The 72,089-nt window shown below is 42.8% G+C and overlaps 3 protein-coding genes across 6 annotated transcripts in view; 1 reads left to right on the top strand and 2 right to left on the bottom strand.

Moving 5' to 3' along the window:
- Positions 1 to 11,946, bottom strand: part of LOC117534722 (myosin-10) — a 13,887-nt gene extending 1,941 nt beyond the window's left edge. Inside the window, exons 1-2 of the mRNA XM_034198964.1 lie at positions 11,804 to 11,946; positions 9,711 to 10,082 (exon numbers count right to left, since the gene is read on the bottom strand). Coding sequence (XP_034054855.1) covers positions 9,711 to 10,055 — 345 coding nt within the window. The 5' untranslated portion in view covers positions 10,056 to 10,082; positions 11,804 to 11,946. The remainder of the gene's footprint in view (positions 1 to 9,710; positions 10,083 to 11,803) is intronic.
- A 1,625-nt stretch (positions 11,947 to 13,571) lies between these two features.
- On the bottom strand, positions 13,572 to 36,581 carry ddx47 (DEAD (Asp-Glu-Ala-Asp) box polypeptide 47). Its single transcript, XM_034198958.1, is given in 13 exon segments — positions 13,572 to 13,939; positions 15,617 to 15,746; positions 16,149 to 16,219; positions 23,924 to 24,061; positions 25,616 to 25,762; positions 25,859 to 25,975; positions 26,104 to 26,175; positions 27,149 to 27,267; positions 28,291 to 28,362; positions 31,235 to 31,423; positions 35,424 to 35,517; positions 36,280 to 36,362; positions 36,365 to 36,581. Coding segments are annotated over 13 exon segments (1,560 nt in total). The 5' UTR covers positions 36,480 to 36,581; the 3' UTR covers positions 13,572 to 13,726.
- An 8,588-nt stretch (positions 36,582 to 45,169) lies between these two features.
- On the top strand, positions 45,170 to 71,029 carry LOC117534718 (protein NLRC3-like). Of its 4 annotated transcripts, none has more exons than XM_034198960.1 (9): positions 45,170 to 45,285; positions 48,836 to 48,979; positions 56,366 to 56,601; positions 60,574 to 62,392; positions 62,823 to 62,996; positions 68,459 to 68,632; positions 69,320 to 69,493; positions 70,103 to 70,276; positions 70,822 to 71,029. In XM_034198960.1, exons 2-9 carry the CDS (start codon positions 48,867 to 48,869, stop codon positions 70,865 to 70,867), a joined length of 2,910 nt encoding a protein of 969 aa, XP_034054851.1. In that variant the 5' UTR covers positions 45,170 to 45,285; positions 48,836 to 48,866; the 3' UTR covers positions 70,868 to 71,029. The 4 variants fall into 4 exon arrangements, with proteins under 4 accessions (XP_034054851.1, XP_034054850.1, XP_034054852.1 ...); XM_034198959.1 differs by having other exon boundaries at positions 60,571 to 62,392; XM_034198961.1 differs by lacking the exon at positions 68,459 to 68,632 and having other exon boundaries at positions 60,571 to 62,392; positions 70,822 to 71,028.
- The last annotated feature ends 1,060 nt before the right edge of the window (positions 71,030 to 72,089 follow it).

Below are 72,089 nucleotides of genomic sequence, written 5' to 3'. Positions count from 1 at the left end.
AAAGGTGGCTAATGTTGGGCTATAAAGGAACTACAGCACGGTCACATGACTTCACGTCTCCACCGCTAAGCTAAAGGTGCTAACGATGGGCTATAAAGGAACTACAGCACGGTCACATGACTTCACATCACCACCGCTAAGCTAAAGGTGGCTAATGTTGGGCTATAAAGGAACTACAGCACGGTCACATGACTTCACGTCTCCACCGCTAAGCTAAAGGTGGCTAACGTTGGGCTATAAAGGAACTACAGCACGGTCACATGACTTCACGTCTCCACCGCTAAGCTAAAGGTGGCTAACGTTGGGCTATAAAGAAATTACAGCACGGTCACATGACTTCACGTCACCACCGCTAAGCTAAAGGAGGCTAATGTTGGGCTATAAAGGAACTACAGCACGGTCACATGACTTCACGTCTCCACCGCTAAGCTAAAGGTGGCTAACGTTGGGCTATAAAGGAACTACAGCACGGTCACATGACTTCACGTCTCCACCGCTAAGCTAAAGGTGGCTAATGTTGGGCTATAAAGGAACTACAGCACGGTCACATGATTTCACGTCACCACCGCTAAGCTAAAGGTGGCTAATGTTGGCCGTGATGGCGTTTAGTCGTCTCATTTAGACACTTGTTAGCAATGTCTTTTAAGACACATAAGGGTATAAGACGACAAGGGAGACAAGGAAACCGGAAGTGGTAAAATGCTGACTCATTTCCAGGTTTTAGGACTCATTCCTGCACCACTCTTCTACCTATAACAGTCGGACACCTACAAAAGGATTGTTACTTAAGTGTATGCTCCATTTAGTATATTTCCATTGCTTTACCTTGCTATAAGGAAGAAAACATATTAAAAAACAATTGTTAAGGAATCCCTTGTGATGCTAACCACTGCATCACTCTATAAAGGGCATCTCATACAGTACAGGAAATAACCCAAGATGTATTACTGAGATGTCCTTCAGTGAACTTTCCATATCAGAGCATCAGACTTCATAATTAAAACTGCACACAGTCTGAGAGTGACTCAGCAGCTATAGATTCACAAAGGGGCTCCAGAGAGCGCAGTAACAGTTACATAACAGCACAGGTAGCTGAGTAACTGATGCTCTGTGCAGCTGATACAGGGACGAGGAGGTGAGGAAGAGGAGGGAGGCAGACTGAAATAAAGAGTGGAGCAATGATCCGGCTGACGGAGCTCCCTCTGGTCCAATATAGAGGAGCAGAGGAGCAACTAACAGCGAGAGAGCCTGCAGAAACAACTCTCCTTTTTCAAAGCTAATGAAAAATTAACTCCCCTCTTTGCAGGAAACTGGAGCTGCTATCATACGGGTTGTGTTCTGTTCTCTCTGGTACTGCAACAGAGTGATATCTGGACTGTAGGTGTAGCTTCAATGCAAAATGTTCATTGTAATTTGCTGCATCATGTCTCTATATGCATGATAACGGTGCATGAACCTGCACTCAGTAAGAGTTGGTGCATCAGTGCTAGGTTTTCTTTATCTGCATTGTTTATGAAGCACAATGTCTATAAATAAACTACAGCTGTGGGATTTTCTCTTAATTTTGTATTTGATTAAAGGTGGGGTAGGTAAGTTTGAGAAACCGGCTCGAGAAACACTTGTTGTTATATTCCATGGAATGCTCTTAACATCCCGATAGCAATGAATATCTGAAGTGCTTTGACAATAAATCCATAAACAAAAGTCATGTGTGGAAGCCGTGGCGCTGTAAAAAGCACGACCAATCATCTGAGCCGGCTAAAGTAACTGGATGGCCTACCTGCCTGTCAGCCTCCCATCTGGGCACAAACTTATCTCGTGCCCTCATTGGTCATGTGCGCGTTCCTGTGTTGGAGGAGGGGCTCTGTGAGGAAGTGGCAGATTTTTCCCGGTTGTGTATTTTCAAATCCTAGCGCACTCGAGCTGGTTTCTCCATTATCTACCCCACCTTTAATACTAATATACTTTCTGTTTGCTGTGTTTCATCGCTGGTTCTCTGTGTTTATTAAATGTTTTCTGTTTTGTTTCATGTTAAATGTTTGAGGTGCTATATCAAAGAAGTATATTATTACTTTGTTATTATTATATATCATAAAAGGTTAGACGTCCCTTATGATCTATCTGATCCATACAAATAATGCCTTTTTCAACATGCTTTCTGTGGGACTGCCTCCCCTCCTGTCAAAAGCAGCATGAAGTTAATGTTCTGCTCCTGTTGCAGATCAGACGTCCGACTCAACAACTCAACACCGGCTGCCGGGCGAAAGAGAAGGTGATATTTCCACTGAAACCAGATCCAGGGAGACTGGGAACAGCTGAGCAACAGCAGACACAACAGCCGTCTCCGACCAGAGGCCTCTTTCTGTAGAGGGGTGCAGGAATGAGTCCTAAAACCCCGGAAATGTTCCCTTCCTAAAACTATAAAAATACTAAATACTAAAATACAAATATTTGATTATAACTAATAAATATTTGGTCATTTATAGGATTTTAACCCTTCAGAGGGGCTGAATCCTGCTGATGTTCAGGTGTATATCAGTATGTACTGTAGTGTCTCTACTTTAAAGAGTCCTCTCCTGCTGATGTTCAGGTGTATATCAGTATGTAGTGTCTCTACTTTAAAGAGTCCTCTCCTGCTGATGTTCAGGTGTATATCAGTATGTAGTGTCTCTACTTTAAAGAGTCCTCTCCTGCTGATGTTCAGGTGTATATCAGTATGTAGTGTCTCTACTTTAAAGAGTCCTCTCCTGCTGATGTTCAGGTTATATCAGTATTTAGTGTCTCTACTTTAAAGAGTCTTCTCCTGCTGATGTTCAGGTGTATATCAGTATGTAGTGTCTCTACTTTAAAGAGTCCTCTCCTGCTGATGTTCAGGTGTATATCAGTATGTAGTGTCTCTACTTTAAAGAGTCCTCTCCTGCTGGTGTTCAGGTGTATATTAGTATGTAGTGTCTCTACTTTAAAGAGTCCTCTCCTGCTGATGTTCAGGTGTATATCAGTATGTAGTGTCTCTACTTTAAAGAGTCCTCTCCTGCTGATGTTCAGGTCGTATATCAGTATGTAGTGTCTCTACTTTAAAGAGTCCTCTCCTGCTGATGTTCAGGTGTATATCAGTATTTAGTGTCTCTACTTTAAAGAGTCTTCTCCTGCTGATGTTCAGGTGTATATCAGTATGTAGTGTCTCTACTTTAAAGAGTCCTCTCCTGCTGATGTTCAGGTGTATATCAGTATGTAGTGTCTCTACTTTAAAGAGTCCTCTCCTGCTGGTGTTCAGGTGTATATTAGTATGTAGTGTCTCTACTTTAAAGAGTCCTCTCCTGCTGATGTTCAGGTGTATATCAGTATGTAGTGTCTCTACTTTAAAGAGTCCTCTCCTGCTGATGTTCAGGTCGTATATCAGTATGTAGTGTCTCTACTTTAAAGAGTCCTCTCCTGCTGATGTTCAGGTGTATATCAGTATGTAGTGTCTCTACTTTAAAGAGTCCTCTCCTGCTGATGTTCAGGTTTATATCAGTATGTAGTTGTCTCTACTTTAAAGAGTCTTCTCCTGCTGATGTTCAGGTGTATATCAGTATGTAGTGTCTCTACTTTAAAGAGTCCTCTCCTGCTGATGTTCAGGTGTATATCAGTATGTAGTGTCTCTACTTTAAAGAGTCCTCTCCTGCTGATGTTCAGGTTGTATATCAGTATTTAGTGTCTCTACTTTAAAGAGTCTTCTCCTGCTGATGTTCAGGTGTATATCAGTATGTAGTGTCTCTACTTTAAAGAGTCCTCTCCTGCTGATGTTCAGGTTGTATATCAGTATGTAGTGTCTCTACTTTAAAGAGTCCTCTCCTGCTGATGTTCAGGTGTATATCAGTATGTAGTGTCTCTACTTTAAAGAGTCCTCTCCTGCTGATGTTCAGGTGTATATCAGTATGTAGTGTCTCTACTTTAAAGAGTCCTCTCCTGCTGATGTTCAGGTGTATATCAGTATGTAGTGTCTCTACTTTAAAGAGTCCTCTCCTGCTGATGTTCAGGTCGTATATCAGTATGTAGTGTCTCTACTTTAAAGAGTCTTCTCCTGCTGATGTTCAGGTGTATATCAGTATGTAGTGTCTCTACTTTAAAGAGTCCTCTCCTGCTGATGTTCAGGTTGTATATCAGTATGTAGTGTCTCTACTTTAAAGAGTCCTCTCCTGCTGATGTTCAGGTGTATATCAGTATGTAGTGTCTCTACTTTAAAGAGTCCTCTCCTGCTGATGTTCAGGTGTATATCAGTATGTAGTGTCTCTACTTTAAAGAGTCCTCTCCTGCTGATGTTCAGGTGTATATCAGTATGTAGTGTCTCTACTTTAAAGAGTCCTCTCCTGCTGATGTTCAGGTGTATATCAGTATGTAGTGTCTCTACTTTAAAGAGTCCTCTCCTGCTGATGTTCAGGTCGTATATCAGTATGTAGTGTCTCTACTTTAAAGAGTCCTCTCCTGCTGATGTTCAGGTGTATATCAGTATGTAGTGTCTCTACTTTAAAGAGTCCTCTCCTGCTGATGTTCAGGTGTATATCAGTATGTAGTGTCTCTACTTTAAAGAGTCCTCTCCTGCTGATGTTCAGGTGTATACAGTATTAGTATTTAGAGTGATGATACATAGTGATGTCATCATGTGTGTGGGAGAGAGGTTTTTTCAAAGATTTTAGCCTTTGCAGACTATTTACATGCACTAACACTTAAATGTCAGTTTGCTATAAAACAAAAAAACTGAATTATTGTCTGTTTACTAAATTCAAAAAGAGGGAAATTGTATTTGTATTCTCAAAAAAATACACAAAGTAAATGTCACTGATGTCCAGGTCTAGGGAAGAGGGGAGAAACAGAGTGGGTGTGTGAAGGGGAGTACATTGGAAACTAAATGTTGGACACGAAGCAGAAGTGGGGCGGACAGACGGGCAGTTGTACAGACGGACAAAAAGACGGATGGAATATCTTTTTACCACGGAAGAATGCTGAGGCTTTCTGACAGCTGAGGATTATCTGACGACACAAAGGCCTGCCTGTACTGGGGGTTAGCTTAGCATGTAGCCTGTCAGAATAGCTGCTGCATTAAATGATAATAATAAAAGTGGACTCAACGGGCCGACTAACATCACGTGGAGGGGGGGGGGGCATTAATGTTCCAGCTGCTGTAGAGTAAAAGTGTCTGATTGCAATCGACTAAAAAACAGAGACAGAGCGAGTCTACTAACCATTGGTGGAAAGAATATATTAATTAGGTCAATTTACCCAGCAGTATATAATAAAATAAAATAAAATAAAGCCTATTTTCACCAAGCGCAACTCTGGAATGATTATTAAATTGAATTATAATACAATAGGATATCATACAATGGACCATATCTGCATGATAAGTATCTGCAGACCATTCACATGCATTACAAACCTGTATAACAAACTACAGGAGAGGGTGTGATATATGGGTTATATTATGCATGCACAGGGGAACCAAACCTACAAAAGGTAAAGATTTACTGAAGAATTCAAATGCTTTTTCAGACTCTACCAGATGCTGATCACGCTGTAAGATTCAGATATAGAAGTCAACTAGGAACATAGTCTGGGGGAGAGTTTATATTATGTCTGAGAGTTGGGGGGTAAGTCAAACACAGAGGGAAAGGTTCAGATCTTAGCGGGGTTTATTTTTCTCTTTTTCTAAGGACGAGCTGAATGGGGAGAGTTCTCCTTCTGACAGAAAACCAACACATTCACACAGATGTTTTCAATTTCTCTAAAGCCAGGGGCAAATTAAGAAGCTCCAAAACCAATACTGAACCACGAAGAAGAAGAAGAAGAAGAAGAAGAAGAAGAAGAAGAAGAAGAAGAAGAAGAAGAAGAAGAAGAAGAAGAAGAAGAAGAAGAAGAAGAAGAAGAAGAAGAAGAAGAAGAAGAAGAAGAAGAAGAAGAAGAAGAAGAAGAAGAAGAAGAAGAAGAAGAAGAAGAAGAAGAAGAAGAAGAAGAACGATGACACTATGGTATGAGAAAAAGAGAGAAGAAGAAGAAGGAGGAAGACTGCGTGTAAATTCAAGGCTTATAGGAAATTGATAATATCTCCTTGTACTTTATGCAGGGGTTATATTGGGTTGGGGTCCCGACATAGAGGGCTTTTAAAGCATCAAAACAGGCTGTGAGTGGTGACGTTTTACCACATTTCCCCCCTGCAGTCCCTCAACCGGAGGTCTCAGGTGATAACCAACCCACTTTCTATTCCTGTCACTAAATGGGTCAAGATCAGAAAAAAACAACATCTCAGAGAAGCTCCATCTGTAGTGAAACTGGATTATGGGGACAGCGGCAGTACAGACCACTGCAAACGGCTATAGAGAGGTGCAGGAATGAGTCCTAAAAGCCTGGATTGTTAGCATTTAAGCACTTCCTGTCACCTGCTCTGAAAGTAAATGGTTTTCTGAAAGTGTTTTGGGTTGTTAGCCTGAAATCAGGTCTGAGGTTAACACAAGCTGAAGAGATTTTGTTCTACGACATAAAATAAGTAAGTAAATACCCCACTGGTGAATTAAAAAAACGGCGAACGCTAACAGGTGTCTAAATGAGACGACTAAACATCATCACTCCCAACATTAGCCTCCTTTAGCTTAGCGGTGGTGACGTGAAGTCATGTGACCGTGCTGTAGTTCCTTTATAGCCCAAGATTAGCCTACTTTAGCTTAGCGGTGGTGACGTGAAGTCATGTGACCGTGCTGTAGTTCCTTTATAGCCCAACATTAGCCGCCTTTAGCTTAGCGGTGGTGACGTGAAGTCATGTGACCATGCTCTGTAGTTCCTTCATAGCCCAACATTAGCCCTCTTTAGCTTAGCGGTGGTGACGTGAAGTCATGTGACCGTGCTGTAGTTCCTTTATAGCCCAAGATTAGCCTACTTTAGCTTAGCGGTGGTGACGTGAAGTCATGTGACCGTGCTGTAGTTCCTTTATAGCCCAAGATTAGCCTACTTTAGCTTAGCGGTGGTGACGTGAAGTCATGTGATCGTGCTGTAGTTCCTTTATAGCCCAACATTAGCCGCCTTTAGCTTAGCGGTGGTGACGTGAAGTCATGTGACCGTGCTGTAGTTCCTTTATAGCCCAAGATTAGCCTACTTTAGCTTAGCGGTGGTGACGTGAAGTCATGTGATCGTGCTGTAGTTCCTTTATAGCCCAACATTAGCCGCCTTTAGCTTAGCGGTGGTGACGTGAAGTCATGTGACCGTGCTGTAGTTAATTTATAGCCCAACATTAGCCCCCTTTAGCTTAGCGGTGGTGACGTGAAGTCATGTGACCGTGCTGTAGTTCCTTTATAGCCCAACATTAGCCCTCTTTAGCTTAGCGGTGGTGACCTGAAGTCATGTGACCGTGCTGTAGTTCCTTTATAGCCCAACATTAGCCTACTTTAGCTTAGCGATGGTGACGTGAAGTCATGTGACCGTGCTGTAGTTCCTTTATAGCCCAACATTAGCCCCCTTTAGCTTAGCGGTGGTGACGTGAAGTCATGTGACCGTGCTGTAGTTCCTTTATAGCCCAACATTAGCCTACTTTAGCTTAGCGATGGTGACGTGAAGTCATGTGACCGTGCTGTAGTTCCTTTATAGCCCAACATTAGCCACCTTTAGCTTAGCGGTGGTGACTTTTGTGAAAGGAACCAGGAGGAACCTTTAATTGTATCTGAATTAGCATGTAAATGGCATGATTTCGGGCTAAAAGACAAGGTCAACGTTTCTGTAATCCTACGTTCTGGGCCACACATGTGCAGTTTTACACAGTGGGACTACCACAAATTAAAACATAGAGAGGTCAAGTTATTTCTGCAGATGCACCAAGGACAAACACACTGAAACCAGTTAAGTTTTTGGAAGAAAAAAAAAAGAAGTCTGGCAAAGGACTGGCAACATCTGTCAATCATACTGTGTGTGTGTGTGTGTGTGTGTGTGTGTGTGTGTGTGTGTGTGTGTGTGTGTGTGTGTGTGTGTGTGTGTGTGTGTGTGTGTGTGTGTGTGTGTGTGTTTGTGTGTGTGTGCAGGATTCAGTCAGGAGAGCTCAATACACTCTGTCCCCAAAAACATACAGTGATAATGATCTCACTTTCACACACGAGTGCAAAAGACAAGACGTCTAAAAGTGAAGACCAGTGTGCAGAGAGCAGAAACGCTGCCTGGCATTTTTTTATTATAACAACTGAGGGTGAAATTCAGTCTACAGCTGTGAGAATCATGGGTTTTTGGATCCAACGAAATACAAATCACTCAGTCAATATCAGTCTGTGTTTCCAGAATATTCTTTACGTTTTCCCTTTGCCGTCAAACTCTATTGATAAAACCAGTGATTTTAACACGCAGAAAACCAATGTTGATGGTCTACAGTTGCCTCAATCCATTCGCTTGTTTTTGTGTTTTTGGACGATAACAAACAATACAATCAAAACCCAAAGGATCAACACAGAGGTAGAGCAGCAACCACGTCTTTAAATGAAGTCTGGTTGCTCTGACAAAATGCTAATTTCAATTATAACAACTAGGATTCAATCTACAGCGGTGAGGATTATGGGAGATTAAAGGTTAGTCATCACAAAAAGTAAAATCATCCAATATATATTACAACAGGTTTAAAAAAGAAAGTCCTCTCCTGATGATGTTCAGGTGTATATCAGTATGTAGTGTCTCTACTTTAAAGAGTCCTCTCCTGCTGATGTTCAGGTGTATATCAGTATGTAGTGTCTCTGCTTTAAAGAGTCCTCTCCTGCTGATGTTCAGGTGTATATCAGTATCTAGTGTCTCTACTTTAAAGAGTCCTCTCCTGCTGATGTTCAGGTGTATATCAGTATGTAGTGTCTCTACTTTAAAGAGTCCTCCTCCTGCTGATGTTCAGGTGTATATCAGTATGTAGTGTCTCTACTTTAAAGAGTCCTCTCCTGCAGATGTTCAGGTGTATATCAGTATGTAGAGTCTCTACTTTAAAGAGTCCTCTCCTGCTGATGTTCAGGTGTATATCAGTATGTAGTGTATCTACTTTAAAGAGTCCTCTCCTGCTGATGTTCAGGTGCATATCAGTATGTAGAGTCTCTACTTTAAAGAGTCCTCTCCTGCTGATGTTCAGGTGTATATCAGTAGTGTCTCTACTTTAAAGAGTCCTCTCCTGCTGATGTTCAGGTGTATATCAGTATGTAGTGTCTCTACTTTAAAGAGTCCTCTCCTGCTGATGTTCAGGTGTATATCAGTATGTAGTGTCTCTACTTTAAAGAGTCCTCTCCTGCTGATGTTCAGGTGTATATCAGTATGTAGTGTCTCTACTTTAAAGAGTCCTCTCCTGCTGATGTTCAGGTGTATATCAGTATGTAGTGTCTCTACTTTAAAGAGTCCTCTCCTGCTGATGTTCAGGTGTATATCAGTATGTAGTGTCTCTACTTTAAAGAGTCCTCTCCTGCTGATGTTTCAGGTGTATATCAGTATGTAGTGTCTCTACTTTAAAGAGTCCTCTCCTGCTGATGTTCAGGTGTATATCAGTATGTAGTGTCTCTACTTTAAAGAGTCCTCTCCTGCTGATGTTCAGGTGTATATCAGTATGTAGTGTCTCTACTTTAAAGAGTCCTCTCCTGCTAATGTTCAGGTGTATATCAGTATGTAGTGTCTCTACTTTAACTTCCTTCACAGTCACTGACCATCTCAACAGTACATAAGGTTTCTGAGTCACTCACGTAAATGAGTCCCGAGTAGTATCTCTCCTTCAGGTTGTTCAGCACCGACGCCTCGTTCAGACAGGTGAGCTCCGCCATGTCCTCCACTTTGCTGAATTTAGGCGGGTTCATCTTCTGGATGTCGTCCTTGTTGACCACGACCTTCTTTCCGTTCTCGGCCAGCTCCAGCTGCACCTCCTCTCCGCGCTCCTCCCTGATGCCGGCGGCCTCGAAGCCATGGCGCTCTGAGGGAATCCAGACTAGCTTCTTGGCCGTCCAGTCAGCCTGCGTGGCCGGGTTGTAGACGACGGCCCGGTCCACAAACAGGTACCGCTCCGGGTCCTCCTGTCCACTCCGTTGAGACATCTTCTTTTACCAGAGCAACGTGGACACCTGGGACAGAAAGAGGAGCGGGGTTCATGAGGGCTGCAACTAGGGGTCACTTTCAGGAGCAATTTCTTTCAAGATTATTTTCTAGATTGATTGTTTGGGTTTTAAAACACTTAAACACTTTACATTTCTGTAAAACATTTCTTCTTATTTCTTCATATTTTTATTTATTTTTGGAATTGCATATTTATTTAAAAACCCAAAGATACTTATTTGAATATAAAACAGACAAAAATTACAATTTTCAGATGCAATTTCTTTGATTATTATTTTTCTAGATTGATTTTTTTTTAAATAAGTTTTATTTTTCCTTTTTTTTAATATATATATATATATATATATATATATATATATATATTACATTTTATTTTAATCATATCTTCTTATTTTTTCATTTAAATATATTTTATAATATTATATTTTAAATCGTTTTTTTATGCATATATATATATATGATTTTTTCTTATTTATTTGTTTTTGAGTATTTTTACTGCAGTATTGATACTTTTACTTAAGTAAATAATCTCAGTACTTCTTCCACCTCTGAGTAGACTAAGTATAAAGTACCTGAACATTGTACTTAAATACAGAACTTGAGTGAATGTACATTATTTGGACACCTGGGACAGCAAGAGGAGCGGGGTTCATGAGGGCTGCAACTAGGGGTTACTTTCAGGAGCAATTTCTATAAAGACCATTTTCTATATTGATCGTTTGGGTTTTAAAACTGAAAAAATATTTAACACTAAGTTTTTGTATATACATTTCTGTAAAAACATTTATTTTTATATTTGAAAATACTTTTAATAATTTTGTAATATTCAAATGTATTTTAAACATATCTTCTTATTTTTTCATTTAAATATATTTTATAATAAAAAATGTAATATCTTTCTTTTTTTTTTAAATATTCTTTTTTCTTATTTGTTTTTCAGTATTTTTACTGCAGAATTTATACTTAAGACTTAATCAAATAATCTGATTACTTCTTCCACCTTTGAGTAGAAGTATACCATTGAAATACTAGTACCTGAACATTGTCCTTGAATACAGAACTTGAGTAAATGTACTTCATTATTTTCTCCCTGTTCTCACTCAATCTGCACAATGCGCATAGTGCGTAGGCTGCACCGCTATCACCACACATCAAACCCCTTATATCATAACATCTCGCGGTATTTAAAATAATAACACATATACCCGTCGTTAGGATAATAACCACATATCGTGACAGGTGGAGACTGCGCAATGGCAAGTCCACGATAAACACAATGAATAAACACAAACGTTAACTTTAGACACATAAATACATTGTTTAGCCACAGAAAAATGTACAAATAGAGCTTACTTAACAGCTAAATAGCTTAACTTATGTTAACTTTTACGAGTTAGGTGGGATATTATGTGGACCACCTCATATTAAAACAGTGGGTTGTTAACTCACTACGTCACCTAAATAGTGTCAGAATAAAGTTTGTAATACATATTTTTGTAAAGTGTATTTTCCTCATTTGCCCCGCAGTGAGGCTGTACTCCTGTCCTTGCGGTGGACACAATAATGTAACATTCAAAGGCTTTATTTCCCATGTGCACAATAGCTGCAGTGTAGTTTTTGGCAATGCACATCGTAAATCCAAGGCTTCTCCAACAACGCAACATAATATCCTTAAGATGAACACGAAAAGGAGGTCAAATGGTGCAGGTCATTTGCAGGAATGGCTCACCTGGTGTAATCTGCTGTCCTGTTATGTCCCTGTGCAGCGTTCAGCTCCTCTCCTCTCAATGAGATGCATTTAGCGGGGCTTCGGTATGCAGCAGCAGACCTGCCTCCACACTGCCCCCCTAAACCCTGCACCGCAGAGGTATGGACGGCCAACCATGCCATAAAGCCGTGCCATCTTCGTACTGTTTCTGTTTGTATGTAAAGCTTCTTTGAGCACTAGGAAAAGCGATATATAAATGCAATGTATTATTATTATTAACTATTATTATATATAAACTATTTTTTACACGTTTTTTAGTTCAACACCCGTTTTTTTCTGGCGTTTACGGAAGCCAACAGCCAACACTGCCATAATCACTATTTTGACACGTTTTTTTGTTAAACACCTGTTTTTTTTGCGCTTTTTACAGTACGCCAACAGTGCCTTATTCATCACTATTTTGACATGTTTTTAAGTTAGAACCCGTTTTTTCCGCGTGTTTTACAGTACGCCAACAGTGCCTTAATCATCACTATTTGTTACCTTGGTTTACCGTGTTTTCTATTCAAAGTTGTTTTTTTCGCGTTGTAGTGAAATGGTAAAAAATTGTTTTTTCCAGTACAAGAAAGAAGAGTTAAGCCAGTACAAAGCAATACATATTTGAAAGACAAAGCCACTATTTCAACTTGTTTTTCGTTAAACCCCAGTTTTTCCTGTGCGTTTTTAGCCATTTAAAAAACATGCTATTTACTTTGTTATTCTTAGAAAACTTTGTTTCCGCTACAAGAAAGACGAGTTAAGAATGAAGCCGTCCCAAAGCAATGAATACATGGACAGTTCCTGCCATTGTAAAGGCTGTAGAGACAATGCGTAAACATTTCTAACGAAAGCTCAGTGAAAGCAGGGTTTTCGACAACCACCTGCCGTGGTGCCCTTGAGCAAGTACTGCTGCAGGCCATTGAAGGTTTGGTATATGACTCTTGCTTTTTAAAATATGTATCCTCAAAGATCAAGCACTTATTGTAGGTTGGATAGAAGCGCCAGCTAAATGAAATGCATTAACGTAATTAAAAGGCATGCAAAACACATCAATATTTCAACGGTTTATTGCATGCCTTTTAAATAGGTAGTAAGGTGTATTATCGCTGCAGAATATTATTATTTTACCTCATAGTTCTTCACATATAAATATCAAAAGACATATACATATGACATAGAAGTACTCACACAGATCACATAACCCTATTTAAACATGAATATAAAGGGTTAAACAGTACAATGTGTTATCTGTAAATGAACTTAGAATCAGTAATGTTTTTTTATATCAATTTGACACGGCTTCATTTTGTATTGTATAATAATTCTCATGTTTAATGTTTGTATTATATATGTTAAATAAATCTAATCACATCAGAACTTGCATGACTTAAAACCAGCTCCTTTACATGTCGTTCAATTCTTACCTTGAAAGCAAATTTAGATTTCTGAATTGATTTTAACGTTTTGAAGTGTATTTATATGTTCCAAGTATTTTTTCAATATTTGAGCTCTAAGTAATAGGATTATTTTGTATCTTTTATTCCCTCCTGTTTTAACTAAGTTATATTCTTACTTCTTTCTGTATGGATTGAATTAGTTGAATAGTAACTATAAAAAACCATGTCTCTTTATCCCGTTCTCAATGAAGAGACATCATTCCCTTCTCCTGCAGTAACACCGCCCTCTTGTCTCTGAAAGCTGCAACTGCAGTATTTTATACACAATAATCTCAATAATACACAACTCTAAATGTTTTTAACAGGGATTTTATTACAAATGGGGAATCTCATAACACGGGAAGCAGGTCGTCTGTAATTAAATAGCATCCATACTAAATGCTGGGAAACATACCGTGGATGAAAAAAGCGTCGTATTGTTATTTACAGTCTGTTAATGTAGGAGGCTTCAGCGGCCCCCCCCCCTCCAGGCTGCTGCTCCTCTCTTCTTCATGCTTCCTCCTCCATCCCCCCCTCCTCTTCCTACTCCTCCTCTTCCTCTTCCTCCTCCATCCCCTCCTCCTCTCACTTTCTTCCTCACTCCGCTGGCTTGTTCTGTGTCGTCGTTGTCCGGGTCTCCTCCTCTCGGCCGTTTCCTTTTCTCGCCTTGCTCCTTCATTTCCTGAAGAAGACCAGTTTCATTTTTCAGTTATTATTGTTTGGTGGATTTTTTTCTGTACACAAATACATGTATGTACTTACAAATAAACCCACTTTTTCAAATTACAATAAACATCTGTCGTGCATATTTTATTAAAGTGGTTCCCAGAAGAAGAAAAACATCAAAATCGAATTAATTCAGAAACATCAAAATCTTATTGAGAGATTAATCAAAACTGGAAATATGCTTTAGTTGCATTCCTAGTACCAAGAACATTTTGATACCACAGGAAGAAACACTACAATAACTCCCATGTGCCTACAAACAAACCCACTTATAGTATCATTGCATTATATCTTTTTAAAAGATTAATGAATGAATGAATCAACACTGAAAACAATGTTTAGTTGCAGCCCTAGTACAAAACATCCCATCAACCAGAGGGCGTAGAAGTACTCTGATGTTCTTTAGTCAAAGTAGAAGTACTCTGATGTTCTTTAGTCAAAGTAGAAGTACTCTGATGTTCTTTAGTCAAAGTAGAAGTACTCTGATGTTCTTTAGTCAAAGTAGAAGTACTCTGATGTTGTACTTGAGTAAAAGTAGAAGTACTCAGATCTTGTACTTGAGTAAAAGTAGAAGTACTCAGATCTTGTACTTGAGTTAAAGTAGAAGTACTCAGATCTTGTAGTAAAAGTAGAAGTACTCAGGTCTTGTACTTGAGTAAAGTAGAAGTACTCAGGTCTCGTACTTGAGTTAAAGTAGAAGTACTCAGATCTTGTAGTAAAAGTAGAAGTACTCAGGTCTTGTACTTGAGTAAAAGTAGAAGTACTCAGGTCTCGTACTTGAGTTAAAGTAGAAGTACTCAGATCTTGTACTTGAGTAAAAGTAGAAGTACTCAGGTCTCGTACTTGAGTAAAAGTAGAAGTACTCAGATCTTGTACTTGAGTAAAAGTAGAAGTACTCAGGTCTTGTACTTGAGTAAAAGTAGAAGTACTCAGATCTTGTTCTTGAGTGAAAGTAGAAGTACTCAGATCTTGTACTTGAGTAAAAGTAGAAGTACTCAGATCTTGTACTTGAGTAAAAGAAGAAGTACTCGGATCTTGTACTTGAGTTAAAGTAGAAGTACTCAGATCTTGTACTTGAGTAAAAGAAGAAGTACTCGGATCTTGTACTTGAGTAAAAGTAGAAGTACTCAGATCTTGTAGTAAAAGTAGAAGTACTCAGGTCTTGTACTTGAGTAAAAGTAGAAGTACTCAGGTCTCGTACTTGAGTTAAAGTAGAAGTACTCAGATCTTGTACTTGAGTAAAAGTAGAAGTACTCAGGTCTCGTACTTGAGTAAAAGTAGAAGTACTCAGATCTTGTACTTGAGTAAAAGTAGAAGTACTCAGATCTTGTACTTGAGTTAAAGTAGAAGTACTCAGATCTTGTACTTGAGTAAAAGTAGAAGTACCAGAGTGTAGGAATACTCTGTTACAGTAAAAGTCCTGCATTCAAAATGTTCCTCAAGTGAAAGTAGAAAAGTATTCTCATCAAAATATAGTGAAAGACAGTAAAAGTAGTCGTTGTGCAGATTGGTCCATTTCAGAATAATATATATATATGTTTTATAATGATTGATCATGAAAGTGTTCTCAAAGCTGGTAAAGGTGCAGCTAGTCTGAATGACTGTTTGAAGTGATTTCTGAGAGCGGACTCACCAGCCGGGCGAACCTCTGGGCCTCGCTGACCCGCTCCACCAGCATCATCACCTCGTCCTCCTGCGTCGGGAACGCCGGGAGCTTCTTCGCTATCAGGGTCTCGATCCGCTGGAAAAGCTCCACGTCGTATCTAAGATAACAGAACAGTCACTTTAGGTAAGGCACATTTTCAGACAGAGGCAATTCAAAGTCATTTACATCAACGCTTAATAAGAAGACAACGGAAAGGAACACAATAAATAAACACAATGGAACAACAGATTCATAAAACCATGCATAAGAGAGATACAGAATAGTTTCAAAACAGCATTGTAAATACAGCAGGTGCTAAAACAAGTTAAAAGGCTTCTGGGTAAGCAGATGTGTTTTGTTTCTAACTCAGCGTTGGTGAAGACTTCAGGTTTTCTGGAAGCTTGTTCCCTTTGTGAGGAGACTACAAACTAAAAGCAGCTTCTTTACCATTATATTAATACAGGAGCCATCTTTAGCCTCAACACGAGATACTGTAACAAAACACATCCAAGTTCCTTACTGAGTGACGAAGGTGATGGATTTCCCGGAGCGCCCGGCTCTGGCTGTCCGCCCCACTCTGTGGATGTAGTCCTGAGGACACAGCCATCAAAGGCAAGGCATGTTTATTCATACAGCACCTTTCAACACAAGGCAACTCAAACAAAGATGAAAGACATTTAAAAACAGTCATTAAAACGGAAAAATAAAATAAACATTAAAAGAAATGACATGAATAAAAGTTACAGTAGTGCAGTAGAGACGTTAATAGTTCAATTAAAAACAGTGGCGAAAAGAAAAGCCTGGGTTTAAAAGCAGTCAGAGTTGCAGCGGACCGGCAGGTTAGTTCCAGATATTTGGAGCAGAATAACTGAACGCTGCTTCTCCTCCAAAAGGTCTCCTATTGTCCTCTTCTTCATCAATATATCACAGGTCTCAGATATATCCAGAGCCTGTCTCTGATTGGCTGAAACACCAAACAGATCATTGCAGCATTACCCATAATCCCCTCTGTTTCAGCCCTGTTTCCAAAGTGCTGATTCTCTGTCGGTTACTTTAGATGAAAAATAAGGAGCCCCTCCCCACGCCGCTCTGAGAGACATTTGGTTACAAAGAACTCAATGGAGCTCTAGAGGAGATTCAGGTGATAAGGTGTGGGGGGGGGGGGGTTACCTTGGTTGCTGATTGGCTAATGGTTACACAAGACAAAACATCGTTATGACATCATAAAGTGGCCAAAATCTGATCAGCTCATTTTCAGACAGGTTTTTATAGAAATGGATCAAAAAGAGAGAGAAACTTTGTTCCTGAAACTTTCAGAGTCTCTTTCCACAGAGGGGACACATGTTGATGTAGAAGAGACATGAAGAAGAGGGGACACATGTTGATGTAGAAGAGACATGAGGAAGAGGGGACACATGTTGATGTAGAAGAGACATGAAGAAGAGGGGACACATGTTGATGTAGAAGAGACATGAAGAAGAGGGGACACATGTTGATGTAGAAGAGACATGAAGAAGAGGGGACACATGTTGATGTAGAAGAGACATGAAGAAGAGGGGAACACATGTTGATGTAGAGGAGACATGAAGAAGAGGGGACACATGTTGATGTAGAAGAGACATGAAGAAGAGGGGACACATGTTGATGTAGAAGAGACATGAAAGAAGAGGGGACACGTGTTGATGTAGAAGAGACATGAAGAAGAGGGGACACATGTTGATGTAGAAGAGACATGAAGAAGAGGGGACACATGTTGATGTAGAAGAGACATGAAGAAGAGGGGACACATGTTGATGTAGAAGAGACATGATGAAGAGGGGACACATGTTTGATGTGGAAGAGACATGAAGAAGAGGGGACACATGTTGATGTAGAAGAGACATGAAGAAGAGGGGACACATGTTGATGTAGAAGAGACATGAAGAAGAGGGGACACATGTTGATGTAGAAGAGACATGAAGAAGAGGGGACACGTGTTGATGTAGAAGAGACATGAAGAAGAGGGGGACACATGTTGATGTAGAAGAGACGTGAAGAAGAGGGGACACATGTTGATGTAGAAGAGACATGAAGAAGAGGGGACACGTGTTGATGTAGAAGAGACATGAAGAAGAGGGGACACGTGTTGATGTAGAAGAGACATGAAGAAGAGGGGACACATGTTGATGTAGAAGAGACATGAAGAAGAGGGGACACATGTTGATGTAGAAGAGACATGAAGAAGAGGGGACACATGTTGATGTAGAAGAGACATGAAGAAGAGGGGACACATGTTGATGTAGAAGAGACATGAAGAAGAGGGGACACATGTTGATGTAGAAGAGACATGAAGAAGAGGGGGACACATGTTGATGTAGAAGAGACATGAAGAAGAGGGGACACATGTTGATGTAGAAGAGACATGAAGAAGAGGGGACACGTGTTGATGTAGAAGAGACATGAAGAAGAGGGGACACATGTTGATGTAGAAGAGACGTGAAGAAGAGGGGACACATGTTGATGTAGAAGAGACATGAAGAAGAGGGGACACGTGTTGATGTAGAAGAGACATGAAGAAGAGGGGACACATGTTGATGTAGAAGAGACATGGAGAAGAGGGGACACATGATGTAGAAGAGACATGGAGAAGAGGGGACACATGTTGATGTAGAAGAGACATGAAGAAGAAGGGACACATGTTGATGTAGAAGAGACGTGAAGAAGAGGGGACACATGTTGATGAAGAAGAGACATGAAGAAGAAGGGACACATGTTGATGTAGAAGAGACATGAAGAACAGGGGACACATGTTGATGTAGAAGAGACATGAAGAAGAGGGGACACATGTTGATGTAGAAGAGACGTGAAGAAGAGGGGACACATGTTGATGTAGAAGAGACATGAAGAAGAGGGGACACATGTTGATGTAGAAGAGACGTGAAGAAGAGGGGACACATGTTGATGTAGAAGAGACGTGAAGAAGAGGGGACACATGTTGATGTAGAAGAGACATGAAGAAGAGAGGACACATGTTGATGTAGAAGAGACATGAAGAAGAGGGGACACATGTTGATGTAGAAGAGACATGAAGAAGAGGGGACACATGTTGATGTAGAAGAGACATGAGAACAGAGGACACATGTTGATGTAGAAGAGACATGAAGAAGAGGGGACACATGTTGATGTAGAAGAGACATGAAGAAGAGGGGACACATGTTGAAGAGGACATGAAGAAGAGGGACACATGTTGATGTAGAAGAAGACATGAAGAGAGGACACATGTTGATGTAGAAGAGACATGAAGAAGAGGGGACACATGTTGATGTAGAAGAGACATGGAGAAGAGGGGACACATGTTGATGTAGAAGAGACATGAAGAAGAGGGGACACATGTTGATGTAAAAGAGACATGAAGAAGAGGGACACATGTTGATGTAGAAGAGGACGTGAAGAAGAGGGGACACATGTTGATGTAGAAGAGACTGAAGAAGAGGGGACACATGTTGATGTAGAAGAGACATGAAGAAGAGGGGACACTGTTGATGTAGAAGAGACATGAAGAAGAGGGGACACATGTTTGATGTAGAAGAGACATGAGAAGAGGGGACACATGTTGATGTAGAAGAGACATGAAGAAGAGGGGACACATGTTGATGTAGAAGAGACATGAAGAAGAGGGGACACATGTTGATGTAGAAGAGACATGAAGAAGAGGGGACACATGTTGATGTAGAAGAGACATGAAGAAGAGGGGACCATGTTGATGTAGAAGAGACACGAAGAAGAGGGGGACACATGTTGATGTAGAAGAGACACGAAGAAGAGGGGACACATGTTGATGTAGAAGAGACATGAAGAAGAGGGGACACATGTTGATGTAGAAGAGACATGAAGAAGAGGGGACACATGTTGATGTAGAAGAGACATGAAGAAGAGGGGACACATGTTGATGTAGAAGAGACATGAAGAAGAGGGGACACATGTTGATGTAGAAGAGACATGAAGAAGAGGGGACACATGCTTGATGTAGAAGAGACATGAAGAAGAGGGGACACATGTTGATGTAGAAGAGACATGAAGAAGAGGGGACACATGCTGATGTAGAAGAGACATGAAGAAGAGGGGACACATGTTGATGTAGAAGAGACATGAAGAAGAGGGGGACACATGTTGATGTAGAAGAGACATGAAGAGGGGACACATGTTGATGTAGAAGAGACATGAAGAAGAGGGGACACATGTTGATGTAGAAGAGACATGAAGAAGAGGGGACACATGTTGATGTAGAAGAGACATGAAGAAGAGGGGACACCATGGTTGATGTAGAAGAGACATGAGAAGAGGGGACACATGTTTATGTAGAGGAGACATGAAGAAGAGGGGACACATGTTGATGTAGAGGAGACATGTAGAAGAGGGGGACACAATGTTGAGGGAGAGAGGATACATGGAGAAGAGGGGACACATGTTGAGGTAAGAAGAGACATGAAGAAGAGGGGACACATGTTGATGTAGAAAGACCATGAAGAAGAGGGGACACATGTTGATGTAGAAGAGACTGAAGAAGAGGGGACACATGTTGATGTAGAAAGAGACATGAAGAAGAGGGGACACATGTTGATGTAGAAAGAGACGTGAAGAAGAGGGGACACATGTTGATGTAGAAGAGGACATGAAGAAGAGGGGACACATGTTGATGTAGAAGAGACATGAAGAAGAGGGGACACATGTTGATGTAGAAGAGACATGAAGAAGAGGGGACACATGTTGATGTAGAAGAGACATGAAGAAGAGGGGACACATGTTGATGTAGAAGAGACATGAAGAAGAGGGGACACATGTTGATGTAGAAGGAGACATGAAGAAGAGGGGACTACTGTTTGATGTAGAAGAGACATGAGAAGAGGGGACACATGTTGATGTAGAAGAGACATGAAGAAGAGGGGACACATGTTGATGTAGAAGAGACATGAAGAAGAGGGGACACATGTTGATGTAGAAGGAGACATGAAGAAGAGGGGACACATGTTGATGTAGAAGAGACATGAAGAAGAGGGGACACATGTTGATGTAGAGGAGACATGAAAGAAGAGGGGACACATGTTGATGTAGAAGGAGACATGAAGAAGAGGGGACACATGTTGATGTAGAAGAGACATGAAGAAGAGGGGACACATGTTGATGTAGAAGAGACATGAAGAAGAGGGGACACATGTTGATGTAGAGGAGACATGAAGAAGATGGGACACATGTTGATGTAGAAGGAGACATGAAGAAGAGGGGACACATGTTGATGTAGAGGAGACATGAAGAAGAGGGGACACATGTTGATGTAGAAGGAGACATGAAGAAGAGGGGACACATGTTGATGTAGAAGGAGACATGAAGAAGAGGGGACACATGTTGATGTAGAGGAGACATGAAGAAGAGGGGACACATGTTGATGTAGAAGAGACATGAAGAAGAGGGGACAACATGTTGATGTAGAAGGAGACATGAAGAAGAGGGGACACATGTTGATGTAGAAGAGACATGAAGAAGAGGGGACACATGTTGATGTAGAAGAGACATGAAGAAGAGGGGACACATGTTGATGAAGAGAGACATGAAGAAGAGGGGACACATGTTGATGTAGAGGAGACATGAAGAAGAGGGGACACTTGTTGATGTAGAGGAGACATAAGAAGAGGGGACCATGTGATGAAGAAGGACATGAAGAAGAGGGGACACATGTTGATGTAGAAGAGACATGAAGAAGAGGGGACACATGTTGATGTAGAGGAGACATGAAGAAGAGGGGACACATGTTGATGTAGAGGAGACATGAAGAAGAGGGGACACATGTTGATGAAGAAGAGACATGAAGAAGAGGGGACACGTGTTGATGTAGAAGAGACATGAAGAAGAGGGGACACATGTTGATGTAGAAGAGACATGAAGAAGAGGGGACACATGTTGATGTAGAGGAGACATGAAGAAGAGGGGACACATGTTGATGTAGAGGAGACATGAAGAAGAGGGGACACATGTTGATGAAGAAGAGACATGAAGAAGAGGGGACACGTGTTGATGTAGAAGAGACATGAAGAAGAGGGGACACATGTTGATGTAGAAGAGACATGAAGAAGAGGGGACACATGTTGATGTAGAAGAGACATGAAGAAGAGGGGACACATGTTGATGTAGAAGAGACATGAGAAGAGGGGACACATGTTGATGTAGAAGAGACATGAAGAAGAGGGGACACATGTTGATGTAGAAGAGACATGAAGAAGAGGGGACACATGTTGATGTAGAAGAGACATGAAGAAGAGGGGACACATGTTGATGTAGAAGAGACATGAAGAAGAGGGGACACATGTTGATGTAGAAGAGACATGAAGAAGAGGGGACACATGTTGATGTAGAAGAGACATGAAGAAGAGGGGGACACATGTTGATGTAGAAGAGACATGAAGAAGAGGGGACACATGTTGATGTAGAAGAGACATGAAGAAGAGGGGACACATGTTGATGTAGAGGAGACATGAAGAAGAGGGGACACATGTTGATGTAGAGGAGACATGAAGAAGAGGGGACACATGTTGATTGTAGAAGAGACATGAAGAAGAGGGGACACATGTTGATGTAGAGGAGACATGAAGAAGAGGGGACACATGTTGATGTAGAAGAGACATGAAGAAGAGGGGACACATGTTGATGTAGAGGAGACATGTAGAAGAGGGGACACATGTTGATGAAGAAGAGACATGAAGAAGAGGGGACACATGTTGATGTAGAGGAGACATGAAGAAGAGGGGACACATGTTGATGTAGAGGAGACATGAAGAAGAGGGGACACATGTTGATGAAGAAGAGACATGAAGAAGAGGGGGACACATGTTGATGTAGAAGAGACATGAAGAAGAGGGGACACATGTTGATGTAGAAGAGACATGAAGAAGAGGGGACACATGTTGATGTAGAAGAGACATGAAGAAGAGGGGACACATGTTGATGTAGAGGAGACATGAAGAAGAGGGGACACATGTTGATGTAGAGGAGACATGAAGAAGAGGGGACACATGTTGATGAAGAAGAGACATGAAGAAGAGGGGACACATGTTGATGTAGAAGAGACATGAAGAAGAGGGGACACATGTTGATGTAGAGGAGACATGAAGAAGAGGGGACACATGTTGATGTAGAGGAGACATGAAGAAGAGGGGACACATGTTGATGAAGAAGAGACATGAAGAAGAGGGGACACATGTTGATGTAGAAGAGACATGAAGAAGAGGGGACACATGTTGATGTAGAAGAGACATGGAGAAGAGGGGACACATGTTGATGTAGAAGAGACATGAAGAAGAGGGGACACATGTTGATGTAGAAGAGACATGAAGAAGAGGGGACACATGTTGATGTAGAAGAGACGTGAAGAAGAGGGGACACATGTTGATGTAGAAGAGACGTGAAGAAGAGGGGACACATGTTGATGTAGAAGAGACATGAAGAAGAGAGGACACATGTTGATGTAGAAGAGACATGAAGAAGAGGGGACACATGTTGATGTAGAAGAGACATGAAGAAGAGGGGACACATGTTGATGTAGAAGAGACATGAAGAACAGAGGACACATGTTGATGTAGAAGAGACATGAAGAAGAGGGGACACATGTTGATGTAGAAGAGACATGAAGAAGAGGGGACACATGTTGATGTAGAAGAGACATGAAGAAGAGAGGACACATGTTGATGTAGAAGAGACATGAAGAAGAGGGGACACATGTTGATGTAGAAGAGACATGAAGAAGAGGGGACACATGTTGATGTAGAAGAGACATGGAGAAGAGGGGACACATGTTGATGTAGAAGAGACATGAAGAAGAGGGGACACGTGTTGATGTAGAAGAGACATGAAGAAGAGGGGACACATGTTGATGAAGAAGAGACATGAAGAAGAGGGGACACATGTTGATGTAGAAGAGACATGAAGAAGAGGGGACACATGTTGATGTAGAGGAGACATGAAGAAGAGGGGACACATGTTGATGTAGAGGAGACATGAAGAAGAGGGGACACATGTTGATGAAGAAGAGACATGAAGAAGAGGGGACACATGTTGATGTAGAAGAGACATGAAGAAGAGGGGACACATGTTGATGTAGAAGAGACATGGAGAAGAGGGGACACATGTTGATGTAGAAGAGACATGAAGAAGAGGGGACACATGTTGAGGTAGAAGAGACATGAAGAAGTGGATTTTGTATAATAGGTGACCTTTATAATGAAAGGACACCAGCTCCTAAATCATCAGTGTGTGTTCTTCAGGTACCTTGGAGTGTGTGGGGATGTCGTAGTTGATGACGCAGTCGACGTGAGGGATGTCGAGACCTCGGGACGCCACGTCGGTCGCCAGCAGCACCGAGCGAGACTTGGACTTGAACTTGTTCAGAGATCCCAGACGTTTGTTCTGAGGGGAGAACCAGGGAGTGAATAAGGGGTCAATACACTACTGACATCACTAAATAAGATAAGTACTTTATTGATCCCAATTTGAGACTTTGTTGCATTGGAGCAGCATAAAAAGACACGGCATTGTACAATAAACATTTAAAGATTAAAAATAAACATTCCAAAATGTACACATCTCACAAAGGACACAAAGGACACACCACTATGCACCAATGTGGTTCCTCACTGTGTAGTAAGTGAAGCTAAACAAGGTTCCTAACAGAGGGAAATAGTACCCAAGTGCCCACCTTGATAAGAGCTTTATCTGATTCTATTTACATGAAGACTGACTCCTGCTTTCACTCGGTCACTCACGACATCCTCTGCAACGTTTAGCTTATTGTATTCAGTTCTGAATATATATATATATATATATATTTATGCTGCTCTGTTGGAGGAGCCTGAGACTTCAGATGTTCATTACCATATCTACACTGTAGCTACTGCATCTTTGAAAGCTGTTTGAATTCTCTAGGTGGGAAAGAACTATTCGATAAGCAACCTCAGAGTGTGTGTGTGTGTGTGTGTGTGTGTGTGTGTGTGTGTGTGCGTCAGTGTTAATTTTGCCAGCTATTTTTGATTTAGTCTTTCGACGAAAATGGTTATTAGTTTTAGTCACATTTCAGTCCTTTTTATCCTTCATAGTTTTAGTCGATGAAAAAACATGACATTTTAGTCAACTTTTAGTCAACATGTTTTCTCTCTTTAAACTAATTCAGTTGGGAAAACACAGGAATCTGAAATTGGAATCAAGGTGACTTTATCAAGTGTTGAAATTCCTAAAGCAATATTTCAAGGGTTCTCTCTAGGGATGGGTATCGTTAAGGCTTTTAACGGTACTACTACTCTTAAATATCTATGTGCACGGCGCTGCAGCGTGTCTGTTAGGCCCCGCCCCCCGCACACAGAGGGAGAGAGAGAGTTAGGCCCCGCCCCCCGCACACAGAGGGAGAGAGAGAGTTAGGCCCCACCCCCCGCACACAGAGGGAGAGAGAGAGAGAGTTAGGCCCCGCACACAGAGGGGGAGAGAGAGTTAGGCCCCGCCCCCCGCACACACAGAGAGAGAGTTAGGCCCCACCCCCCGCACACAGAGGGAGAGAGAGAGAGTTAGGCCCCGCCCCCCGCACACAGAGGGGGAGAGAGAGTTAGGCCCCGCCCCCCGCACACACAGAGAGAGAGAGATCGCTCTTCTGGAGTGAAGAGAGCGGATATAATGATATTGCAAGTTAGAAACGTAAGATGCATTTTGACAGACAAGACACTTGGGGGAAAATACCCTGTATTTTGAATGTCCGATATTCCACCATTAACACCTTTAACACCTTTGTCTCGTCTACGAAAAATAAATATACATTTCGTCAGTTTTTATTATCAAGAATCTATTTTTAGCTCGTCATCGTCTCGTCTTAGTCGTGTACAAAAAGTACGTTGCCGAACATTTTTCGTCATAGTTTTTGTTGACGAAATGAACACTGGCATGTGTGTGTGTGTGTGTGTGTGCGTGTGCCTCTACCTGACTCATCTGGCCGTGGAGAGGGATGGCAGTGATGCCGAGGTTCCTCAACAGCAGCGCCACCCGCTGGGCGTTGTTACACGTGCTGCAGAAAATCATAAAGGAGTTTCCTGCCAGCTCGTTCAGAATGGACACCAGGTAACAGTCCTGCAACACACACACACACACACACTCCAGCATTATACATGATGCACACAGGAAGAGATATTTGAAACATTGAAGCGTGTGAATAACGAGCCCTACCTTGTACTTGGATGGTATGAAGATGTAGTACTGCTGCAGTTTATCTACGGTGGAGTATTTGGTGGACACGGCACACTTCACAGGATCCTTCAGAGCGGCTCTCTGGAGCTTTTGGACCTGGAACCAAAGTTGAGAAACATTCACAGCAAGAGAAAAGGCTCTGGTGCCACTTCATGTTTTCCAGAAGGACTAAGAACACTACATGCAGAGAGAACAGAGAGGGAGACTTGAGAAGTGCTTCCTACCTTTTTGGTCATGGTGGCAGAGAACAGGTAGGTGTGCCTCTCTCTAGGAATCACCTTCAAGATCTTATCCACCTGAGATTCAGAGTCAGACATTTAATTCATGTTGCTGCAACGTTCACAGCTAAATACGCACACAGGACACTAGGGGTGTAACGGTTCACAGAAGTTACGGTTCGGTACAACAAGAAAAAGCAAAAAAAAGTCTTGTTGTTATTTATTTTTGAACAGTAGCAAGTTTCAGTTTAAAAATAAAGAACTCTGACATTTTGAATAATGAACTGTATTAAACAGTTAAAAACAAACCACACACACTCAGATGGCCAGATTATCTATAATGGCTGTCAAACAAAAAGGTCATCAAGCTGTAAAGCTAAAAAGAATGTCTTGAAAATCTTACATCATAAATAATAAGCCAAAAGCTTCCGTTATTTATTTTGGTCTCAGGCTCTCATGTCTATTGGTTTATTAAAAACAGCGGGGGATCAGCTGCTGAACTGCTGCTGTCTTTCGGGCTCCGGTGATTGGCCAATCTGGCTGATGCCTTCTGATGTGATTTAGCATGTTTGGCGTGTTCCATTAGCATACCGCACCACTGTAGAACAACGCCGACACACCGTCCTCGTCCGATCCACCACTCGTACACTCCATCGTTATTGTAGTCCACAGGGAACCCGAAATGTTCCCACACAGCTGATTTAAAAGAAGCAGGTGGGTTCTAGCTCCTGTGTGTTATCTGAAATCGCCATACTAACTTTTCTTCTTCTTGTATTTTGTTCGTTTTGTTGTTGTGTTTCTTCTTGTTCTTCATGTGTTGTTTAAGGGCGGCTGGCAAACAGCTTTTAGGCGCAATACCGCCCCCTGGATTATATATAGTGTAGTGGATGCTGCCCTGAATGACAGACCTTTTTAAACCTCGTTAAAAAAAAGGCGTATTCGCCGTGTGACTGCTTGTGCCGAACGAATACCGTTACACCCCTACAGCACACACAAACGGTTAACTAATATCCACCGTTATTACAATTCTGCAGAGTTTATTTCCACCCACCTCGGTCTCAAAGTCCATGTTGAGGATTCTGTCGGCCTCGTCCATCACCAGGAACTTCAGCGCTCTCAGAGAGAAACCCTTCGTGTTCTCCATGTGGTCGATCAGCCGCCCGGGCGTGGCTGTGGAGACATTACATTCACTTCACCACCACAATGCGGGGAACAACTAAAACATATAATGCCAACAAGATCAGCACGAGCAGATATACACACACGCTGAAATATATTAAACGACGGTTTTAATATAAAGATAAAAAGATTTTCCATTCGGATCTTCAATCAAGATTTTGGAATGAACGTTTATGATGACATACGCAACACATCTCATGACGCCACACTAGGGCTGCACGATATTGGGAAAAACTGACATTGCGATATTTTCCCCTGCGATATGAACAAATACAGGAATTGAAGAAAAGACCGTTTTTTTTGTCCGCAAACCATCCTTTCTTGAACTTGGTATTTTTTAAACTATATTTAACCGGATGAAGGATTTTAGTCACAGACGTCTGTTTTTACCTTTAATCTCCGGGTCCGTTTGCTTTAGAGGTTTGATTGTGATTGGTGGTTTGCTGTCACTCACTCAGGTACGTCCCTGACATGAGAGCCGCGCTAGTTTTCCTTTTGTAGCAAGCAGCAAAATAATTGTAACATGACGTGTTTGAGTTAATTTGCCTACTTAATATCGCAAGTCCTAAAACATGTACGCAGCCCAACGCCACACCCTAAAAATACAAAATAAAAAAACTCGTTGTTGGAAATATATTCTACGACTTTTTAAATGTTTTACAAATCAGGTTATTAACTATAATAGTGTTTAGAATTGTACATGTTCAGTGGGAAGTAAATGTAATTCACGCTGTTGTTAGATTGATGCATTCTTTTAACTTTTGGACTTCACAAGCACTCGGGACTTATTGCAAATATTTGGACCTCGTAAGTGTGAGACAATCCTCCAACACCATTGGAACCTAAAAACAACCACTACTTCTGCCGAGAAGAAAATAAGAAAGCTGCGCAGCATTGAAATGTTAGAATCAGTGTTATGAATGAATCTTCACAATATTTGATACACCCCTAAATGGACAGTTTGTGACAAATATGCAAAAATATCGGCATAGGATTGATCTCAAAAGTTCTTACCGATAACAATGTGTGGTTTTTTGGCCAGCACCAGAGACTGGGACATCATATCGATTCCTCCGACTATGACGGCTGCAACACAGACAACATACAGATCATTATTAAGATACAGAGTAACATGATAACAAAGGTATCCCAACTGTAGCTGTGAACATGACAGGATGTGTGATTACCTAGAAGAGCATCAGGACTGTTTGAGGCATATGATAGCTATGTGATTAACATGATGATTCAGCCTCTATGGAGAGAGACATCAAGCATGCTCATTTCTGACGTGGAGCTAATCTGAAGTAAACATTGAATACTGCTTTCTGTTCCTCCATCTTGTGACTGTGTAACTCCCTCTCTTGGATATCAGCATGTGAAGGACACTGTTCAGGAACTACTTGATGCTCTGTATGTGATGACTACTTCCATTCTGGAGAGGATCACAGATACATGGATCCTGAGGTTGAAGCTCAAGCCGGGGACCAGGGAGAGTTTTCTAACAGTTGTATTAATAGTTGTATGAGTAGTAGTGGTGTTAGTTGTACTAATAGTAATTGTTGTGTAAGTAGTAGTGTTGCACGGTGTACCGATACTTGAAAGGTACCGCGATACCCTGCCGTTAAAAACGGTACGATTCCTCCGTTTCATTAGTATCGGTACTTTAAGAATGACAGGGAAAAGTACTCCGGTGAGAAAGCGCCGTTTTAATAAGAGCCGTGTGTGTTCAGCGCTCTGCTTCCATTCCCTGCACTGCAGCCGTGCCTGCAGTCCCGCCCCTCTCAAGCACGCTCTAAGTCCCTCCCCTCTCAAGCACGCTCTAAGTCCCGCCCCTCTCAAGCACGCTCTAAGTCCCTCCCCTCTCTCTCGTGCACGCGCTAGCTGCCAGAGCATGTGAGAAAACCAGAAGCATGGCTGCAAGTGGGAGTGCAACTGCCGCTGCGCCTCGGCTTGTTCACAAAAAAGACGCCATAAGCGAAATGTGGAAGTATTTGAGCGATATCTCTGACAGTGAGGGCAAGCCTACGGACACCACGAGGCCCGTCTGTGAGACATGTTTTAGATCCCTGCAAACCAAGGGAGCCAACACATCAGACTTGGCTAAGCACCGGAATCCAGAGCTGTTTAAGAATGTAAAGACCGACAGGTTAGCGAATGTGATAGATAACATAATTACATCATGCTCAAGCCCACGCCCTCAGATCTAAGTCAAACCAGTGTCATTTATTTTTGTGACAAACGAGGCAATTAATGGCAATGATAACATCTGCAATATACATTTTGTCAATAATTATTTATATTACTGTATATTTTATAAAACAAAAAAGTTGTTTGAGATGATTTTATTTAATACGAATTATTGTCATTTATTTTTGTTTATTGTTCTCATTGTTTAAAAATGTGTGTTCTGGTTCTGGTGTGAAATAAAGCACAATAATTACATTTAAGACTGTTTTCCTTTTTTAAAGAAAAGTATCGAAAAAGAATCGGAATCGCAATTCTTGACTTGGTATCGGTATCGAAACCAAAATGTTGGTATCGTGACAACACTAGTAAGTAGTAGTAGTAGTAGTGGTAGTAGTGGTGGTGGTAGTAGTTGTTGTTGTTGTTGTACTAGTAGTGGTAGTAGTAGTAGTAGTAGTATTAGCAGTTAGGGGTGTAACGGTACACGTACCGAAATTATTCGGCACGGGCCCTTCGGTTCGGTACAGGTGTGTACCGAAGTGTACCGAACGAATATAACGTTAAACGTAAAAAATTGAGAACGTGAACAACTTTTAGGAAGTAATCTCAGGTGCTGCGTCGCAGCATTCAGTCATTTGCTCACATTGGGTTCAACGCGTCATAGAGCGAGCAAGTCAATTCATTGGACGAGAGGCATACTATGAGAGCTGGTCACAGGGATGCGTTCAAATGTAGTCAGTAATTTGAGGAACTGTCGAAATGATGAACGCAGATAAAGTTGAGCTAGAAAATCCTCCAGCATCATTGAAGTCTCCGGTTTGGGAACATTTTGGTTTCGCAGTTACGTACAAGGATGAGGGACAAAGACAGGTGGACCGAACCAAAGCTGTTTGTCGGCATTGTTCAACTAACATTGGTTGCGCGGCTGGCAATACATTAAACTTGCACACTCTTGAAAAAGGCATCACCCGAACGTGAATATCACCGGTACCAAAAGAAAAAAGACTGAAGTGCAAACCCAACTCCCGCTAGCATGTAAGCCTCCACCACTCGCAGAGAGTTCAGACCGAGCCAAAGCTATTACAAACGCCAAATATCCTTATGTTGCCATGTTAGCAAAGCGCTACCTGGCTGTGTCTGCTAACTCTGTCCCAAGAGAGGGTGTTCTCCACAGCAGGAGACATTGTTAGTTTGAGCAGATCTGCCCTTTCGGCAAGCAATGTGGACAAGTTCATCTTTCTTTAAAAAAACATGAAAATACAATGACAAGCAAGTCCTAATGTCAAGCTGGCTGCTCAGGTGCTAGTACAGTTCAAATACAGATTATTTCAGTTCATCGAAATGCTGCACCTTAATGTTTATTTGATTATATTTTCTATTATTTGAGTGAATATTCACAGTTTAATAATAATTAAAAAAACCCAAAAAATATTTTATGTTTTCTGATAATTTTTTCTGCTGTACCGAAATGTACGGAACCGAACCGTGACCTAAAAACCGAACCGAAATGTTTGTGAACCGTTACACCCCTAGTAGTAGTAGCAGTGGTGGTAGTAGTAGTAGTAGTAGTAGTAGTTGTACTAGTAGTAGTAGTGGTAGTAGCAGTAGCATGTGAAGGACACTGTTCAGGAACTAGCTGATGCTCTGTATGTGATGCTACTTCCATTCTGGAGAGGATCACAGATACATGGATCCTGAGATTGAAGCTCAAGCCGGGGACGAGGGATAGTTTTCTAACACATTAGAAACCAGATCACTTTTGATTAACACGTACCACATTTCACGCCGATGCTGGAGCCCAGGGCCTCGAACTGCTCTGCGATCTGGAAGGCCAGCTCCCTGGTGGGGGTGAGGACGAGGGTGTGCAGCCTCTGGGGCGAGGACAGCAGGGACTGCAGGATGGGCAAAGCAAACGCACCCGTCTTACCGGAGCCGGTCTCTGCCAGGCCGATGATGTCCCTCCCTGCAGAGAAAAAAATAAATACATTAAAACAAATCCGGAAAATGATAGCAGGCCCGGAAAAGAACCGTAGCGAGCTGGAGAATCCAAAATAAAGTTTAAGATATGAATTGCCTTTTTACGCAAGCAGGACAAAGGCATTCTGACTAACTCACTTATTGCACATTCCACTAAAGGCAATTCAAAGTAGGGCTGTGTGATTATGGCAAAAATCATAATCACGATTATTTGGTCAATAATTGATATCACGATTATTTTGACGATTATTCATTGACCATTTATTGAACTTTAAAACAAATAATATTTTACCAATAAACAAGATCAATAAATATGTTGGAGCGCACTTCCAAAACCATACTAAACATATATTAATATGATAAATAAAAATAAATTAGACCAAAATAAATGAAATCAAACATGTTGCAGTGCACTGTCACAACCTACTGAACACTCCTTAACATATAGCCAACATGTTGGTAAAACATATTCAACATATTCCACTCAGGCTGGCCAACCGTCATGGTCCAGAAGTAACAGGAAATAAATGTTGAACTACAATTTAAGACCAAATAAAAATGTTTAGGCCACCATGGCAAATGCTGGTAGGGCTGCTCATGTCATCTCTTAAAGATTGTTCGCAAGAAACACCAGCCTGTTTACATGGTCTGGTTTCAGAGATGAGCGCAGGCAGGTGACGATATTGCCACCTGTACTGAAGACCCTCTCTGAAGAGGAACTTGTGGCAGTGCTGCCACATATGACACAGGACAAAAAGAAAAGACTCTGAACCCTTTCTTTGCCATTATATAAAAATAGTGTTGCTACAAAAGTATAAATTAGGCTTCCTAATAAGACAACTCAGATCTGAAGCTGCTCAGGAATCTGCTGCAGCAGTGCAATAAAAAAGACAACATTAATAGAATCAAACCCATTTTTTGTTGCATTTTATTAGAGTATAAAAAGAAATGCCTTTAAAATAGGATGCAAGCAACACTAGTTTCTGAACTGATAGACTATAATCAATTTAAACAGAACAGATCTTAATGTTTGCATTCTTATACCATTTTGTACAATAATTATCATGAATAAATTCAAACAAACTAAAACTTACAGCAGATTAATAACGGTATTTAAATTTTGTTTTTATTATATCAAAAACCTGTTGAAATGCTTCTGTTATTTTTACTGTCCCACAAAAGCGCGTCGCAGCCTCCAGGAAAGCTTCTTTCATAACTTCGCCGTCTTCGAAAGACTTCATGTGTTTCTCCAGAACGTGACTGACTCGATAAGATGCTCTGGTAGCAGCCTAGCTCTTGTTGTCGGGCCTGGTGAAAATGGACTGCTGTGCATTTAGCTGTCCTCTCAGGCCCCTCCCCTTTTGGAGCGTAGGGCAGAATTAGGAGGGAATTCCGTCTCGTTGCGTTTGTGCACTGTTTTGAAATGCCGCTCCTAAATTACCCTTCTTCGATAAAGCCACGCTCGCATTGCAGATGAGACAGATGGACTTTGAATTGGAATAGATACACAAATAATGATCCTCCCACTCGGAGTGAAAATTATATATGTTGGGCTTTTTTGCTTCTGCCATAATTGCGGTCTTGTGTGTGTGCGGACTGTCACTCCTGTTGACCATCCATGCTGTTGACACGGACAACGTCAGCGAACTAGTGCACTGCTCACCAGCCACGCCCGGACACATGGGGTGAGGCCGGCCAATCACAAAGCTTTGATGCGTTCAAGTGCATTATTCTGGCACGGGAACATTATGTTACAGGACATTAACGATAAAACAGAATATTGTTGTTCTATTTTTAGACACATCTCACGATCGACTGGGAATCTCCCCGCGACCCTTCTTTTTAACTAGTTGCTGCTCTTGTTCTGACATCTTCGCTTGCGCTGAACACTCACAACACATGTCACTCCCGCGTGGCCGAGTGGGCTTTTAGGGAGGGGCGAAAGCGCACCCAGCAAAATAATCGTATTTTGTCAATTATGCTGTTTTCATAATCGTCGCAAACCATAATCGTAATCGCGATTAAAATACGATTAATTGCACAGCCCTAATTCAAAGTGCTTTACAAAAATGAAAGACATTAAGAAACATATTTAAAAACACTCATTTAAAAGCAAAGGTACATGAATTAAAGTCAGTGTGAGACACACACATCTAGCGCTGACTCTCAATCATCGCTAACTTTTTAGCAGAAATAGTTTTCCCTTTCTTTCTTGTTGAACTTGTCCTTTAGTTGTTTCATGCTAAACAGAATTCTAATCTGACCCCATGGTACCTTTTAGTTTTCGCCAAAACTATTCCTCTTTTTTAAATGCACATTAGTTCAGTTTAAGTTGTCTTTACATGTACATGTTATCACAGTATTTGATCGTATACAGTATTTCATTTTACGCTGCGTTTCACCTTAAACATGTTTGTCTGATTCCTGCAACTGTCTTACACAATGACATCACATCTCATTAGTTTGACGCGTTTACCCAAAGCGACTTACAGACACTTAATACTGGAAGCCAGAACTCTTTTTGGAAGAGTGTTGGGAAGGTCCTTTGCTTCGGTGCAGGAGGAGCATTGGACATTTGAATTGCATACTTGTATATTGGAAAAAGGACAATTATTAAATGTTGCTTTCTTTTGATTTGTTTGAGTTTTAAATGTTTTTCTTGTTTATTGGTTTAAGTCATTTGGTTTTAGGGATGCACGATATTGTTTTTTTTTTTAAACCGATAACTTCCTGCTTCTCAAGACCGATACCGATAATAATATAATATATATATATTAAATGTACCTGTAGTTTTTGCACACCTGGTGGTAAAACAAAGACTAGTGGTGAGCAAAGGACATGAGCATTACTACTATGAACAAAACAAAGCCAAGAACAGTTTTGACTCTTCAAAGTGACCATATTTATTTTCCCAAATAAAGTGCCTTTTCCAAAAGCCTCGTCGATAGGTAAAAGCCTCGGTGCCTTTGCAGCTGGCTTTGGATTCGCCGCTAGTTTAGCAGCGCAGGCGTCTTCGTACGCTTTTAACACACCATCGTAGCGATGGCGATGTTTCAGGTGACTAATCAGGTTGGAAGTATTATAGCTCGTTGCCTTTTTCCCTCCTCGTGGAACTTCTGCATTTGTTAATACAAATAGCAAGCGAACTATCTAACTCTGAAACTTTGAAATAGTCCCATACTACCGGCGACATGTTTGTTTACTGTCCTGGCTTCACGGCCGCACACCATTTACGTCACAGCCAGGCACGAGTTAGGGCGCGCTGGATTTGTGAAGAACTCCCCTCTTCCTAAACCACTAATACCACAGTACTGGCAAAACGGGAGGAGCCGAGTGAAAAACAAGCGCCCCTCATCTCAATCCACCCACACCGCAGTATTCTTTCTTTTTTTTACCCAAAAAATATATTGTATATTATCGGGGCTATTAATACTTTTATCAGGATGACGTCATAATTACTAATATCGGGCCGATAATTATCGTGCACCACTATTATTTTTATGAGTTGTGTTTTGTATGAATTTAAAAATGTGTGCATAAAGAAAGACTGGAAGTGTCTTGCCGGGGGACACAGAGGCATGCTGACTGCAGTGGGGATTGAACCAGTGCTCCGAAGATCAGCGCACCATATCACTGAGCCACAGCTTCCCTATAACTCCTTTTGCACTTTATTCATTCAATATTTCCTTTACGTGTATGTTCTGTTGCATTGAGTGTGCATATGACCAATGAGAGAAACATGGCTCTGGTAGTAGATTGCATCTGTTAGAGCGGCTGTTTTTGTTTTGAAGATATGGAAGTTATTGTTGCCCTAGTGTGGTGTGGGAATAACAGAATAAACGAGGTCCAGAAAGAGACTTACACTGAAGTTGAATATTGAAATTGAATTACTTTGACTTGCAGTGGATTATTTTAAAACAATAGTATTCTATATTACTTTTACTGAAGTAAAGGATCTGAGTACTCCATCACTGCGGATCACTCACCCTGCAGCGCTAGAGGAACAGCTTCTATCTGAATCTTCGTGGGGGTTTTCCATCCCAGCTGATCACATGCCTCACAGAGAACCTCGGTGACTCCCTGTGGACAAAGATGACCCGGATTCAGACCCATGGGTACCCTATGACACCATCATCACACACCAGGGACATTTCACACAGTACAATACACACATGTACAGGACAGGACCTAAACACAGTAGGTCTGAACACAATTACATAAATACATATACAAACACATGACTTTTTTAAATAAATGTACCTTTTAAACACCTCAAATGTGTACTTAAGTACAGTTATTGAGTATATGTACTTGGTTACTTCCACAACAGTCGATAATGCACCGTACAAAAGTATAGCATCATCACATAGGTGCAGAGCTGTAAAGTAACTAAGTACATTTACTCAAGTACATTTTGAGAGACTTGTACTTTACTTGGGTATTTCCATTTTCTGCTACTGTGTACTTCTACTCCACTACAGTTCAGAGGTAAATGGTGTACTTTTACTCCACTACATGTATTTAATCCCTTTAGTTACTTCACAGATCTGGATGAATGATGTGAAATCTAATCAAGTGTTGAATCAGACTTTAGTTCCACCTGGAGTAAATCCACCAGCTACCCTGCAGAATACAAAGTCATTCAAACTAGCTGCACCTTTACCAGCTTTGAGAACACTTTCATGATCAATCATTATAAAACATATCATATATATTATTCTGAAATGGACCAATACTCTGGTACTTCTACTGATTAAAGAGACGATGAGGCTAGCTTAGCTTAGCTAGCTAACTGCGGTTTGTTTTTGTTCCGTACATTCTCCTTCCTGTGTAAAAACGTACCAAATCTTTGAATGTTTTCAGTGCTACTTCTATTTCTGCGACCTCGGGCTGGCTGTTATCCTCCTCGCTGCCCGAATCATCGGGTTTTCTTCTGTTTTGGGCTTCACGTTTTCCTCAACTGCGTCCGCCATGCTGGATGCCAAACGTGTCGTCAGGTCCTTACTGCGCAGAAGCGGAAACAAACTGAAGCCGCACTGCATGGCGGGAATTGTTGTTTTTTATGCATCAGCGTTGTTTATACATCAAAGTACTATTATATAGATGAGAGTAACAAATGCGTCACTTCCGGGCAAAAATAACGGCTCCGCCCACTTTTGGGGGAAAACAAAGCTGTCAGTTGAACGGCGGTCAATACAAATTCTGAAGTTTGTGCCAATCCGATCAGAAATGTAAGAAAACCGGAGACTTTTGGATCTTCAAAGAGCCCGATTCCAATGGCCAGACAGGCAAACAATTGCATTAAGCCATTAGAAATCGACGATCGGGCTCGATATGTGGTTAAATATAGCAGTAGGCTATCGATTTTCATAGATGAGAGTAACATCTACGTCACTTTACGGCCCCGCCCACTTTTGGTGGAAACAACGCTGTCATTTGAATGGCGATCGAGCCTGAAGCCACAGAGCTCTTCTGCTACTGTCCTTTGTTCTTAGAGGAAGTTCAGAAACACTGAACTCTGGATTATTTTTTATGTTTGAGGTGCAATAAACGACACAGCAGCTTTTTGGCATGTTAAAACTATTATGTTCCGCCTCGCTCATGAGAGTAACAGCTGGAGAAATTACAGGCTCGCCTACTGATTTTAATTTAACCATATATCGAGACGGATTGTCGATTTCCAATGATCGAATGTAATTGTTTGCCTGACTGGCCATCGTAATCGAGCTCTTTGAAGATCCAAAAATCCACGGTTTTCAAAAAAATGTGATCGGATTGGCAAAAACTTCAGAATTTGTATCGACCGCCATTCAAATGACAGCGTTGGTTTCCCCCAAAAGTGGGCGGGGCCGTAATATTTTTCCGGAAGTGACGTAGGTGTTACTCTCATCTATACTGTGCTCCTAAGTACTTTTTTGGATTACGTTTTTTCAAATCTATTTATGTTGACACCGTTTTTGTTAATGTATATTATTATTATTATTATATTATTATTTTTACTCTTTTATTCAAAGAAATACATGCAAAACATTGACATCAGGGGTAGCTACATAATAAGTACGTTTACAGAGGAAAAAAAGGAAAATAAAATGTATATAAAGAGATGGTGATCAAAAACAACAGATTATTCATATATAATAATACCTGTTATTTGTATAGCACACTTTAAAAACAACGTCATCTCAAGATGCTTAACAAATTAATGAGAGTAGAGTTAAAAACATACAAAACACAAATACACTGAACAAAAATATAAACGCAACACTTTTGTTTTTGCTCCCATTTTTCATGAGATGAACTCAAAGATCTAAAACATTTTCTATAAACACAAAATAACCATTTCTCTCAAATATTGTTCACAAATCTGAAAGAATGTGTGATAGTGAGCACTTCTCCTTTGCCGAGATAATCCATCCCACCTCACAGGTGTGGCATATCAAGATGCTGATTAGACAGCATGATTATTGCACAGGTGTGCCTTAGGCTGGTCACAATAAAAGGCCACTCTGAAACGTGCAGTTTTGCTTTATTGGGGGGGTCTGGGGGGGTCCGAAAACCAGTCAGTATCTGGTGTGACCACCATTTGCCTCACGCAGTGCAACACATCTCCTTCGCATAGTTGATCAGGTTGTTGATTGTGGCCTGTCAGTGGGTGACATGTTAGGTAACCTGTTAGGGTTAGGGTTTAACCCTAACCCTAACATGTCAGTGGGTTAGGGTTATTGATTCTCCTTCTATCCTCCTGAAGAAGCCTTAGCGGCGAAACGTCGAGGAAACCCCCTCCTCTCCCTCTACTCTTTTAAAGGAATGGTATGCTCATGACACAAATTTTTAAATAATTATCATCCGATAAAACAGACCAGTCTCTGCCAGTCTTTTTTTTTTTTTTTTAATCCGATGACGTTATCAGTGATTTTAAACTGATTAATTACCGAAATAACATCAACACTGTGGGCGGCGCCATTTTACCGGACGTGACGTAAACCATGCGTTTGGTTTCGAGGACACGTTGATGTTCATGTTATTTACTGTAGTTACTCTCTTCAAATATGCCTCATTGTATCGCGAAACATTGACACAATTCTGATAGGAACAATCCACGGAATGCTCAGTTCCATCTGTTGCCAAAAGGTAAGCGTAGGAAGTACGTTCGGAGGCAGTGGCTAGCGAAATGTGGCCGGCCCGAACCGAAAGATCCACAGGCGCATGTATGCAGCGAACATTTCAAGTTTCCGGACGACTACTAGAGTATGATAAAACATAACATGGGATTTATTGAACAACCATTACTTAATGGAGATGCAGTGCCATCGGTCTTTCTGGTGTCATCACCGACCAGGACACCAGTTCGGCCAGTTGAGAAATCGCCCTCTGCAAGTGTGAAGCGACGGAGGACCAGAAGTAGTGCTCGGAGTAAGAATAAGGTATGTTATAGCGCATTTCCATTGCAGCGGGTAGCCCCGTTTAAACGTCCTTTATCGTCCAGGCCAGGCCAGTTCTCATTCATAACACTCCGTTCGATGTCTCACTATGGGATGCGCCTCATCGCGGAGCAAACAGAAGCATCAATCTCATTACGCCAATCCTGATTGGCTGGTGATCTTGACGTCAGCGTCAGGGAATTCACCCCCTATAAGTAGCTTGCGCCACGACGCATGCGTCATTCAAACACCTCTTCTCGCTTCAGAGCACATCTCTATAGTAGCCGGACAAGCTTAACGGTCCACAGACTGAACCCAAATATAACCATTTCGGTCGACGGGCGCTCGCCAGCTACTCCTTCTGCTTCGCAAGAAGACGGTAATACTAACGCCAGTTAGTATTAAAATCGACCTCGCCGTTTCTTTCCCCGGAAAGTAAGGTAAGGTTTTGATTTTTCTCAAGCTAGCTACGCACCTGTTGCTAGCTAGCTTCCCCTTACTACCGACACCACGGTAGCGAGGACGCTTTTCTTTTTCTCTCTCACGGAGGAGAAAAGGATTAGAAGTATATTGACACACCAGTCAATATTCTTTGAGAACAAAGGACCCACACCGTCCCTTTTTCTCCGGATTAAGGACGGGTTGGTAATACTTTTTCTCTCAACGACGTACCTGTTACGAGCGGCTCCTCTCCACGCCACGAGGCGAACAAGATGGACGCCTCTCCCCCTCACACCAGAGGAGTCAGGGACTCGGAGGCTCGGTCATGCGGCTGCAGGTTGAAGATAGCAGGCACAGACTCACACCAGGTCTGCTCGTCCTGCCTCGGGCTGGAACACGCCCAGGAGGCTATCGACAACCCCGGCTCGTGCGGGCATTGTGCCCTTTTCACCCGAAAGAGCCTCCACCGACGGTTAGCACACCAAGCTAGCTTGTTGGAACAGGACTCCCTCATGTCCACTGATTCGCCGTTTGGCAATCAAGACACGGGGGTGTCCGCCGCAGAGACTGAGCCCCTCACTGTCGGTCTGGGGCTCACTAACAGCGGCAGCTGCGGAACCGGGATCCCACGCCGTGTCAGGCCGGGACCCGGTGGCGGCAAGAGACGCGGGAACGGAGCCCCACGCCTCACCAGGCGGGAGCTCCCGGCGAGACCTCACCATGGTCTCGCCCGCAGAGGCTCTGCCTGCTCCGCATACCGCCGATGGAACTGCTGGTGGCAGCCCACCTCCTACCGAGGATGGGCCCGTCACCAAGCAGGAACCCCACGCTGCCAGCGAAGGTGGACCGTTTCCAGTCGACCATGACTGAACGGTCCTACAGAGCCGCAGCGTTGTCCGCCAGGGCTCTGAACGTTTCCTCACTGCTAACCGCATACCAAGCGGAGCTCTGTGAGGATATGTTGAGTAATCCTGGACCGGCCGTTCTGGATGAGTTGGCCGCGGTCACAGACATTTGTCTCCGTGTCCAACGCTGCGCCGTCCAGGCCACGGGCAAAACAATGGGGATCATGGTGGTGCAGGAAAGAGCTAGATGGCTCAACCTCACCAACCTCCCAGACCGGGAAAAGGAGGATGTGCTTGACATGCCCATCGTTCCCGAGGGGATTTTCGGCTCCGCTCTTGCCTCCATGCAGAGGAGATGCGAGTCGAAAAAGAAGGAGGACGAGGCCCTCCACCTCTGCCTCCCTCGAAGGGCCCAGCCGCTGCCTTCGCAGCGGCAGCCCTTCGTCCAAGCTGCTCCGAACCCTGCTCGGTTCAAAATACCGAAAACGCAGAGGTCGCAGTCCGCCCCGAGTCCCCAGCCCAGGCAGGGGACGAGGGCGAGCTGGCCTAGAAAATATCAGGTTCCGGCTGCAGCCCAGGCGCAGCCAACCCAGAATTTCGGCCAGCAGTCGAGGAAGAAGAAGCGAGCGGCGTGACAGCCCCTCCTTCTCCCCTCTGTGACAGAGCTGGAAGTCTACGGTTCCCCAGCTCTAAATGTGTTCCCGCCGCCTCGAGAGATGCCTCAACACCATCCTCAAGTCTGCGTAAACACATCTCACACACTTATTGATTTTTCTGTCATAAAACATTTTCCGCTGACGCATCCAGGCTTCGAGCCAAGGGCGCAGCTCGGAAAAAAAAACAAAAAAAAAACAATAAACAGTCCGTCAACTGTTCCCCTTCTGAGAGCAGCTACGGCCTCTCTCAAAGGGCGGACAATTGACGGGTCTGTGAAGGCACCACCGTCACGCGCATGCGCAGTGCCGGCTGGGGCTGTAAAGGCACCACCGTCACGCGCATGCGCAGTGCCGGCTGGAGCTGTAAAGGCACCACCGTCACGCGCATGCGCAGTGCCGGCTGGAGCTGTGAAGGCACCACCGTCACGCGCATGCGCAGTGCCGGCTGGGGTTGTGAAGGCACCACCGTCACGCGCATGCGCAGTGCCGGCTGGAGCCGTAAGGGCACCACCGCCACACGCATGCGCTGTGTCGGTGGGGATTGTCGAAATGGGGCACCACAGTGCTCAGACACTGGAGGGCCCCATAACACAACAAATAGAGACTCAGAGGGGAAGAGACGTGACATCTCAGCTGGCTCTAAGGAGCATACAGCGGGAGATGCTCACGACATCTGCTTGGGTTTCTCAAGACAGTTACACGGAGCTACAGACTCCAATTCACTGTCACCCCCCCTCGCTTCTCGGGCATTCTGCATTCGCAGGCCCGAGGAGAGTCAGCCCATATTCTGGAGAGAGAGATTCTCTCTCTCCTAGAAAAGAGGGCTATATCTATTGTACCCGCCGAGCAGAGTCAGGGCGGCTTCTATTCCAAGTACTTCCTCGTTCCCAAACGGGGAGGGAACGGAATTCGGCCAATACTTGATTTGAGGGCTCTGAACAAATATCTAAAAAAGATATAAGTTCAGAATGCTCACTCACACATCTCTGCTGCGGCTCGTGCGACAAGACGACTGGTTTACATCAGTCGACCTGAAAGATGCGTACATCCCAGTATATTACCCACACAGGAAATATCTGAGATTCGCATTTCAGGGGATCTGTTATGAATACAGAGTACTCCCCTTCGGTCTGTCTCACAGTCCAAGGGTGTTTGTACGATGTACGGAAGCCGCGATAGCCCCGTTAACACAACAGGGTATTCGCCTGGCGACCTACCTGGACGACTGCAGCCTCTCTGTCTTCTTCCTGTTCTTTACTCTCTCTGTCCTCTACTCTTTCTCTTTGTTCAATCTCTCCCTCGTTGTTCACTTTTTGCTCCTCCTCACTCGTCGCTCCTGCCAGTGAATTAAAAGCAATTCAGCAATTTAGTTCATTTCACTAATTGTTTGCATTCTTTTTTTAATTTAAATCTCTTTTGTTTGATTCTCAAAAGAGAACAAAGATGTAAGCAAATTGTGTTTTATACAATTGTATGTTATTATGACATCATAACTGCAATAGATGTATGCTGTTTAAAAATTATGCCTATTGTAAATGAAGACATTACATTGCATTTAGCTGACGCTTTTATCCAAAGACTATTGTTATAGATGTATAGATAGATAGATATATAGATAGATAGATGGGGTTATTAAGACTACATTCTTCCGTCCGACTGTACCTGCAGTTCCTCCCTGACTTCCATCACTTTCTCTCTCTCTCTTTCTCTCTGCCTGTCCTCTCTCTTCCTAACCAAAGCTGAGCTTCGACTGACGTAGTCTTTTCATTATATCTGAGTCAGTGTAAAAAGAAAACAATACAATGTTATATCTTCAATGTTTTACTCAAATTGAAATTAAAGAAAAGCATTACAACGTTTGTTAAAAGGTAATCCTTCTGACATTGGATGAATGTAATTAACTTTAGCTCTCTAGCTAGTTTATTCACGCAATGTAAACCAAAGTATAGCCTATAGCTGCAATATAAGTTAGTGTGCATGTTGTCGGACGTCCACTGACTAACGTACAGCGTTCACACAGGATCTGCTGCTCATATGATGTCCTGATGAACAGATACCTCATCACTCCTCCTCTGGACTCAGATCTCTAGATACCTCATCACTCCTCCTCTGGACTCAGATCTCTAGATACCTCATCACTCCTCCTCTGGACTCAGATCTCTAGATACCTCATCACTCCTCCTCTGGACTCAGATCTCTAGATACCTCATCACTCCTCCTCTGGACTCAGATCTCTAGATACCTCATCACTCCTCCTCTGGACTCAGATCTCTAGATACCTCATCACTCCTCCTCTGGACTCCAGTGGCGTTTTCTCCCGGAGGCCAAGGGAAGCCAGGCTTCCCCTGTTTTTTCGGATTGTAGTTATAATTTAAATAAATAAATACAAACACTTTGTTTTGTTTCGATAATTCTCCTTTGCTGTGTGTTGCTGCCGGCCCGTCTCTCCCCCATTCTCATTGAGTATTTTACAAAGAGTGAAACAAACAGCGCCCCTCTAGATGTTATGGTGAAACAGTAGATTGCACTCACTGTTGCGAGAGGAGGCCAGCCGAATCTAGCTTCCCTTGGTGAAAAAAAATGGAGGGATTGACCAATCAGATGAGGCCCACGTGATGCCCCTGCCAACCTGTGATTGGTCAGGGCCATGCCAAGGGAAGCTAGCCGCCTCTTGCTTCCCTTCAGAGGCGGCTGGCGGCTGGCGATTTGATTGGACACTGCCATCCAATCAAATCACATCAACATCAGTTTTAATACTGTAACTGTCATCACCGCCGTTAGAAATTATCAAGCAAATGAAGCATTATGGAGGGTGGAGATTTGGCGTACTTAATCAAACATAACTTTACTAAACTTCCGCTACAGCAGCAACTACAAATTAAATCAGATGACAGGCAAATGCCCGCACTCGAGCTGTGTGTACGCAGAGGAAAAAGGGAGAGAATCGGACGTTCAATGAGGACAATTATGTCCGCACGGAGTGGCTAACTGGAAGCGCTAAACTTCAGCGTCTATTTTGCTGGCCATGTCTTCTTTTTGACAAGGATTCGTGCTCCCTGAACAATCCTTGGGCAACTTCAGGATTCATCGACTTTGCCAACCTGTCACGGGCAATTGAGAGGCACGGTAAATCCAAAAATCACATAGATTGTGTGATTGTCTGCATACATTAATAAGTAAAATGCTTAAATTAATAAGGAGAGAGTTTCAGCTGGAGAGTGCGTGCGGACCTGTCGGTTAGATAACAGGCGTGTGCAAGTCCTGCATCTGTGTGATACAAATGTGTGTAAAATGATACCGGGCGCTGTAATCACTCATCTGGTTACGTTATTGACCACCCCCCGACCCAAAAAATGGGCTTCCCCTACATTTTTCCCCACGCCACGCTACTGCTGGACTCAGATCTCTAGATACCTCATCACTCCTCCTCTGGACTCAGATCTCTAGAAACCTCATCACTCCTCCGCTGCTCCGATACAAGTCCGGTCTGCGGTGGTTTGTTGATACATGTCATCTTCTTCTGTTTGCTTTAACAGAGGCTACGTAGTTATGCAGCGCCCCCATCGTCAGTAAATGGAAGTACTACAAAGAACCCCGTTTAGTGCAATTATTTCACAAGTTTTGTTATACACAGCTCGGAAAAAATGACCGAGGTCCGGACCTCGGTGACCTCAATGGTAGATACGGCCATGATTATAACAACATTAGCCAAGTAACAGTTTGCGCTTTAACTTACAACAACCCCTGATAGATCTCGCGAGACTGTGTATAAATATATATAGATGCATTTTCATAACAAAACAATGGGGTTGCTAAGCCGTTGCTAGGCCAATTGTTAGCTACCCCCTGGCACCTCCCCTGAGCATCAACACAATGAACACAATAACCAAAAGAGTATGAGGTGCTTCAGCTGAGGATCTGCTAATCCAGTGCTTTAAAAGGAGTACACATGTAAGGTACTTCTACATTACTTAAGTACATCACCTGTATACCTCTACTAGGGAGATGCAGCCTCTCAGAGATAGAAACAGGGCTGTTTTAATGAGAGACATGTGAAAAGTTGACTCTTAGGCAATATGTGGTTTTCACAGGACACGGTTAAAAACACATATGATCTTATAGAATATGATGCATTGCTGCAGATTAAACTAACCAGCAGTTTATTAAGGAGGTAAAACATCAGTAAACTGCAATAAATGCAGCAGTACACCTGCACACTTTAACTTTAGTGAGGTTTTGAATGCAGGATGTTTACTTGTACTGGGTTGTTTTCACACTGAGGTTTTAGTTCATAACTCTGTTCTGCTTGTGTTTAGCTGCATGTCTATTTCTATTTTACTGAAAATAATCCCTGTGTGTTCCTGTTCAGCAGGTTATTAAACAAAGGGAGGAGCTGCAGACAGGTGAGGACATTGAAGTGAAAATATGTAGTCAGACGGCCTGACTCCATTTTACACTTCAACGGAGCAGGAGGAAGAAAACAGGGTGAGTGTTAACACCAGACTCTGTTGCGTTTTTAAGACATTCATGATTTACTCTGTTGAACTGTATGTTTAAAATAATGGGTTATCGAAAAAATATATTTCCTAGAGTCCAAGGTGACATTTTCAAATGCTGTAAACTTTTTAATTTACTGTTTTCTGATTCATCAGAGTTACATAACCGGTAACTTCCCCGTAAAGTCAAGATGGAGAGCGGCCTGTCTGAAGTCTGACTGATTTGTTGTAATTAAACCAATGTTTATTATGATGGTTTGGATTTAAATAATTGTGTGTGTGAGTTCTTAAAACATGCTCAATGTTGCTTAAGTGTTACTTATTTAAACGCACATTGAAAAAAAACTAATTTAGGGCAAGTAAATTACATAACAAAATTGAGTTTTGTTGACTTCACCATCAGAACTGTTTTTACAGTGTGCGCTGATGAGGAGGCGGGGCTTATCTTCATTTTGATACTATGCTAGATACCAACTTTAACATATTTTACTGTAATTCAATAGTGATACACGTTTAAAACTGATGTAGAAATAACTACATCATGATACCGGTCAGTAAATATCATGAATTGTAAAGTGTGCTTACAAGACGGCAGGCGAAATGCATACTGTGACAGTATATAAAGGCACTATCTGGCTTTATTTCTAGGCTACTTTAGAAAAGGCACTTCATCTCTACTGATGGTATGAATTATGTGATTGAATTACAAAATAAATGTAATGTTATAAAAAAATATGTAAATTACATTTGCTAATCAAAATGTTGTTTACAAAGGGGTGACATACACATATATGATTTTATTTGAAAGGCCTATAAATGATAAGACATTCATTCTGTTGCTGTTTTTAATTCTGTTCAAGTTATATTGAAACACTTAAGAAAAGTTTGACATTAATCTTCAAGTTAAAGTGAATATTTTAAAGGAGAGGTGTCATGGCCATTTCCACTGATCATAATTCCATTGTTGAGGTCTACTAAAATAGAAAAATACTATGCAATTTTCCAAACTCACATTGGTTTCGCATACAGCATCTCTGTAAAGTATGTGTATTCAGCAGTATTCACTCTCTCCACTAAACGGCTCGTTGCAGCTCTTGCCCCCCCCCTCCCTGTGAGCCCAGTGTGCTCCGATTGGTCGGGACCAGTCGGGACGTTGTGAATCGCGCTGAGCTCTGTGGAGGTGTTATTTCCTTGTTTAGCGATACACAGCCAAACTCATCCTGAGCACACACAAAGTCACAGCCGAAGTAAAAACAATAAGTGTGGCTTGATATTGAGAAAGAAAAAGGTTGATATACGCTGTGAGAATGGGTCTGCAGAGAGAATGGGTCTGTAGAGAGAATGGGTCTGCAGAGAGAATGGGTCTGCAGAGAGAATGGGTCTGCAGAGAGAATGGGTCTGCAGAGAGAATGGGTCTGTAGAGAGAATGGGTCTGCAGAGAGAATGGGTCTGCAGTGAGAATGGGTCTACAGAGAGAATGGGTCTGTAGAGAGAATGGGTCTGCGGAGAGAATGGTCTGCAGAGAGAATGGGTCTGCAGAGAGAATGGGTCTGCAGAGAGAATGGGTCTGCAGAGAGAATGGGTCTGCAGAGAGAATGGGTCTGTAGAGAGAATGGGTCTGTAGAGAGAATGGGTCTGCAGAGAGAATGGGTCTGTAGAGAGAATGGGTCTGTAGAGAGAACGGGTCTGCGGAGAGAACGGGTCTGCAGAGAGAATGGGTCTGTAGAGAGAATGGGTCTGTAGAGAGAACGGGTCTGCGGAGAGAACGGGTCTGCAGAGAGAACGGGTCTGCAGTGAGAATGGGTCTGCAGAGAGAATGGGTCTACAGAGAGAACGGGTCTGTAGAGAGAATGGGTCTGTAGAGAGAACGGGTCTGCGGAGAGAACGGGTCTGCAGAGAGAATGGGTCTGCAGAGAGAATGGGTCTGCAGAGAGAATGGGTCTGCAGAGAGAATGGGTCTGTAGAGAGAATGGGTCTGTAAAGAGAATGGGTCTGCAGAGAGAATGGGTCTGCGGAGAGAATGGGTCTGCAGAGAGAATGGGTCTGCAGAGAGAATGGGTCTGTAGAGAGAATGGGTCTGCGGAGAGAACGGGTCTGCAGAGAGAATGGGTCTGTAGAGAGAATGGGTCTGTAGAGAGAACGGGTCTGCGGAGAGAACGGGTCTGCAGAGAGAATGGGTCTGCAGAGAGAATGGGTCTGCAGAGAGAATGGGTCTGCAGAGAGAATGGGTCTGTAGAGAGAATGGGTCTGTAAAGAGAATGGGTCTGCAGAGAGAATGGGTCTGCGGAGAGAATGGGTCTGCAGAGAGAATGGGTCTGCAGAGAGAATGGGTCTGTAGAGAGAATGGGTCTGCAGAGAGAACGGGTCTGTAGAGAGAACGGGTCTGCAGAGAGAATGGGTCTGTAGAGAGAACGGGTCTGCGGAGAGAATGGGTCTGTAGAGAGAATGGGTCTGCAGAGAGAATGGGTCTGCAGAGAGAACGGGTCTGTAGAGAGAATGGGTCTCCAGAGAGAATTTCCCCGCGATCCCAACTGTCTGTTATCAGCCTGCAGCAGGGAGGAGAAATCAGCTGAGCTGCCTGCACTGAGTGTGTGAGGAAGTCGTGGATTGGTCAATTTGGACCAATCAGCGGGGGCTTAACGTAACGGCTCCGCGGATGTAACGTAACGGCTCCACGGATTGGCGCATTTGGTTCCGGCTACCGCATGACCGTATCGCGTCATAGTTTTGGGCGTGGCTACTGGGTGTTCACACGTCACAAGGTTTTGACTCTGCAGCCCGTTTACATGCATAAAAACCTTCATAACACACAAGGGGACGGGTAATAACCGGAAAAGCATGACATGTCTCCTTTAAAGAAAAGTTTGATATTGGTCAGTTTTTAGTAATGCATAAGGTAAAAGTAAATTAATATGATTAGGTTCCATTGATAACACTACATTTTACACTACTACATCTCTCTCATAAATATTTTTGAGGTCGCCCTCATAGGTCAGCTGGTGCTGGGGCTCTAGATAGATAGATAGATAGATAGATAGATAGATAGATAGATAGATAGATAGATAGATAGATAGATAGATAGATAGATAGATAGATAGATAGAGATAGTTTATTGATCCCAATTTGGAAAGTTATTTTTTTTATAGAAGATCTGCTGTGGACGTAGCATCAACACAATGAACAAAATAACCAACAGCTATGATAGGTTTTTAAGACATTAATAATTGACTCTGTTGAACTGTATGTATAAAATAATGGGTTATCGAAAAATATATTTCCTAGAGTCCAAGGTGTCATTTTCAAATACTTTAAACTTTTTAATTGACTGTTTTCTGATTCATCATAATTACATAACCGGTAACTTCCCCGGAAAGTCAAGATGGAGAGCGGCCTGTCTGAAGTCTGACTGATTTGATGTAATTAAACCAAAGTTTATTATGATGGTTTGGATTTAAATAATTGTGTGTGTGTGTGTGTGTGTGTGTGTGGTTGTGTGTGTGGTTGTGTGTGTTGTTGTGTGGTTGTGTGTGTGTCTGCAGTGTTACTGGTTGATCTCTCAGACTGGAGAAGATGAGTGAGGAAGAGGACAAGTCTTCAGTCTCCAGCTGTCTGTCTCTGAAGAGTGACTGGTCTAAAGAGACCCCTCCATACTTCAGTAATGAACCTGGACCCTCAGACCCAAAGTAAGAGTCTGTTTCTACTGTAAACTGTAAATCAGATTTTATATAATCTGATAATCTGAACTGTTCTTTAATAATGTGTGCAGTAGAGTACATAAAACACAGTAAGATATTATAGAAACACCGTAGAGTATAGTAAACAAGGAGAATAGAGAACAGTAAACATTATTTAAGGATATTTCTGTTACGGCTGGAGGGCAAGGTACGCAGGACCCAAATGCAGAAAATAGGTTGAAAGCAGGAATACTTTATTTCCAGAACTAGGCAACTAGGCAACTATTGCCTAGGCAATATGCGCTGCAAGGATCTCTCTGGGTGCAGTCTGGGTGGAAGAGCCACCTGCTGCATGGAGCTCTCTGGGTCTCTGTGAGTCTCACACCCCGCTTCTCTCTGGGTACTCTCTCCCTCTATTCACACCACTTTTCCCCGCCTTTCAGAGACTTATTGCTGGGTAGAAAAGCCTTGTGCATCACCCTGGATCTCTGCCTGTGAGTCTGAGACCCTGCTAACAGCAGTGACTCTGCTGTACTTATCTTCTTGTACATTTCATTAGTCAAATGTGGACGAAATGGACAGTTTCCTGTCCATATGACCGGCTGTTTGTCCAGTCAAATGTGCATTTGAATTAAAACAGTTTAATGCACTTTTAACACTCATGTACCCACGATTCAAGCTGCTTTCCTGGCTTACAAAGTGCTGTGAAGCAGCCTGTCCTCTAGGTGGGGGAGCCATGTGCTGCAAGGAGCTCTCTGGGTGCACTCTGTGGGTCTCACAGCCTGCTTCTCCGGGGTGCTGGAGAGTCATTTTCAGGCTCCTCTCCACAGTTATCCCCCTAAAAATGATTTTTAATCATTATTTTTGCATTTAAATGATTTATGTTATCATTAACATGGTTCCCAAACACAATGCACATAGTCTGGAGCTCACTGGGGTCCTGCATATATCAGGCGTTTTAACACTTTTTTCCATGAAAATTATTTTTATTCACTATCATAATAAATCAAATTCCGGGTAATTCGGAGCACAATTGTACCTTTTACTATTTAAATGTATTTGTATTATATATTTTTGGGCTATAAAGTGACATTTCTGGGTGACTTTGTCAGTTTATGGAGCTTAGCCCATAAATCCTGGAGGTTCCAGGCAGAATTTGGGAGCTCCTGCCATGCGCCCCCACCTGTGGAAAGAAGAAAAAAGTAAAGAAAACGGTCAATTATATCTTAAAATAATCAAAACTGAAGTTTAAAAAAATTGTTGAAAAAGCTTCAAAGTGCCAACAGAAAAGGGGCTCAAAAAAGCTCAACCCTTCGGCGCTTCCGGCCAAAGCCCCGGACACTTTTCCACTCCCCCCCCCAACTTACAGCGGAGAGGGGAAATCAAGCCTCCCCTTCTCCGTCAAAAAAATGCATTCATCCATTTCAGACTACAGTCCGCACGAAATCGGAAACCCAGTTTTTGAGAGGACTCAGAAAAAAAACGGCTGTCTCACTTCATGGAGGAATGTGTCCGCTATGTGCACTCTGGCTCAGATGAATTTGTTGCCTAGAGAGCCCCCAGCATGGTTCTTACCAAACTTTAAGTCAACTCAGACTTTTTTCTGACTCTGGAGGAATGCAAGGGGAGTTGACAGGGGACTCTACCCGCCTTATGAGGCACTATTTTCGGATACTTTTTTACATTTTCACCCCTTTTGCCTGGTTATTATTATTTTTGTTTCTGTTTTGGCCCGTTCCACCCGGTTCCTTCTACCGGGGGCACTGCCCGGTCCCGGGTGCCCCCCCACGGCCTTTTTCCAGCCGTTCCCCCTCCCCCCCAACTCACCCGTACATTAACGGATTTTGTCCATTTTTTTCTATGTTCTTCTCCTCTGAGCTCACTGATCGAATGGCAGACGCGACCCGCCATCGGAGGGCCTCTCTGCCGGCCCGGCCTTGTGCCGGTGCTCTGGCGGTCGGTTCCTCCAAACTGCGGGTTCTTCTCCTTTGACCTCACTGATCGAATGGCAAACGTGACCCGCCATTGGAGGGTCTTCTCCCCCGGTCCACGTGCCGGTGCTCTGGCGGTCGGTTCCTCCGAACTGCGGGTTCGACTCTGATGGCCGGGAGGGTGTGCTGCGTGGGGGTAACCCTGCGTGTCTCTTACCTCCCGGGCCGACAGATATGAAGCGTTTCCAAGACGAACCGTCTGACTCAGGGGTCCCACCACGGGTTCCGCAGCGGGGTGGAACCTCCGGGCTGGAACCTCCCCACTTCGCAGAGGAGTGCCAGGCAAACATTTGTTTCTCTTACCCTCCACTGTTGCATAGTGGCCTTAGTCGGCTGCGGCATTCAGCAATTGGCTTTTCCCCAGGCCCGGTTCCCCCGGGGACCGGTGCTCGGTGGCTTCACATGATATATGGTCGACCCTACTTCATCACGGGCTACCTGGTTGGTACATATATGCTTGCCGTAAGGGGGATATTGCCTGGTCGCGGGTGTCCCTCCAGAGGCTTGAGTCGAGCCGTCGGCTGCGGTATCATCAATTGGGGTGCTCCACATACTGTATATGCTTGTCCCTAAGGGGGTTGCTACAAGCGCTCGGTGGCTTCACATGATATAGGGTCGACCCTACTTCATCACAGGCTACCTGTTTGATCCTGCGTAACAACCACATATGCTTGTCTGCAAAGAGGGAACTGCCTGGTTTCTGCCCGGGTGTTCCTCTACGGCTAGTGTCCAGCCGTCAGCAAATTTGACCCGCCATCGGAGGGTCTCCCCCCCGGGTCCACGTGCCGGTGCTTGGCGGTCGGTTCCTCCAAACTGCGGGTTCGACTCTGCTACTGGAGTGGACAAAGATATGTGTATTTGCCTGAATGATGGGAATAAACAAAGAATGATATTTTACAGGACATGACGGAGATAGGTGTATTTTCCTGGCTTTCTTGGAAATAAACCAAATTTGATATTGCAGGGCATTACGGAGCTCATTTACCCGTGTGATGTTGTGCAGTACATTACTGAGCTCATTTAACGACATGGATTCGCAAGGTTTACCAGGGGCACTAAGGTCTTACCCGGATGTCCTTATGTGTTTAGTCAGAGTGAGAGTGCTTAAGTTTGGGTACACAGCTTTGCCAGGCGCACCCACCCGTGGAAAGACGAATATGACAAAAAAGTTAAAGTGTGAACCTCCATCACAGGGGGGGGTGCCGTGAAGAAGGCCGAATATGGATGACGATGGGCGGACGGTAAAGCACCGCAAAATCCACCCCCCTTTTAGGGTTACCAGGGGCATGAGGTTCTGTAGGGTGTGATCATCTGGGTTTAGTCCGTGGGGGAGTGCTTAAGTCCGGGGGCCAGGGGACTCACGGTGTGCAAGGTTATGGAGGTGCCCGTGTCAGAGACACATGCTGGAGGTCATTAGTCCATCCTTTGGGGGTCTTGGAGGGGCCACAGAGAGGTGATTTCCCCGGTCTCTGTCCTGGATGTGTGAAATAACCTGAGTCCCCATTTCAGGGACGCATGCTGGAGGTCTCTAGTCCGTCCTTCGGGGCTCTGTGAGCCGGCAAAGAGAGGGGGTTTACCCGTCGTCCCTCCTGGAAGTGTGAAATAAACAGAGTCCCCATGTCAGGGACACATGCTGGAGGTCTGTAGTCCGTCCTTTGGGGGTCTTGGAGCGGCCACAGAGAGGTGATTTCTGCGGTCTCTCCTGGATGTGTGAAATAACCTGAGTCCCCATTTCAGGGACACATGCTGGAGGTCTCTCTCCCGAGAGTGGACGTCCATTGCCTCTAAATAGGGGTCAAATTAGGTCTGTCACTTTGGGTAACCGCACCACTGTCGGACATCTCCCGAGAGTGGACGTCCATTGCCGGTATGTCAGGGAAGCCGTCCGACTGAAGAAGGAGGCCTTCAAGGATATGTTATCCCGGGGGAGTCCCGAGGCAGTTGCAAGGTACCGACAGGCCCGAAGGGCAGCAGCCTCAGCCGTGGCCGAGGCAAAGCAGCGGGTGTGGGAGAAGTTCGGAGAAGCCATGGAAAAGGACTTTCGGGCAGCACCAAAGTTGTTTTGGAAAACTGTCCGACACCTCAGGAGGGGGAAGCAGGGAACTATCCAAGCTGTGTACAGTAAGGATGGGACGCTGTTGACCTCAACTGATGGAGTGTTAGGGCGTTGGAAGGAACACTTTGAGGAACTCCTGAACCCAACAACTCCGCCCTCTCTGGTAGAGGCAGAGCTGGAGTATGACAGGGGATCAACATCAATCTCCCGGGGGGAGGTCACTGAGGTAGTCAAGCAACTCCACAGTGAGAAAGCCCCGGGGGTGGATGAGATCTGCCCAGAAATGCTGAAGGCTCTGGGTGTTGAGGGACTGTCATGGTTGACACGTCTCATCAACGTTGCGTGGAAGTCGGAAACAGTACCGAAGGAGTGGCAGACCGGGGTGGTGGTTCCCCTTTTCAAAAAGGGGGGTCAGAGGGTGTGAGCCAATTATAGAGGCGTCACACTACTCAGCCTCCCCGGGAAAGTTTACTCTAATGCGGCTTTCACACCAGCGCTTTTACCTTTCTAGCTCCGAGCTAGAGCTTTTCTGGTTCAGCTCCGGTTTCCCTTTTCTGCTCCCGCTCTGTTCACACCGCCCAGAGCCCGACTGGTGCTGCCGCTGCTGCGTCATGACGTCACCGTTTATATCGCTGATTTGCTCCCCAACGGTGTTACGCCGCTCACAACAACAACAACAACAACTGCGTCGGGTCGATGATCGTGTTGCTTTTAATCACACAAAGCCAGATTAAATTAAATAAGGACTGCTCCAACCTTATACTTTGCTCCCGAGTGCCGTGGTTCATTGTTTATTATTGTGTTTCTGCAGCATTTACCGACCGCTGCAGTGTTGGCTGCTCTTCCACGGGAGTTTATTCTCCCGTTAGCTCCCGGTTAGCTCACACTGCAGCGGCCGCTCTAAAGTATTCACTCTCCGACTCACACAAGCAGCTGATACATATCCCCAGTTCCCCTTAGCCTAAGTGAATGTGTGTCAGTCTGAATTGACGCTGTTTGGCTTCACAACATTATGAACGTTTCTCTGGTATAAAATGGGTGATGTTAGCATAGCAACCGAAGCTAAACTGACTACTTGCTATTGCTATCCTATTGTGGCATAAACCGTTTTCTACAGGCACATTTTACCGGCGTATTTTTATTATGATTCTACTTGTGATAGTCGGACACGACAACCTGTGCAGCCCATGTATTGATTCCATCCGATAGCTGCTACAATACAAAACAAAACGTCTGCCTCTCTCCACAATGATCAATAACAATGAACGGATGGTCAAAGTAAGGTACAAATAAACAGAATCACACGAAGCCTGGTTAGTGTTGCCTGACTTTATAAAGTGTGTTTATAAGCACTACTGCTTGTAGGCAGGCATGACAGTCGACCCATGTTCAGGTGAGGTGGGTTTAGTTTCCTGCATGCCTCAACGTAAGAGAGACGTAAGTAACGCGACCTCTTAGCTCCGAAGCTCTTGCCTCTAGACCGACAATTTTTTGGAGCTGGAAGTGAACCGGATTCCGGAGCTAAGAGGTGGCGCCGCTGCGGTGTGAACAGGAAAAACCGGCACTTTTCAGGCTCCGGCTCCGAGCCGGAGCTGAAAACGCGTTGGTGTGAAAGGGGCATAAGGTACTCGAAAGGAGGGTCAGGCCGGTTGTCGAACCTCAGATTGAGGAAGAACAGTGCGGATTCCGTCCTGGTCGTGGAACGACGGATCAGCTTTCTACTCTCGCAAGGATCCTGGAGGGGGCCTGGGAGTATGCTTATCCGGTCTACATGTGTTTTGTAGATTTGGAGAAGGCATATGACCGGGTTCCCAGGGAGTTACTGTGGGAGGTGCTGCGGGAGGTCTCTACTCAGGGCCATCCAATCTCTGTACTCCCAAAGCGAGAGCTGTGTCTGGGTCCTCGGCAGTAAGTCTGACCCATTTCCGGTGAGGGTTGGCCTACGCCAGGGCTGAGCTTTGTCACCAATCCTGTTTGTAATATACATGGATAGGATTTTGAGGCGTGGGAGGGGGGGAGGTGGTCTGCAGTTCGGTGGACTAAGGATTGCACCACTGCTTTTTGCAGATGATCTGGTTCTAATGGCTTCATGGGTTACCTTCAGAACTCACTGGATCGGTTCGCAACCGAGTGTGAAGCGGCTGGGATGAGGATCAGCACCTCCAAATCTGAGGCCATGGTTCTCAGCAGGAAACCGATGGACTGTCCACTCCAAGTAGGGAATGAGTCCTTACCCCAAGTGAAGGAGTTCAAGTATCTCGGGGTCTTGTTCTCAAGTAAGGGTACAATGGAGCGTGAGATGGGCCGGAGAATCGGAGCAGCGGGAGCGGTACTGCAGTCGCTTTACCGCACCGTTTTAATGAAAAGGGAGCTGTGCCAGAAGGCAAAGCTCTCTATCTACCGGGCCGTTCCTACCCTCACCTATGGTCATGAAGGATGGGTCATGACCAAAATAACGAGATCGCAGATACAAGCGGCCGAGATGAGTTTCTTCGCAGGGTAGCTGGCATCTCTCTTAGGGATAAGGTGAGAAGTCATCCGGGAGGGACTCGGAGTTGAACCGCTCCTCCTTCGCGTCGAAAGGAGCCAGTTGAGGTGGTTCGGGCACCTAGTAAGGATGCCTCCTGGGCGCCTCCTTAGGGAGGTGTTCCAGGCACGTCCAGCTGGGAAGAAACTGAGGGGTAGACCTAGGACCAGGTGGAGGGATTATATCTCTTCGCTGGCCTGGGAGCGCCTTGGAATCCCCAGTCAGAGCTGGTTGATGTGGCCAGGGAAAGGAAAGTTTGGGGCTCTCTGCTGTAACTGCTACCTCAGCGACCCGACCACGGATAAGCGGAAGAAGATGGATGGATGGATAAAGCGATATATAGCTCCAACATTAGCTTTAATGAAACTGATCTCATTCAGAAAACAAACATTTTAAAGTGTTTTGCTCGTCGTGTTGCAGACGGACCTGACAATGCATTAACTTAATCTTTTTACAAATCACTATCATCACGTTGTTATTTCGTTATCCTTTCAATATTTTTATTGGAATAAATTCACAAAATATTATATAATAAATTCTATGTAAATTGGGTTCATAATGCTATAGTTTTGATAGATTAATACAGCTGATGTATGCCTTAGTAGATACAGGGAACATGTGCTCCTCTGGGTCATGAATCCAGACAGGATGCTGTTTGGTTTTATAATAATATGAAGCTCAAACTATCGACCTAATCACCAAGATATATTATATAGAGATATTTTTAAATATCAAACTAGAATTTGCCCCCTTGTTGTACCTTTGGTGAGAATCAGCTCCACTAATGTAAAGTGCTATAAAGGATGTGTTCATCTCCACAGAGGGAAGAGGAAGAGTGGTGTTCCTGTGGAGGAGCAGCTGTACAGCTGTGCTCTGTGTCAGGATGTCCTGAAGGATCCAGTCTCTACCAGCTGTGGGCACTGGTTCTGCAGACAGTGCATCACCTCATACTGGGAGCAGCACCCTCCATCAGGAGACTCCTCCTGTCCTCAGTGTGGAGAAAGACCCAGAACCAGAGCTGGACTGCAGACGGCCAGTCAGACCAGTTCTGTACAAAGTAAGAGGCTGAACACATGCAGCGTCTTTACCTCCGTCTGGGTGCTGGGTGTCTTCTCTTCCAAAGAAATACTATCACCTGATCTCTTCAGGCATTGTTTTTAAGTTTGTAAAAAAATATTTACCATGGGACTGTAGTGTTTCCCTAAAAAATGTTTTCTGTCTTAATCTCAGGAAAACATTAGCCCTGCAGAAATATAACATTTACGTATGATAGTAAAGATCTCTGCCACGTGGTATTTGGTTGTTCCTTCTGGAGTCTTCATGTCCAGAATTTTTCATTTGTATTCATATTTTGTTTAGTGTCGCATTGTAAAGCATAGATCTTCTTCAAGGCGTTGTTACAGTAACGCGTTACAAAGTAACGCCGTTATTTTTGTAGTAACTAGTACTCTAACGCATTACTTTTTGAATTCAGTAACTCAGTTACCGTTACTACATGGTGCGTTACTCCGTTACTGCGTTAGTTTTTTTTTATATAGTCAACAGCCAGGCGAACAGAGATGAGAACTGTACTTAAGTACAGTACTTGAGTAAATGTACTTAGATACTTCCTGTGTCACATGCGGAGACGCGCTGTGGGCGTGTTTGTGTTGTTTACTAACAAGACTATCATGGCGGCGGCGGAGCTCAAGTCTAGTTTCTCCACCTGGAGATATTCTCACTATTTCACTTTTGTCGAGCACAAAGAAAATAACGTTTTAGTTAAATGTAAGATGTGTCTTGGCGGGTCAAAGATTCTATCTACTGCCCAAACCAGTCATTCAAATCTCTTAAAACATCTGCAAAAACAACATGCTGGGACGAAGCTAGTAGCTAAGACCACAGAGACTCAGCCGACGCCACTCCACCTCCACCTAAGCAACAGCGGCTGGATTTTAACCGAGGGACTGCTAGCCAGGGAAAAGTCGATAAAGCCATTGCACGGTATGTTGTAGAACACGTGCAGGCTATTGCTACAGTGGAGTCACCCGCTTTCAGGGAGCTAGTTAGCATGATAGCATGTCCGGGCGGCACACGGCATATGGGACGGAAAACTTTTTCCAACTACCTGGAGAAAGAAAATACAAAAATGGAAAGCCAGCTCATATCGATGCAATCCAGATTGCATATAATGCATGTCAAGTTGATCAACAGATTGTATTATTCTCCAATGCAATAACAGTACTGAAATGAAGGCTATAAGGCAGGGGTGCCCAACCAGTCGATCGCGGGGAGATTCCCAGTCGATCGCGAGATGTGTCTAAAAATAGAACAACCATATTCTGTTTTATCGTTAATGTCCTATAACATAATCTTCCTGTGCCAGAATAATGCACTTGAACGCATCAAATCTTTGTGATTGGCCGGTGTGACCCCATGTGTCGGGGCGTGGCTGGTGGGCAGTGGGCACTATTTCGCTGACGTTGTCGTGTCAACAGGAGTGACAGTCCGCACACACACAAGACCGCAATTATGGCAGAAGCAAAAAAGCCCAAAATATATAATTTCACTCCGAGTGGGAGGATGATTATTTTTGTATCTATTCCAATTCAAAGTCCATCTGTCTCATCTGCAATGCGAGCGTGGCTTTATCGAAGAAGGGTAATTCAGGAGCGGCATTTCAAAACAGTGCACAAACGCTACGAGACGGAATTCCCTCCTAATTCTGCCCTACGCTCCAAAAGGGGAGGGGCCTGAAAGGACAGCTAAATGCACAGCAGTCCATTTTCACCAGGCCCAACAACAAGAGCAAGGCTGCTACCATAGCACCTTATCGTGTCAGTCACGTTCTTATCAAGTCTTTCAAAGACGGCGAAGTTGTGTAAGAAGCATTCCTGGAGGCTGCCGACGCGCTTTTGGGGGACAGTACAAATAACAGAAGCATTTCAACAGGTTTTTGATATAATAAAAACTCAAGTTAGATACCGTTATTAATCAGATGTAAGTTTTAGTTTGTTTGAACTTATTCATTATAATTATTGTACAAAATGGTATAAGAATGCAAACTTAAATTGATTATAGTCTATTATCAATTCAGGTTAAGAAACTAGTGTTGCTTGCATCCTATTTCTTTTTATAATCTACTAAAATGCTACAAAAAAGGGTTTGATTCTATTAATGTTGTCTTTTTTATTGCACTGTTGCAGCAGATTCCTGAGTAGCTTCAGATCTGAGTTGTCTTATTAGTAAGCCTCATTTTAATAGCAAAGAAAGGGTTCTGAGTATTTTCTTTTTCCCTGTGTCATATGTGGCAGCACTGTTCAATGCTTCTTGAAAACATTACCCACTGTAGTGACTTGTGAATAAACTCCAACTCTGTATCAACAACACTGTTGTGTAACTTCAGTTAAATACTTGTATGTGTGTAGATTAGAAAGAGGTAAGATAAAGGATCTGCAGTATTTTAGGAAGTATTCATCGTACAAAGGTCAGTTTTATACAAGTAGAAGTGTGTATTTACCTGGTAGTAGGCTGTCAGTAATGCCTCTCTATTTGGACTGGTAGATCTCGGCAGACTGGCAACTTTAAAAGTAGCTCTCGGTTCAAAAAAGGTTGGGCACCCCTGCTATAAGGGCATTAATGGGAGCCCTTCTTTTAAGTAACGAAAACGTTACTTTTCACAGTAACGCATTACTTTTGGGTGTAAGTAACTAGTAAAGTAACTGAGTTACTTTTGAAATGAAGTAACTAGTAATGGTAACTAGTTACTGGTTTTCAGTAACTAGCACAACACTGCACAGAAGATAGTGAAGATATCTGATGGCTAGGATTGTTGTCTTTATGTCCAGAGTTCTTCTAGTAGAGGAACAAACCCCCAAAAAAGGCTTTAGTTATGGAGATACCCCTACCCCAGGTAGAACAAAGCACAACCATGTTTTTTCATTACTTTAATATCTGTAATATATGAAACGGATTGTATATTTTACTGCAAAATAAAAAAATGTGGTTGATGTATGGAACTTTCCCATAACCGAAAATAGTGAAAATGTAGGCTCCTCTGAAGGGCGCCATGTCAACCTTATCACGTGTATATCTGGAAATAAGGATCAGAATGTCACCAACTTTTGTTTATATGTTCAGGGTGAGGCAAAGCATACACTAAAGCAACATTTTGTACCAATACCTTTGTCCATCTTTGTAAAATATACAATCAAACACTGATACAATTTAGGCGGAAATTAAATTTGAAAGGAAAAATCCAAAAGGTATGTTTATACTTTTCAGTCATTATTAAAGTTAGGAGACCAATCCCCAAAAAACCTTATTTATATGTACCAAAGAGTGTTATCTTGTGATAAAAGTTGGTTATTTGACTATTAGGGGCTGGTAACCTCTTCTGTCCCCAGCCCCTAACAGGTTGCTAGTGCAGCAAGGTCTTCAAACTGACACATAGAATGGGCCCTATAGGTGTAAATGGATGAACGAAAGGACACAGACCATAGATTAAGGCAAAAAACAAGATTTAAAATAATTATTTTTATATAATATATATAATAATAAACCCATCTTTATCATTCTTAATGCATTTATCTTTATATTTAGTTAATCTTTGAATTAACATGGCAATAGGCCTACTGTGAGCCAACAGGCCTTGCTGATGGAAGGAGGTTGTCACTCAAAATCTCACGATACATGGCCCCATTCATTCTTTCCTTTACACGGATCAGTCGTCCTGGTCCCTTTGCAGAAAAACAGCCCCAAAGCATGATGTTTCCACCCCCATGTTTCACAGTAGGTATGGTGTTCTTTGGATGCAACTCAGCATTCTTTCTCCTCCAAACACGTCTAGTTGAGTTTTTACAAAAGAGTTCTATTTTGGTTTCATCTGACCATATGACATTCTCCCAATCCTCTTCTGGATAATCTAAATGCTCTCTAGCAAACTTCAGACGGGCCTGACGCGTTAAATTATCATTTTTTAAACCATGTCTATTTTAAGATTCTCAAAAGCATTTTCCTGATTCTCTCCTGTTTCCTTCTCTTCCAGCAGAACGTGGTCTGCAGGAGGTTCTATATGAACATAGGCTCAGTCTGAGGAGGAAATGTGAACGTGTGACTGAAGGAACTGATCAAAGTGAAACCCTCCTCAACAGCATCTTCACTGAGCTCTACATCACACAAGGCCTCAGTGAAGAGGTTAATACTCAGCATGAGGTGAGGCAGCTGGAGACAGCTTCCAAGAAGAAGCCCCTCCATGACACTCCAATCAAGTGCCAGGACATCTTTAAAGCCTCACCTGACCAGCAGACTCCCATCAGAGCGGTCCTGACCAACGGAGTCGCTGGAGTTGGAAAAACCTTCTCAGTGCAGAAGTTCACTCTGGACTGGGCCGAGGGTTTGGGAAACCAAGATGTCAGTCTGGTGATCCCGCTCTCCTTCAGGGAGCTGAACCTGATCAAAGGAGAGCAGTACAGTCTTCTCAGGCTGCTCCATGTTTTCCATCCAACCTTACAGAAGGTCACAGCAGAGCAGCTGGCTGTCTACAAAGTGCTGCTCATCTTTGACGGCCTGGATGAAAGCAGACTTTCTCTGGACTTCAGAAACAATGAGGTTGTGTCTGATGTCTCTCAGCAGTCCTCAGTCAACGTGCTGCTGACAAACCTCATCAGGGGGAAGCTGCTTCCCTCGGCTCTCGTCTGGATAACTTCCAGACCTGCAGCGGCCAATCAGATCCCTCCTGAATGTGTGGACAGGGTAACAGAAGTACGAGGCTTCACTGACGCCCAGAAAGAGGAGTACTTCAGGAGGAGATCGAGTGATGAAGACCTGTCCAGCAGAATCATCTCTCACATCAAGAGCTCCAGGAGCCTCCACATCATGTGTCTGATCCCAGTCTTCTGCTGGATCACTGCTGCAGTTCTGGACCACATGTTGACTACAGACCAGAGAGGAGAGCTGCCCCAGACCCTCACTGACATGTACGCACACTTCCTGCTGGTCCAGACCAAGAGGAAGAAGCAGAAGTATGAAGCGGGACATGAGACGAGTCCACATTGGCTGACGAAGCCTGACAGGGAGCTTCTTCTGAAGCTGGGGAGGCTGGCGTTTGAACATCTGGAGAAAGGAGACATCATGTTCTACCAAGAAGACCTGCAGCGCTGTGGTCTTGGTGTCACCGAGGCCTTGGTGCACTCAGGAGTTTGTACAGAGATCTTCAAAAGAGAGAGTGTGATCTTCCAGAAAACAGTCTACTGCTTTGTTCATCTGAGCGTTCAGGAGTTTCTGGCTGCAGTCTACATGTTGCACTGTTACACCAACAGAGACACAGCGGTACTGAAAGACTTCCTGCAGAGAGACTTGGACGAAGACAACAGTGATAGCAGTGATAGCAGTGATCAGGAGTACTCATCCCTGGATGTCTTCCTAAAGAGCACCATGGAGAAATCCCTCAGAAGTAAAAATGGCCACCTGGACCTGTTTGTCCGCTTTCTCCACGGCCTCTCTCTGGAGTCCAACCGGAGACTCTTAGGAGGCCTGCTGGGTTGCACAGACAACCATCCAGAAACCATCCAGAGAGCCATCAGCAACCTGAAGGAGATGAACAGTTATGAAATCTCTCCTGACAGGAGCATCAACATCTTCCACTGTCTGACAGAGATGAAGGACCTCTCAGTACATCAGGAGATCACAGAGTTCCTGCAGTCAGAGAACAGATCAGAGAGACTCTCTGAGATCCACTGCTCTGCTCTGGCCTACATGCTGCAGATGTCAGAGGAGGTTCTGGATGAGTTGGACCTGGAGAAGTACAACACATCAGAGGAGGGGAAACAGAGACTGATTCCAGCTGTGAGGAACTGCAGGAAGGCACAGTAAGTCCAGATGTGATTCACTTTATAAACTAGATCAGAAGTTTAGTTCTTCAAATATCAGTTATTCTATTTATTATAATAATGTTACCTTTTACATTTTTCAGTTCTCTTCATATTCCTTTTCAAACAAATGAAGGACTTTAGAGATGTTCTCACAGCAGCATGTGATCACAACACACAGCAGTATGTTACAGTTATCAGTGAATGCAGTCATTCAGATATCATTCAGTTTGTTCAACATCTGTTTTTACCACAATGTTTAAGAGATTAAAATAAGATCTGACAGGCTGACAAAGAATATAGAAAACTCTATTAATATTATTATATTAAGTTGACTAACAGAAAATGAACTTGTTTTATCAAATTCATGAAGTTAATATAATGTTTTCTCTCTTTTATGCTAACTCTTTTTGTAATATTTGTGTGACAGACTTGTTAACTGTGGACTCTCAGAGTCTCAATGTGAAGTCGTGGCCTCAGCTCTGAGGTCGGACCCCTCCCATCTGAGAGATCTGGACCTGAGTGAGAACGATCTGAAGGATTCAGAAGTGAAGCTGCTGAGTTCTGGACTAACGAGTCCAAACTGCAGACTGGAGACTCTCAGGTTAGTTCAATAACTGGATCAAATAATATCATTATTATAGATATATTTTTCGGTATTTATCATTTGTAGAATTTTCCTGAGAACAATACATTTTCAATATTTTTTTCTGATTTTGCTAATGGTTTAATATTGAGTAGAATAACATAGGTCAGAGAAAGTGAATGTGTGACGGAGAGTTTTTCAGCTTCCACAGACTCACTCTGTGCTCCATGAGTCAGAGAAGATGCTTTCAGTTGATGAGCTGAGATAGAGGGGACTATTTTCTACAACACGGGGTGAGATCGTCTCCTTTTTGATCGTGTTTTTCCTTTTTTTTTGTGGATTAAAAATACAAACATTTCCGTTTTGCTGCCGACGGGCGCGGTAGCAGCAGCCTTTCTCAATTAACTATATATATAGTTCAACAAAAGGATACCCAACATCTAAATATTGGATTGTTCTTTCTTAGTAAGATCCCATTTTCATTACCAATTGGGGTCTTACCTTGACTTGAAGATGAAGTCCATGCTCTCCTTCTGGACAACAATCTCTATTACTTTTTTGTAAAAGTCCTCCGTATCTTCCTCTAGTTTCAAAAGTCTAGTTTGTTGTTTGCGTCTACCGTCTCTGCGTAGAATAACAGTAGCAACAAGGACCTGTGGGCTCACTTGCGCCCCCTTCAGTGCGGCAGAGGTTATGGCTGCCTCCCCTGGTGCTTTTTTCATTGCCGTTGTATGATGAGACCAGCGAGCCTAAATATCATATATACGTGAAATAAGTTATTTAGAGACTATGGATGGCGAGGATAAATGTAATAAAGGGATCTACAAACATTACATTGGTGACATACAGTGAGATGGTGCAGGCATGCGCTTAGGGCCCGCTTTCCAGCCAGTTTCTGTGGGGTGACGCATTCTGAGGTGAGGCAGAGCTCATCTGTGCCTCACCTCACCCCACAGTAACTGGCTTGGGCGCGCTCACAAAATAAGTGCCCGCGTTACATTAGTGCCCGCGCTCCAGCCAGTTACTGTGGGCTTACGAGAGGCAGAGCTCGTCCCTGCCTCTCTCCTCATCGCTCCCATGTAGTTGTAGCGGAGCTCGACAAATTTGCTGATTTTGACTATAAAAAGCGATTGGAATCAAACATAAATCACATTTACAACACAGATCAGTGGAGACATGTTATCATTATTACTGTTTAGTTTTTCTTTAGTTGTTGTTCCGTTACATTGTAGTATGGCCAGTCTATGAGTATGACAGGTGAGGCTCTGCCTCCCCTGACTGCACGTCGCTGTAAACATCAGCATATCCGGTCCTAGTCCGGTGATTACCTGCTAACGGAAACTCTGCTACACAATTCTTATTATTATTATTGAAACATGACCGGTAAGTTTCAAATTTGTCCGGTAAAATAAATTCTGTCCCGAAATATCAGCTTACATTCATAATGTCAGCGGAGGGAGGGAGGCGGCGCTGTGGAAGAGCAGAGTGGAGGGAGAGCTGTCATCTTCCCTTTACAAGCTTCAAACATGTATTTATCGTGTGATTTTGGAAATAAAAGTTTCATATTCTGAAAGCCAAGACTTTGTTTATTTAAAATCAAACAAAACACCCGATCCCCGAAAAACTTTTTTTTTTACGCAAATCCACGTTTATTTTGAAATGAGCCGTTGCGACTTTCAACTGATTTCGATAGAGCGGGTCACATATGGCAAATGTGTGGTTGGGGGGAACCCAACCACACATACATTGAGTTTGAGTAAAATACTTGGTTACTGATTAATTTAGGTTATAATATATTAAATTGCAAAGCAAAACTGCTGTAATTGATTTATTTTGTCCTTTGATATTTTTTAACGGTTTTCAACCTGAAATAATCCTAATGTGTCCTTGAAAAGTTGAAATAAAGAAAAGGAAAAAGGATTCCAGTTGTCCATGCATCCTCTGTTGCCCCTCAAGCCTCTCAAATGTGCAAACACTCAAATAAATGCCAAAAACCCAGAGAACTTGACAATACTTATCAGAATAAAAGTATGTTAAATAACACTGCTAGTTAATAACTCTACTCAGTGGAGGCTCATCCATTGAGGAAAGGGAGGACCATCCTCCCTACAATTTCAGAGAAAAATAAACTTTGAAGAGAACAATAAATACACCTCAATTAAAAAGATAAGTCTGTTAAAATACAGACAATAGCCCTGGCTTTGGGACTGAAATGGGGCTAGAGAGGACGAGCCTCTCTTTGGGCGGGTCTAGCCAAAGGCTCTGGATTGGGCCAACAGGGGCGCTGCGCCCTCTTACCAAAATCAATTCCTTGAATTAGGCTTTGATTATGTTCTGGCCCGCCATCTTGCGGCTCAGCAAAAGATTGGCCCACGGCCAAACTTACTTGCCTACTCCTGATCTATAGTTTGATAGATATTACGAAGATGATTTGAGGTATGCGGCAGCCTCCATGTAAAGTTACAGGTTGAAAACAATATTTCCGGTCTTGACGTTTTTATAATAAAACCAATGATAAAATTATTTAACAGTGATATCTGCAGTACTCACCAACTAAAAAACATCAGTTTATCCTTGTTAATTACACAATATTGATTGGTTTAAATTGTGTATAATGCTTTTGTGTTTTTCCCATTGGTTTTTCTCTTTCGATTCTGAGAGACACCTTTTTTTTTTCAGAGGCTAAAACATAGATTGTTTTAGCCGCAATGCATGTTGGGATATGATGTTTATCCGATATGAAATCGGAAAACTTTTTTTTTTAAATAAAATAATACTTTATTCCGAGTGTTCTTGCTTTAGGGTTAGGGTTGACAATATACAAGGATGAAAATACCCATAACCAGACATACAAAACTACAACACAGACAGATCCTAACACTCTCCTCTCATTTCTCTTCTCCCTTCTCTCTCTCTCAATGTTGGTACGCAAATGCACCTTTTTTCAAATGACCCGGTGCTCTTTTCTTGGCGGAGGTGCGCGTGCGCACCTGCGCACCAGTTATGTGCAGCCCTGACTATTAACTTTATTGTGAAATTAAAACAGAACGGTAAAGGAAAATACAGTTTCAGTCTCTCGATGTGAAGCTTATGCATTGTACCATGAACCTGTATAGACCTGTAACAGTCAACTGCATGAGGAGTTGGAAAGGTAGTAAATAATATCTTTAAAAACTACAAAAAAGTCCCTTTCTATCAGCTGTGCACCGTTATGGTGTAAATACAGCCTATCTACCAATTGGATCAAATATAAAAGTCAGCCGAATTAGTGTTGATACTGCAAGGAGACGCACCTGCGCACCAGTTATGTGCAGCCCTGCATATTATTTTTGATATGTTTTATTAACTAGACCACTGTTTTTTTAACCCGCACCGCCTAGTGGTTAAAGCACGTTATTGAATTTTGTTGTTGAATACGTTTTATTTGATGAAAACATTAAAATATTAAGAGTAGCCTACATACAACATTGGGGGAAAGTAGAAGGCATGATAGAAATATAGAATAGAAAATATCAAGAAGATACTGTAGTGATCTCTACAATAAAACAGTTTAGTGCAGGACGTCCAAAGACATTAACAGGAGGATGTGTGAAACAGACAAACTAATGAGGCTTTATTTAAACATTAAAGAATACTTTTTTTTAATAAGAAAAAAACGTTGGGGTTATCCACAGATAAATATGAAGTCTGACAAAGTACTTAACGTCCAATATATTGCATAGTTTATTTTGGCACTTGACAATCACCTTCCCTGAATTTGAATACGAAAACCTCTTATAAAGAGACGTGCCATAGAACATGTTGCGAAACACACAATAGCCAGCATGTGTAGTTCTGGCTATTTTGGAAAGTCTGCCATGGTTCCATTCCATTTCATAGAGCTGTTGACGCTCAGCGTAACCTTGTCGCACTGTCACTCCAACATCCAATCACAGGGCTTGATGACTAATCACGGGGTTTGTAAGGCAAGGCGGATGTTGTAGTCCCAAACGATAGCTGGGGATTCTGGGTAGTATAGTGTCTCCGGAAACTGTAGCGTCTAAATTCCGAAAAAACAATTTTTTTCTCTGAATCGAAGGTTAAAAACACAAAAGCATTGTACACAATTTAAACCAATCAATATTGTGTAATTAACAAGGATAAACTGATGTTTTTTAGTGGATCAGTAATGCAGATATCACTGTGTAATTATTTGACAGTGAGGGGAATATATCCGGTTTTATTATGAAAACTTCGAGACCGGAAAAACTTTTTTAACTTTACATGGAAGCTGCATACACGTTATCCTGGCGAGACCTCAAATCATCTTCGTAATATCTATCAAACTATAGATCCTACACATCCACTGGACGTGGATTCTAAGAGTACAATACACGCTTTTCGCCAGAAATCGAATCAAAAAGCATTTTAATGACCAAACTATTCCACAATTTAGGATTTTCCAGAGAGGGTTATTTGTGAATAAACGTCCCTCTGGAGCGTTTGCAATGAACGGGACGGGAGCATGTTGTTTCTTACACGACCACTAGAGCACCTCTAGTGGTCGTGTAAGAAACAACATACACTTTAAAACGTGTCTCTGGGTCGTAATAAGAGCATGACCAATCGGCCTATATGGTCGTTTTTTGTAGGAGGACAGGCTGAAACATGCACACACACAAACACACACACACACACACACACATACACATACCATTATCCAACATCAAAAGCGACACACACATATCATTTCAGTAGCAAGTGACCATTGCAGAAAACAGTAAAAAGTGTGACATTTTGCTGCAGGCTTCAAAGGGTTAAAATTATCGCCATCTTGTAGACCAATGTGAAAATTGAAAGCTAGTAGTGCAAAATGAAACCTTAACATAAAGGAAATCAAGAGTTTATGATAAGATAAATGTGGGGTCAAAAAAAGCATTTTCAATGGGGCATTTTTTGCCGCTAGGAACAAATGCATCAGTTTTTATGTAGCTTAGCCATTTTAGGCTAATTAAAAAAACTGAGACGACAATTCCAAATACAACTAAAAAAGAAAATCCTCTGGCATGTTTGAGCAATATTCATTCAACACAGCCAAAATGGCTTGAACATCAAAACCCGAATGGCTGAAAAATGGCCCCAGGGACTCTTAAGGGTTAATAACGCATAAAACCTGTCTTTGTTTATTTGTGAATGTGTGGGTTGATATAGAAGACAGTAGGAAAATACATTTCCGTTTGGAATATTTTGTAGAAAGAGTAGCTTCTCCGTTTATCATTTCTATTTTGCCTTTATAATAATATTTCGTGTCAAGAACCCCTTGTGCGTAATAAACACATCTATTTGTAATAGAGAAACTGCTGCAGAGAGTTTGAGATTATCAGGGATTTGTTTCTACATCATTGCTAAAGCTTCAGCTCTGAACAGATGATTAAAAAACCTGGAGTTATTTGAAACATGAACATTGTTTTCTAAAGTGACATCATGCTTTCTTTATTCAGACTGAGTGGCTGCTGGTTGTCAGAGATCAGCTGTTCTGGTCTGATCTCAGCTCTGAAGTCCAACCCCTCCCATCTGAGACATCTGGACCTGAGTCACAACGCTCTGCAGGATTCAGGAGTGAAGCTGCTGAGAGATCTTCTGGAGAGTCCAGACTGCAGACTGGAGACTCTCAGGTCAGTTCTCCATCTGTAACTTCTGTGCTGAGATGAAGAGAGTTGTGTTGACTCTGAGCTGCAGACATCAGGCTGATATCACTCTGATCCTCGCTGAGCATCTTAATGCTGACTCTCCTACCCTGCATAATGCACTCATCTCAAACACCTGGAACTCACCTTATATTCTGCAGCACGCTTTAAATACATTATATACAAAATACAACAAGAACATATTTCTAATAAAACTAAACACTAATATTTTCTGAAGCTACACGATGCTTCCACTGACTGAATAGTTCAAACTGAAGATGCTGTGATTTCATGACTCCACTGTTCCTAAAATAAATACTCTGGATGTTTTTCTTCACATTTCTTCAAAACTCATTCTGAAATATTTGCCATCTTTGTAAACGTTGTGATCTTGAGTTGAATCAGTTCCTGTGTGTTTTATTGGTCTGGCTGCACATCATGAGTTAGTGTAGATGGAGCAGAGTCTCAGATGTGAAGTCACCTCTTTATTATTGAAGGAGAAGCACGTTGTCTTTCATATTAATGAGAGATCTTTTCACTTTTTCTCTCTTACAGCTTTTACCTTTGGAGTTTCCACTTTCTAACCTTCTTCAGCTCTGAACAGATTATTAAACCTGGAGTTATTTCAAACAGGAACTTTGTTTTCTAAACTTACATCATGTTTTCTTTATTCAGACTGAGTGGCTGCTGGTTGTCAGAGATCAGCTGTTCTGGTCTGATCTCAGCTCTGAAGTCCAACCCCTCCCATCTGAGACATCTGGACCTGAGTCTCAACGCTCTGAAGGATTCAGGAGTGAAGCTGCTGAGAGATCTTCTGGAGAGTCCAGACTGCAGACTGGAGACTCTCAGGTCAGTTCTCCATCTGTAACTTCTGTGCTGAGATGAAGAGAGTTGTGTTGACTCTGAGCTGCAGACATCAGGCTGATATCACTCTGATCCTCGCTGAGCATCTTAATGCTGACTCTCCTACCCTGCATAATGCACTCATCTCTAACACCTGGAACTCACCTTATATTCTGAAGCACGCTTTAAATACATTATATACAAAATACAACAAGAACATATTTCTAATAAAACTCCTAAACACTAATATTTTCTGAAGCTACACGATGCTTCCACTGACTGAATAGTTCAAACTGAAGATGCTGTGATTTCATGACTCCTCTGTTCCTAAAATAAATACTCTGGATGTTTTTCTTCACATTTCTTCAAAACTCATCCTGAAATATTTGTGATCTTTGTAAACGTTGTGATCTTGAGTTGAATCAGTTCCTGTGTGTTTTATTGGTCTGGCTGCACATCATGAGTTAGTGTAGATGGAGCAGAGTCTCAGATGTGAAGTCACCTCTTCATTATTGAAGGAGAAGCACGTTGTCTTTCATATTAATGAGAGATCTTTTCACTTTTTGTGATCAGGAACATTGTTTTCTAAAGTTACATCATGTTTTCTTTATTCAGACTGGAGCACTGCATGTTGTCAGAGATCAGCTGTTCTGCTCTGGCCTCAGCTCTGAAGTCCAACCCCTCCCATCTTAGAGTTCTGGACCTGAGTCACAACGATCTTCAGGATTCAGGAGTGAAGCTGCTGACTGATCTTCTGGAGAGTCCAGACTTCAGACTAGAGACTCTCAGGTCAGTGAGGGGTCGACTCTCTGCTGGTTCAGCAGTTTAGTATTAAACACAGGGAGGTGTTTCTCTCACTGGGATCACAACAAGTCAGTGATGTTACCCACTGACTGCAGGCTCTTCCTTTTATTCTTCCAGAAACAATATATTGTAAGGTTGAGAACCACTGGTATACAGTTTACTCCCCACGGATGGTGTCAGGCTACAGAAACATTAAAATGTCTCTGAAACATTTTTGAATGATTCAAACACATAAATAAAACATAGGTGTAGTCCTTTAGGCGATTCATGAGGAACCGTTACATATTAAGTACATATATTGTAGAAGTACATGCAGTACATACATATTAATACTTGAACAAAATAGGTGAACTAAAATCCAGCTCTGGGAACGTGGAGGAATATAAATATCTCAGTTTTCCTTGAAGCAGAAGACAGGAAGTGATTCACAGAGCAGATGTTATCAGTTGCAGAGTCACTACATTTATAAGACCTCTGTATGAAGTGATTGTTGGTTATTTAATAAAAGTGTTTTCCTGTTTATCTTCCAGGTCCACGAGGATAAACGTCCCAAAGACATGTTGCATTTTGCAGTGAAAATCTGATCTGAGCATATTCCAAAACGGCAAAGAAAACAAGACCAGGGGCCTGTTCTACGAAGCTGGTTCAACCTAACCTGGATATGTTTGAGTTAGCCGGTTGGCCTAATCCAAAACATACGCGCTCTCGCTAAACTGTACTACGACGCGGGTTATCAAGTGGATCGCTCAAGCCAGCCGTGTCCTATCTAGCTAGGTGCGCGTTCACATGAAAGGGGTGGTATCTGGAGCATTCGACCAATCACAAACATGGAGAAGCGCACTGACAGCGCAGCGTCATACTTCCTGAATGAAAAGTCAACTATAATATTAGACATATGAAGAAGTTAAACTTTAAACATCCATGACTTAAACACTTGATCCAGTATAAAAGCCACACAGCTGCACCTGCAAGGTGAACACAGCTGGGAACAGAACAAGTGTTTGAATGCGTACATTAACAGCTTTATGATATCACTGCCCCGTCTAAGACACCATCTGACTTTAATTACATTTGTCTCGAGTGTTTCCTCAACTTAATGTGTTGCTTAAAATAATCCTTCTGCATCCAGTCTGTGACGCTGTGAGTGTTGCACGGCCTGATACGGCTCAGCTGACTCAGATCAGGAGATATATGATACATTATGAAGTGATATGCCGCGGACTGTACGTAATGTTACTCTGATCCGGTTACTTTTGTTGTGGCAGATATTTAAGTAAGCTTTCTTAACGCTAATGTTATAATAGTCAGATTGCTCTGAAGATGGAGGAGATATTCTATTAATGTTCACGTTCACACAGTCGGTGATTTTTGCCGGCCGTCTTTCCTGCGACGGCAGCTTTTCTGTATTTCCTTTCTCCTGTAATATGACTTGATCGCTTTAAACTCCGCACACTGAGCTCTGATTGGTCAGCAGGCAGTGCTTTCACTGAGTTGAGCTCTTAGCCTGCAACCTAACCTGCTCCCGACCAGGTTAGCCGCTAAGCATCAGTTACCATGGAGATCTAGCCTGCTAAAAAGAGAACCAGCTTCGTAGGACCGGAAAGCCGGAGTTTTCCCTGAAGTTAGCGAAAATCCTGCTTCGTAGTACAGGCCTCTGGTGAAACAGGTTTTGGAAAACACACCTCTCGCTGCTACGCTGGCTAACGTTGTTGTTGTTGTTGTTGTTGTTGTTGTAGTACACAGGAAGTCAGCTGTGCTCTATATGAGGATAAAGACATGGTGAATTGTAAATTGTTTG

The sequence above is a fragment of the Gymnodraco acuticeps genome, unplaced genomic scaffold (genome assembly GCF_902827175.1).
Source record: "Gymnodraco acuticeps unplaced genomic scaffold, fGymAcu1.1, whole genome shotgun sequence".
Classification (NCBI taxonomy): domain Eukaryota; kingdom Metazoa; phylum Chordata; class Actinopteri; order Perciformes; family Bathydraconidae; genus Gymnodraco; species Gymnodraco acuticeps.
This window is presented reverse-complemented; position numbering and strand designations above follow the sequence as displayed.

Bases quoted from the DNA above. Each gene is read 5' to 3' on its own strand.
- LOC117534718 (XM_034198959.1), top strand. From the start codon at position 48,867: ATGAGTGAGGAAGAGGACAAGTCTTCAGTCTCCAGCTGTCTGTCTCTG. The intron at 48,980-56,365 runs GTAAGAGTCTGT...TCATCTCCACAG, and splicing joins CCTGGACCCTCAGACCCAAA to AGGGAAGAGGAAGAGTGGTG. The intron at 56,602-60,570 runs GTAAGAGGCTGA...CTTCTCTTCCAG, and splicing joins TCAGACCAGTTCTGTACAAA to CAGAACGTGGTCTGCAGGAG.